This window comes from Nelumbo nucifera, chromosome 3 (assembly GCF_055504915.1).
Source record: "Nelumbo nucifera cultivar China Antique chromosome 3, China Antique-T2T, whole genome shotgun sequence".
Taxonomy (NCBI): domain Eukaryota; kingdom Viridiplantae; phylum Streptophyta; class Magnoliopsida; order Proteales; family Nelumbonaceae; genus Nelumbo; species Nelumbo nucifera.
This window is the reverse complement of record NC_142651.1, coordinates 43,350,554-43,416,187: the sequence shown is the minus strand read 5'-3', so window position 1 is coordinate 43,416,187 and position 65,634 is coordinate 43,350,554. Positions and strand designations below refer to the sequence as shown.

Below are 65,634 nucleotides of genomic sequence, written 5' to 3'. Positions count from 1 at the left end.
AAATACTTCATAAAACAATCATTTCTCTGTAGGTACTACTTAAATTAAGAAATTCAACTGTGTACAACTGATCACTTGGAGAAAACCCCAATACAAGATGCGATATATTGCTGATTTGGACCAGGGAGTAACAGTCTGTATAGACAATCTGGAGAGCCCCATGGACAGTTTAGATTTGCTGCATCATTCCACCGCATGGAAAACAGGTGAGAGCATCTAGGGAAGAAGACTAATTGAACTAATTATGGTGCCCTCTTCTATAAGTGATTCATATCCCAATAGTCAAGCTGAAGGAAGAAGCAGATTAATACCGTTAACAAATAATACACCAAATTTTCAAAGCACAAAGTAGTAGGGCACGCGATCAAGCCTTCTCATTTAATACATGCCTTTGATGCGAGTCCTAGGAAGCTGGCAGACAAGGTTGAAAACTGCACACAAATTTCCTATGGCAAGGTGGAAGAATAGAAGATAAAAGAATCACTTTGTCATATGACAATGGGTGTTTTATCCAATGGGTGCATTGGATAAAACGTATAGGAGGATCGCAGACATGGAACATAGAGCTTATGACCAGAGAACTTTGAAGAAAAATGACTGGAGGTTTTGAGAAAAGGAAGGGACATTATGAAGAAGGGTGCTAGTGGAAAGGGATCATGAAATGTCACAATGATTTTAGCTCAGTTTGTTGTTTGTGTTGGTGCTCGGACTATAAATCAGGTTTTGGGAGGATGCTTGCTCTAGAATGTCATACTATGAAATTTATGTCCTAGTTTTTAGAGATTATGCTTGTTGAGGAATTTCAGAATTATTAAAGGTGGTTGTGATAATGTAGCCATCACATACAATATCTCCAATGCATCAATCCAACTGTTGAATTGTTGGATTACCTCTTGGGAGTCTTACTCCCTCCCAAAAAGCAATTGCCTATCCCAAGGTTCCTAGTTGTTTATTCAAAAAGTGAGGAGTGATGCTGCGCGATTCTAGGTATTGCAAAAGCTAAGGTCACTCTTAGATGATCCCTGCCAACTGGATAGAGCTGAGGTGGAAGGACGAAGTCGTGCATCAAGATCTGCGAGCGAGAAACAAGTCATAGGCCCAAGGAGTTATCTCTAGGTAGATACTTCGACGCTCAAGTCAGTAGAAGGCAGTAGATGGTCGGGCCGAGCAAGTAGAGAACAGTGCTGGTCCAAACAGAGTAACAATATGGGAGTCAGAGGTTGGATTCTTTACCTTGAGCGGGAGGTACCTTCTTATACCCGGGGATCCATGTCCTGCTCGGATGAGGCTTCTAGGGTTGTCAGGATGAAACTAACTACCAAAGTTTTCGGGATAAGACCTAATCCCCAACGGAATTGTCCCCATCCTCTCCTATCTTGGTCGCACTTATCCACATGATGTGGCATCACATGGCTGGGTGAGTAAGGTAGGTCCGTGGAGATGACACAACGCTAACGTGGCCTGAGAGATGGAGCGACAACATAGGCACCATGTGGAACTTGGAGCCAGCTCAACCATGACCCGAACTAGGAGCTCAAAGAAAATCAAATATTTATATGATTCCATTCTTTTTAGTCCATACAGGAAGCAATCGTTGATTGAATTATTTCTGTCCATGCATAGATGGGAAGGTTGCAATTATTAAGCACATTTGCAGGATTCAGAATGTCTTGTAGGGAAAATCAACCAAAGAGATCAACTTAGAGAGCTATAAGAATTGGAGGATCATAGGAGGAAAATTGCAAGCTAGATATGTATCTATATATTTGAAATTATCTTGTTCTTTTAACAGACTACCATATGTATGCTCATATAGTTGGCAGTTATAATTGACTGGTTTGGTTAACCAGAATTTTTTATTCTGTTTTGTCAGTTCGGTTCGGTTTTTCAGTTTTTGATGATTATCCTAATAGTTGATTTATTTATTTATTTTGTATATGTGTTGGACAGTTAGCTGTTATGTAATCAGAGCAAACAGTGAGTTTATTAGCTTCAGATCCTGATGTTTTACCATGGGTTCAGAAATACCAACGTAGCCGAGAAACAATGTCTCAGACTAACTATGAGTTAAGGATTATTATTTATGTGTCCTTCCAGATACAGTGCAAAACAGTAGACAAGAAAAAGACGTATGGTTTATTCAATGGTAATAAAAGAAAACCTGACATGAATATTTTTCTTGTGGTATAATGCTAATAAGGAAAAGGAGCTTGGCCAGGGTAAGGGAGGGTAATCCTAACCCTGCTTCTGTCATCAGGTACTCAAAATTCAACAAAGGTGTACCACAATTGTGTGGAATTGGTTAGAAAAAATCTACTTTTCCCTGTAAAATCATAAGTGTTCTAGTGTTGTAAGTATTTTTTTTATTATGTTTGTGGCCTACCTTTTCCCTTTTGAACCTTTCAACTTGTACCAAGATGCTTGTTAATTCAGGTGCAGTCATGGATCTTTGCGGCACATTATTAGACCACTTCAGCAATTTGTCTTTAGATTGTCACTCAAAGGGGCCCCTTTGGTTCATGTAGTTGTATTTGTTTCTGATTTATCCTACATGCATGCCATCCCATAATTTCTGGATATTTTGTCCCAATAATATGTCCCAACATAGTTATCAGCCTTGTATTGCAACTTGTATCCTTTCCTTGAGATCAGTAATTCTGGTAAGAAGAAAATTTGTTATCCATGCTTATACACCATTTTGGCATGTAGTTATATAGATGAATGTAAAAGATATGGTACTTGTACAAGGACACTATACTTGTGGCTAATCTAGAAGGCTACTTGGAACTGCACAGCAAACCAGTAGTATTTTGGTTTTTTCCTTCCAAAAAAATTTTAATCATGCAATTTTTTTTTCTGATAGAAGCATTTGTTTTCTTCTTGGAAGCCTTATAATACCATCTTACAGCATATTTTTAACCATACTGATACTTGCAAACTGAGTTGGAATGACATAATATTCCAGATATGTGGCGTATTATGCATTTGTAGAGCATGCAAAACAAATCTATAAACTAAGCATTGCTCTTTCTTTCTCTTTTTATTTTTTCTTCCTTAGGTTTAGTTTAAGAAGAGTACAAATACAAATATGTAGGCTTCAGTTTGAGGAGTACAAATAGAAATCTGTAGTGTGTAAAACCTTGTATTTTTTATTATTTTTTATGTACTTGTACTGTACATATTTGTATTTATATTTTTTACCCAACTGAACTGTAAGTGCAAATACAAGGTTTAAAAATACAATATATAAAGTTTTGCACTGTATATATTTGTATTTGTACTCTTTCTCAAACATAGCCCAATAAAAATACAAATATGTACAGTGCCTTGTATACCATAGTTCTAAACCTTGTATTTACACTATACACATTTGTATTTATACTCTTTCTAAACTGAGCCTTATGCCTGCTGATTATACTACATTTAGGGGTGAAAATCCAATGGCCAACTCAGAATTTACATAGTATTGGGCCAGTGCTCTTTCAAATTTTAGCAAATGCTCAACCCAAGCCTGTTCAAGTCGCAACCTTAAGCAAGGATTAAAATATCAATAAACCTCCTGATAAGCTGCTACTCAAAGTTGGGTATTGGCACATATTAATATGGTCAATACTCTTTTTTTTTTGTTTTTTACTTTGTTTCTTTTATAAATATTAAAAAGGATGGGGTAGCCTATCCCAAGGTTTTAAATGTTGTAAATAGTTGTGTATCAATGTATCCATTCTTATCTAGGTGCATCAATATTTTAACTTGGCCCTCAGGTTGTTAATGGTCTGGTCTAATCAACCTAACTCTACCACACAAGGCCTGTATCTATCAAGTTCCAATTATAATAAAGTCAAGATTGGTTTTACTTGTCTGGACTCGATTAAGATCTGAACTTATTATATAGGTTGTGTTTGATACCATTGCCATTTCTGCTTGCACTGTTTTTAGGTTGGTCCATATAAATTTTTTGAGAATATATTTTTCGGAGAAGTATGAATACACCCGATGCAGAATTCTGAATTCCAGCCTCCCTACACCCGATGCAGAATTCTGAATTCCAGCCTCCCTACACCCGATGCATTCCCCCTGTATTATGGGGCTATAAAATTCTGATCTGGGCTGATAGGTCATTCTCCCTATATTTTTTTCTACAACAAATTTTGAGTTATCAATACAACATTTGACACCAGTGGTGTTTCTTCAAGAAACATCAAATTTGGTGTTTCTATTATAAATGCTAATACCTAATCCAATATCTATAATTTTTTTAGTGAAAGTGGCTATCCAGTGTGATGTGATAAGGCAATTTCTCAAAATTTTGTATTGATCAATCTAAAACATTGCAAGTAGAACTGTAGATGTAGCATCAGTACTAAATACAACCATAATTAGCAATTAACAAATGATAAAAATACTTCCTGATGTTTTGCACATGTTTCTCATGCTTAGTAGTTAGTATGTAATAATCTATACTACTGTTATAATAGATTTATTAAAGAAAATTCAATCCATTTACGAGGGAGTTTAATACAGAACACAAGGATGTGCGCACCAACTTCTAAACAAATTGTTTTCAAGCCAGGAATGGATGGATGCAACAAGTCGTTATTATCAAACTCCTATATGGAAGGTTCAAAATATCGCAATATTTTAGGTGCAAATCATACGCTAACAAATATAAAAAAAAAAATAGTCATGGACTTTTGAATTGCGTCATTAAAAAAAAATTATATCATGCGTGTCAATATTTCATGATGAATCAGATTCCCATTTGACCCAAATCAGTCGGCAGTCTTTCAATTCTTCTTGATGAAAAGCCCAAAAACTTCATCATGGGGGTACAGGAAACGCTATAATCAAGTCTTTGTCATTAGGGTTAGTATTTCAAAACTTCAAATCGTTAGAAAGAATGTGGTTTTACACTTTGCATGCAGCTACTGAGATACGCCTTCTACACCGTCACTATCAAAGTAAGAAAACTAACCTTACTTCATTGAACAAGTGGAATGACCAAAAAAAAATGCCATACCGGTAACAGATAACAGATGTACAGATTACGGTGTATCAAACAAGTAATTAAAATTATCTGTCTTAAGTCTTATGATTTTTTGTTATAGTTTTGAAGTGATTGTATTGGGTCTTGTAATGGCCATAACCAGTTTTCCTTTTCAATTAAATTATGGGATCAAGGAAACTTCAAAACCCATATTTTTCATGGAGCATACAGAAAGCCCATATTTTTCATAATGAATAAATCTAAATGAAGGAAATCAAAACCTCTGTTTCCACTAGTTGAAGGCTTGAAGCTGGAAACTTCCTCAAATAAATCCTGTACGCTAAATTTTCTTTCTTCCAGTTTCTCCCCTTTCTCTTTTGCAGTTGAAGGCACGGCCTTACCAAGTTCTGGATATCAAGTCAACAGATCAAGTCCAAAATTTGAATATAAATATAATTATCATCCTTCTCATTTTGACTTAGGTCTAATCAGATCAAGCCCACCCATGAATGGTATTAATGGCTCAGGAATAATAACAGATCCATCTTCTTTCTGGAAATTCTCTAACAGACAGATGACCATCCTAGGGACTGCACATGCTGTTGCATTAAGGGTGTGCACAAACTGTGTTGGAATGTTGGTTTTTCCCTTTTTAGGACCAGTTGATATTTCAGATGAAGGGCGGAACCGGATGCCCAACCGCCTGCTTTGATAGTCAGTACAATTTGAAGCACTTGATATCTGTTACATGACATGGATTTGAGAATTATTGAACACTAGCATAAAGCGAATGTAAGGTAGTGAAAAGGTGCACTGAGAGGGTTGTGTACTTGTTTATTATATTTTAGATAGAAAGAAAAAATTAGCATTGAAGTAAAAGCCTTCATACCAAAGCAAGTGTCAGCATTATTTAGTAAATATAGGTGAATTAGCTTCCCATCTATTGCGGTTAGGTTTTTTGTATACAGATGAGTAGGCCCTTTATTACTAATATTTCTAAATGAATAATTAATTCTAGAATCTAATAAATTTTGGGTAGCTAACTTGGTTCTATATTCATAACTAATATTGCCTAATACCTACCAACTAATAATAATTCCTTTTAAGTCCAGTGATTTCAGCATACAAAAAGTGCAAGACAATTTCTCACTTAACTGTTCCAGTCAGTACAGTTTATCAAACAGTATGTATGTATAAGATACCCAAGTAATAAAATTAAATCTACATAAATTCATTTTCCCGAAGTTAACATTATAACTGAACAAAAAAAAAAAAAAAATTGAAGAGATGGCAATACTGTCCATTTGAAATAATCAGAGGAAAAAAAGTCTTTTTGCTTCCCAACTATAATGGTCCCATACTTCAATTCCTTCACACTACTTATCCTCAGTCAAATTAATTTATGCAATAGGAGGTTTTTTTTATGGGAAACGGTAACTTTCATTAATAATAATGGATAAAGATTACAACTGTCACCATCCAAGGGCCGGATGGAGAATCTTTTGACAAAAACAGTCTCATAAACAGGCCCAAAACAACTCCTGCCTATTGACTCCTTGCTTAGCTAAAGCCAGCCATACCATTTGCTGATCTTCTTGCCCAATTAAACCTTACCCCAATCTCCCTCGCTAAGCTTGAGATTTCTCTTAGCTGTTGTTTGATTAGCCAAGTGCCCATGCTTCTTGTTTGCAACCAGCCTATTACCAGTTCGGAGTCTCCCTCCACTTCTAATTGTTGCATTCCCCATTGTTTTGCCAATCTGAGACCTTGGAGTAAAGCAAAAACTTTCTGCTCTTAAGGAGTCTCCCACTCCTACAGGGCCTAAATAAAGGGCCAGCACTCTAACCTCCTCACCTCCGAAAACACACCCTATACCTGAGGGGCCTGAGTTGCCCAGAGAGCTTCTGTCAAAATTCAGTTTCACTCTAGAGCAAGGCAGCGGGGACCAACTTTCCTGTACTGAAGTAGAGAGGGATGAGGAACCAGCTATGACACTCCATTGTCTAGTGAAGCCAGTTAAAGAAAAGTCTTTAAAAAGCTCCAATGCTTTTGGCCAATGTATGATCCTGGTGGTGATGCCCTCTATAAGTGCTTTCTTGGATCTTTCTTGCCCTTGGAAAATCCAATTATTTCTCTCCTCCCACACCGACCAAATAACAGCTGATCTTATTGTTTTCCTCATCACCTTACCTCTCTTCTTTGGTAATTGGAAGAAACTAGGGTCGAAAAGGTTCCACACACACGAAGGAGCATCATAGCTGGTAATTTTTCAGTAAAAGAAGTGTAATAGTTTGTCTGTCTAAAAGTTATAAAATGGACTTTCTCATATATAGATACCGATTACTTATAACTATATCTATTAATTAATACAATCATCTCCAACTAGGAATATTAGTTATTATATTATCTACTGTTCTATTGAGATACAATCATACAAGACATAAACCAAGCTATCCAACTACTTGATCACCTCTCCTAACCTTAACTCCAATCAAGAATAGAATTCACATTGCAAAAAGAACTGCAATTAGAAGTGGGGTAAATAAGTTGATCATGATTTCTGCATGCTAATTGCTAACATACCTCACCATAACGTTCTAGACCCGGCATCCATGCTTCTACATCAAATTTACGGTAAGCAGGTGCACCCAAGTCACCAGATGCCATATCCAAAGTTCTGAAAGTAAATAAAACAAACATGGAACAAATAAATACAATAAATAAAGCATAAGTGGAACTGCAGAAGATAAAATGGAAACATGTAAAACTCCTTTCCAACCTGAAATGAAGCCCTAGAGATGAAAAGAGATCTTCCTCAATTCCAATTAACTCCTCATGGTAGGTATCACTATCCTCTGGTCGGCACAAAATGAACATTTCCACCTTGCTGAACTGATGGACTCGATAAAGGCCCCTGGTCAGATATTTCATCATTGTGTCACACATCTTTCTAAACAGTTTTGTCACATCCAACATTTGCAATAATAACAAAACATACTGGTATTATGGTATAAAAGAAAACTCAAGCCAGGCTTCCAATCTAGAACAAGTACGGTCAACTAAATGGTTAAAAAAAATATTCATAGAAAAAATGGTGGCCATCATCTTATATTTTCTCAATATGCAACAAGCGATTGAATATGAAACATTTTAAATTGTATCAGTCTCACTTGAGAAATACATTAAGAAATGCAACATACTTCACAAAATTATCAAACTCAATTGGCTATGTGAAGTTTCATGTAACAGAAAAGGCAAATGTATCAGTGGAAATGCATGGATATTTATAGGTATCTAATCCTCTGTTTTCCATCCATTGATGCCCCATAGGCACTTGATTTTTAATAGAACTTATACCCATCTTGAAGTAACTGAAACTTTATTAATAATGTCATGATGTACAGTGTGCATTTACATGGATACGTCTGAGGGATCCAAGTTCTACAAGTCATAGCACTTCCAATAGAAGTGGAAGCCAGCAATGGCCATCCTCTAAGACTGTGTTTGGTTTGATAAAAAATAAGAGAGAAATAGAAAGTTGAGGGAAAGTTCTTAACTAAATTTGTCAAATTCTTTAATAAACTTCCTTTAACTTTGTTTCTCCCTTATTTTCCATCAAATCACAGAAAAAAACCAAGGTTCATTAGAGGAGAATCATGAGAATTCCTCTGGAGTCTGTATCCAACAAATGACCCTGATCTCAATCAAATGAATCAGTGGTTCTTTTTATTGATTTACCTTACTTTTTTCAAAAAAAAAAAAAGCTTTATTTAGAAAAGATCTGGAATTTCTTTCTCCCCTAGTCCAAAACAAAGCATCCACCTCTGTAGGGGGAGCCACCTACAGTCAAATAAAGCGGAAAAATGCTCCCAAATTCTGCTTTAAAAAGGAACAAGGCATTGATAAGTAATTAGTGGTTTCACAGCTTGCCTTCCAAAGGAAGCACATGTGGGTGATAACACCCAATTCGACCTTTTTTTTTTTTTTGCAGGGTTTCACAAATACTGATCATGGATTACTGGGACCTAGTACTGACCTTCACAACTTCAAAGGGACTTCTTATGGAGAGGATGGGAGGAGGAAAAGAAAATTCATTTAGTAAACTGGGACCAAGTGTGTTCTCCAAAAGAAAAAGGAGGTCTGGGGATCAGAAACTTGAAGATTTTCAATCAGGCCCATTAGGGAAATGGGTTGGAGATTTGGAAAAGAAAGAGAGAGCTGGTGGAGGGAATTACTAACAACAAAATATGGTACAGATAGTGGTGACTGGGTAACTGTGTCTCTAATTTCTCCCCTTTGGGTTGTTCCCTTTGGAAGAAAATCATGGAAGTGGCTCCACTTCTAAGTGGAGGACTTTCCATAAAGGTGGGTTCAGGTCACAGACTGAAATTCTAGAAGGATAGTTGGCGTAGTACCAGTTTGCAGAAAATCAGGATGTATTGGTGTCCGAATGCTATGAGCTGAAAGATAACACCATTACCCAGACCCCCTGCTTCAGAAGATAATTTCAAGATTGGGAAATAGACCAAGTGGTAGAGCTGTTTCAGCTGCTGTCTAACCAGTCCTTAAACCAGTGGGAAGAAGATACTTGGACCTGGAACTGGTCTGCAGATGGATTATTCTCAGTTGGCTCTTTTGCCAGAAACTTAATAGCAGGAGACAGAGCTGAGGTTCCTGCTGATAAGATCTGGAATCCGATTCCCCCCTCAAGAGTAAATGTCTTGATTTGGGCTATAGTGCTGGATAAAAGCCTCTCAAAACAGAGCCTAGTTAGAAGAGTTAAGATTCAAGACCTGCTTTGTGTGATGTGTGGCCAAGAGGAAGAGGATAACAGTCATTTGTTATCCACTGCCCTGTTGCTGCAGAAATTTGGGGACATTTCCTCTCTTCTGTGGGCTTATTTTGGTCTATGCCTTTGACTGTGAAGGGCCTGCTATGGTGTTGGGAGCTTCAAGGACTGTCAAGGATGGCAAAAGGTGTTTGGAAGACAGCCCCGGCTGCAGTAATAAGCACCATTTGGGAGGAAAGGAATAGAAGAATTTTTCAAAATTGTTCCAAGTCAACTGTTTAATTTCTATTTCTTTTAGTAAGCTAATCTCCTGGACAGCAGCTGCAAAAGGTCTCCAAAGCAGGATGCTTGGAACCCAGCTGGGGTCTAATAGTTTATTTGAGTTGTAAGTCAGTGTTGGGCCCTCGGTCCCGGTCTGTTGCTCCTGAATGGGGCTCCAGTAATCTATGATTCCATTTAATAAAATTACCTTACCTTTTTTCAAAAAAAAAAATCTTTAGATGGATTACTCCCCACCAGAATGCCCTAATTTTGGGAGTTATAAGGGCCAACCAGATTGCTTTGACTAGAATTGTACAAGGACTAATCTCTTGTAAAGAAGCTGACTGGCATTAAGACTAACATATGAACAATATGAATTGTAACAATTCATGGAAAGTGTGCAGATGCTTCCATTACAGTAGATTTCTTGAATGGAAAAGATAACATGCCTAAGGAAAAAAAGACAATAAATCAAAGATAAAATTAGAAAATAGATATTTATTAATAGGAACCCAACTAGAACCAAAAAAATTTCACCTTGTTGCAGTGCCTGCAGCACCAGCCTCAGTACGGAAGCAATGGGAGTAAGCAACGTACTTCAAAGGCAACGTTGAACTAGCTAGAATGGAATCCATATGAATTCCCCCTACAGGAATCTCTGCAGTCCCAATGAGGCATTGATCACTACCCTCAATGGAATAAACCTGTTAATGTTAGAATGAAATTATGAAATATTAATAGATCATTCTGACCATCATTTTAGCCTATTGTGAGCCACACCATATACAAAAGCAATTGCATGGACATGATAACATTCTGACCCAGCCAGGTTCATGGATAAAATTCAAATATAGTAAGTTAAAAATTCATTAATTTGATCCATTCAAAGAATAAAAAGAACAAAAAGGAAAAAACTTTTTTACAAACCTGAGTGTTTGCTCCACGAGGTTGGAAACCACATTTCTCAATGACAGACGACCTAACAATCTCAGGGGTGGTTAGAGGTGTATAACCCCTTTTTGTAACTTCTGATAGAGTCCAATTGATAAGTGCCATCTCTAGCATAACTGCCTCATTTTTTAGGTAGTAGAATTTTGATCCACTTACCTATACAAACCAGCATTGGTACATTACAAGCATGAATGAAAATTTCAAAACCGTATTACAGTATTTGAATCCAGTAAGTAGTATAAATATAATAAAATAAATGACTAATAGAAAGGAAAAAGTTTCAAACTTGTATAATATTCAAAAAAAAGTTTCAAACTCACACAGAGATTTCAAGGTTGTTTGAGGTGAACTAAGCAACAATGATTCAAAATAGGATGACATGTTCATAATTAATTAATACCCTAGTATTGATCTCTTCCATTGTCATATTCCCCAGATTCTTCTAATTACTAATCATCACCATCACATTTCTACACATGTATTGTGAGAGAAGCTCAGGCAGCAGAGTTCTAGCCAAACAAAGAAATTGAGCTTAGGGTGAAAGCTGTTTAGAACTACACATTCCAGGCTCTTGATCCATCTTAAATGATGTAGGGGGGAGGATGAAAAACAGCATTAATTTTATTAATCCCAATGGTCTAATGACCAACAGTGATGTGTTCAACTCTCACCCAGATGTTTTATGCAAATATATATATATATATATATACACACACACACACAATCAAAAGAATAAATATAAATTATATATCCAGTGAGAGACTGAGAGTATAGATTGTATATCTCCATTGCTCCTCTATTAAATTTTTGTTTAAAAAACCCATATTTGAAGCAAAGAAATCACATCCCTAAGCAAGGTGTTAGTCCAATTCATGCAGTCTTCTACAATAGAAAGATCCATAACAACTGGGAAAAAATTATATTGAACTGAATATGGCAGAACTTCAATTCCAAGTACTAGCATAATAAACCCAACAACCATGGTCTAAGAACAAGTCACTCTACTTCTCAGTTGGAACAAAACCACAACATAGAGCAGCCTTCCAAAGATGGCCTTAAAAATGCCATCCATGCCAAGATATCAGCGTTCACCTTGCAATACTTCTTCAGGCACACCTCCTTTGCCATCACTTCCAGACAACCTTCCAAGCCCAAGCACAGTAATCTACAACTCAGGCTAGCTATCAACAGCCCTTCATCGTTGATCTTCTTCCAAGATTTTCCATTTTTTTTACACTCATTCACCTTACACATAATTTTGCTACAGTTTATTTTCTTGTGATTCTCATTTTGTTCAGGACTCTGAAAGGTGAATATAGAATTACACTTCCAAAGGTTATGCGAGTAATTTTCTGAATGAGAAAACAGCCCCTTTGAAGCTCATTTATAAACAGATCTTAGAAGTTAGAAAAGAATTGCATAGATCCAGGTATGCGATCCATCACAATGTAAGAGCTCCCAAGACTGCCAATGAAGAAGTTAGATTTGCATCATTACAAATTAGATATACCTTAATACCTTAGATAAGCCTAAGAAGATACCTCTGCAGCTGCATCAAAATCAAAGAGATCTAGTCCTTTTCCAAGTTGCAGGTGATCTTTGACAGGGAAGCTGAACTCACGTGGACTACCAACCTACAAAATAAAAGTAAATTTTGGAAAAAGAAGGTAGATGAACCTGATCTACTGAACTTGATAATGGGATCATAAAAAATCCTAATACCATCCTTCTGAGTACTGAGCAATCCTCCCCTCCAATAGGAACATCTGGATGAGTCATATTTGGTATGCTTTGTGCTTCTTGTTGAAGCTTATCAGTGAGCTCGACAAGGTCTTCTTCTAGAGCTGCAAGTCCTTCCTTAAGATTCTTTCCTGCATATACAATAAACTAGAATATATAAACCAGAACAGTATCATCAATAAAATAAATACTTTAATGAATACCTTCTTCTATAAGCCTTTGGCGTTCAGATCGTTCTAGTTTTCCTTTCATCTTGTTTGCAACCACATTTCTTTCCCCACGAAGCCGTTCAACTTCCTGCCATCTGTGAATTATAATTAACTATAACAGAATAGGCATTTTTTGTGCATTTGTTATCTCAGAGTTGCAACCATTGTTCAAGAAATAAATTAGACTGTACAGTCACATTGGATTGCATTGGAGTTGGATCCCTATTGGTTCATTTTGGTTACCAAATGAGTTGTTGTTAAGAACTAGATAGAACTGATTAATCAAATAGCCTAACAGTGCTACCTTCTATTCTCTCCCAATCTCAAGGAACTTTCATACAAGGGAAGCAAATCACCAATAAAATCCTTACAGCCAATGAGTGTGTACAACAATTTAGAAGGATGGGAAGGAAAGGGTTAGTGTGTAAACTAGAATTGGAGAGAGCCTACAATTATATGGATTGTTTTTTGTTTCTTCTGGACTGGATTTTGTTAAGTTTTGGGTTTGGAGAGAGATGGAGAAAATGAGTTATAGGACTCCTGCTCCTACTATTACTCCATTCTTGTAAATGGAAAGGTAAAGTTTTCTTCCCTGCAAAGAGAAATAAATCCTTAGGCAGGATGACTGTCTCCATTCCTATTCACCTTAGTTGCAAATGTTGCTAGATGGTTTGGTTGATCACGATGGCAAATAATGCAATTTAGTCAGGGGATGGAGGGTGGGTAAAGATTAGGTGCCATGGCAGTAACTCATTTACAATTTTTATGATATCTCATCTGTTGTGAGGACATGGAGGAAGAGGACATCATTAGGAATACTGGGCTCATGCTTAACTGTTTTGGGAAAAAAAAAACTCAAATTTGAGGATCAATCCAATAAGAGTTGCGCTAAGTGGTGAGTGAACAGAGGCATTATATCTTTTGTCTTTAGCTTTATAATTGTCCTGTTCTGTCCCATACTTAATGAGGTGTCCCATAATTAGGGGCAGAAAGGTAATTTGGAATAGTTTAAGAAGTTTATATAAAGCACTCAACTGGGAGAAATCTTTTCTTAATATATTTCCCATCGGCCTAAAATGATCTCTTTTCTTTCTTTCTCGTCTTCTTCTTTTTTTTCCAACTTTGTATTAAGAACAATAAGAAAAAGAGGCAAGATTAGTTAGGCATTGTGTTTGCACTATACAAAAAATCCCTTCCCAAACCATACTTTGCTAAACCATCAGCCAAAAAATTTACATTCCATGGGATCCATCTGAAGTTGCAGGATAAAGAAGAAGATAACTCAAAGATCTCATGTAAGAAGCTGGACAATCTCCAAGGGCCCAAACCGTGCTCTTTAGCCCAATTGATGGAATTTCTAGAGTCAACTTTCACTATACCACTGTAAGTCAACTAAAATGGAGAGCTTTTGCAAGTCTTAATCCTTGAAGGAGGGCATGAACATCAATTTCTGAAGCATCCTCAGCTGTAACTGGGCCACTCAAAGCCCAACATAAATCCCCCTAAAACTGTAGAAAAACCTGTTGGAAGGGTTAGAAATCAGATTTGACATGGCCGAACCAGGTTTGGTGGCTGGCCGAATTCTCAAATATTTTCTAACCCAACCCAGGAACCAATTTCCTGGTGATTTTGAAATCTGAAATTTCGGGATCGATCTTGCACTTAACTGGACCAGATTTGAAACCCAAATAAAAAGTGATCATACCTGATACGGAGACCACAAAAATGCAGCTCCCAGAGTGGTAGTTCACACCTAATATGAGTCCCAAAATCGGCCTCCAACTGAAGATGGCTCAGTGTGTATGTGAAGCCGACTCAGCAAAAACCAGTCTCCAACTTGCTAGGATCGAAGTGGGTATGTGAACTTGATATGCTCTAATGTTTTTCTTGCAAAAACACAGTAGAGGGCTGATAGAAATCAGCCCCTATCAAAGCTAGGTCGTATTAGGGTTTCTGGGAGGCAAGGGAGAAGATAAGAGAACAAGAAAGTGGAGAGAATTAGCTTAATTGGACTCTCCCCTCTTTCTCCTTTATATAGAGCACTCTCCTAATCTAATTAGGAGTTGATCCAAATAAAATTTGGATCAGAAGTTTATCTTTAATTGATAAACATTATCTTCTTAAAAGGATAGGTACCCCATACCCAAATCCATGCCCATTTTCAACCCAAGTCACATGATAACTTAAGTTGTCATGTGATCACTTAAGTAATCATATTAGTAAAGGGCCTTATGCCTATTTTCTCTAATGGTTCACATTCCAAGGTGTTGCATGGCCACTTCGGGCCTAAATATTGTATGGCATGGGACCCACAAAGGTCTCACACAAGTCCATAAGGGGTCGGCCCTACCTTTGAAAGAGGTCAGGCCGAATTCACTACTTAGGGCAATGAACCTCTAACCCAATCAACTTGGGCTCAATTTGGGCACAACATTTACACCTAAATGATCCTTGGATTCAGCCACCATATGAAGACCCAAGGATAATGGACTTATGTAAGATAAATCCCATCAGGTAATCAGCCCTGTAATGACCTCTTACACCTAATCTCTCGGCCCATAATCATCAGAACACTACCCACAGGGAAGGACCTCTTCCCTGACAACACAGTGTCACATTCTGCTCGGATGGATCCCGGGATCAAAACATTTTGCATAAAATAGTAATATAACATATAAATAAATTTTGCAAATCATATTTCAAATACAGTTGAAATCCACTGCCGACAGTTTAGGTTTCATCAGAGAGAGTGTAAAGCCTGATATTCGCTTTGTTTGACAAAGGGATTGATCCTATCACTATGATCACCCACTCAAATAATTTCCCAAACTGCCCCAACATGCCCAGGTATTTGACCCTTGATGGATCTCACTGGTTGGCACATCAAAAGCAAGTCAGTCCAATACCTAGTAAAAGTATCATAATCAAGTTTGGGGTTAAGTGCAACTTTCTAGTTTTGCCCATCTATCTCCAAAGTCCAAGGCATAACTGGAAATTGGTCTGGGTTTAGTGTTTCTTATAAACGCCCACTGGTTGTGCTTGGGGTATAACCCTAATAGCTGAGACAAGCTACTCCACCAGTTCGGCAGCACACTAGTGCTAGCCTTGTTAGGATAAACTCTGTAAGTCAATCCAATGGCTTAGAACATTCTAAACTAACACGAGTCTCATAAGTGTATAGTTTAAGGAGTAATTCACAGAAAACATATTGGTTAGGACATGAAACAATAATGTACTTTATTCATTCACTAATAATGTTTTATGTACATCAATCTTATTGGAGATAAGAGCATACACTATCTAACAAAACACAGCAATACCAGCAGCGGAGCAGCCGACCTAGAGAAAGAGTTCCTCTTGAAGCTACCATAAAATTGGAGGATAAAATTGCTAGCCTATTTGAGATGAAGAGTATAAGAGGGGAAATCAACAGAAAAGGTAAATAAATCATCTTGCCAACACCTATCTTCTTTCCTTGCTCTTTCAGGAAGATAAACATTTGAACAAGTTGCATAGGAGTGAAATTAGGAGGCGAAGATGTGGATAGGTATGCTGGAATTTTGAGTTGTTTAGTGGCTGAGTGGATAGTAAAATACTTGGCTATCTAAATAATGTAACATTTTGGAGTCCGGTTTTGGATATGCTATCCAAGAAATTGGCAACATGGAAGAAAGACTAAATCTCTTTGGGGAGTGTGATCATTTTGATCAAGGCCAAACTTTCCAACTTACCTATCTACTTTCTTTTAACTTTTAAACACTAGTTGCTAAAAAGATAGAAGATTTAAGGGATTTCTTATGGGAGCCAAGTGACTCCAAAACTAGTTAATTGGCAAACGGTCAATAAAAGTAGGGAAGAAGGTGGATTACATTTAATTCATAAAAAAAAAAGTGGATTACATTTAGGTATGATCTCAAATAGGGATTTCTTGTCAAGGACAAAGAAAAGGTGGCGACTGTGGAAGAGGCGTGTAAAGCAAGGAAGAAGCAAAATCTTCCCCTGCCAGGAAAATATTAAGGAAGAGAAGAGAAACTTTTTTCCAAGAGCTTTAAAAGGAAAAAAAAATCAAAATTTGAAGGAATCCGTGGCTCCTGTCTCAAAGCCTGCACCAGAGCTATTTGCTTCGGACCCAAATGTTGTGAAGTCCCACTGGATATCCAAACCCGACCCGGTTAGGAAACCCGCCAAAACTACGGGCTGTCACTCACCTCCAGACTAGGGCGAAGGCCACCCCAAGGGAAGCCCCCCATCGACACCAACTTTCAGCGAAGAAATCATCCCTGCAACTCCCCCAAGTCCAAACGATCGCAGAAAGAGAATCTACCGACCCCCAACTCCGTCGCAGATCTCGACCCCAAGCTCCTCCGAAGAAGAAGAATCTGAGCCAGATGAAGACCTGAGCACTTACAGGACAGAATCTGAAATGGATACCCAGGAGATAGCCTTCAACAGATCCAAAGCTCTCTTTGCAGAAAGAGAAGCGTGGGGAAGTGTAGAAATGCTGGAAGACGTCCTCTTGGTAGACCCAGATTATGGGATTCTTTCCGCCAACAAAAGCTTTGAGACTGGACGAGGGAGAAACTTATCGCCGAACCAGCTCACAAATCTCTCTAACTCAACTCCCATTACGAATCCAGAACTTTCTTCTTGTTTCTATCATTATCATGATTCACCTTCTCATTGCTACCCCTGTTGTTCTTGTGTTCCAGGTTCAGGTGGCCGGCTGTCCCAACCAATGGCTCTCCCAAACAAAGGTTATGTGGAGGTTTCGGGTTCAACCTCTATGTCCAAGGAACTGATTAGACGTCCTAGCAGGGAACAGAATATGGATGTAGTCACAATGATGGCCAAAAAATTAGGCCTCCAGCAATGTGATTCCGACAAGGTTTCTGGTAGAGAATGGAACAGTACAAGAGATAAGGGAGTTGACCAGGTGACATCAAGAACAACGAAAATTCTGAAAAATGGACCGAATAGGGAATTAAAGAGGCTACAATGGGGTATAGTTGATGAAAATTCGGAATATGCAGGAGAAGGGAGTAGAAGAAAAAGGTAAGGGTAAGATCATCAGAGGTTAAGATGAAAATTCTGAGCTGGAATGTAAGGGGGTTGGGTGGAGAAATAAAGAGAAGCTTAGTAAAAGATACTTTCCGAAGAGAGAATCCTGACATTATTCTGATTCAAGAAACCAAGAAGGAAGAGGTGGACAGAAAGTTAATCAAAGCAATCTGGGGTTTAAGAGGCAGAAAATGGGCTACACTCCCAGCCATAGGCACTTCAGGAGGAATCCTCGTCATGTGGAGAGAAGATGTGGTTTCAGGAGTGGAAGTTGATAGAGGTGAATTCTCTCATTCGCTGCTTTTCACAAACAAGTCAGATGATTTTACCTGGATCCTAACAGCAATTTATGGCCCTAATGATCCATCAAATAGGAGTAGATTTTGGGAAGAGCTGGATTCACTGCATGAACATGATGAGATTCCATTGGTTGTGGGAGTTGATTTCAATGTCACGAGATTCAGTCAAGAACATTCGAATGGGAAGAGGGTAAATAGAAGCATGAGGGAGTTCTCCAACTTCATATCTAGACACAAGCTGCATGACCTCCCCCTAAGGAATGGTAACTTTACCTAGTCGAACATGCAGGAGAATGCCATAAGTTGTAGGTTTGACAGATTCTTAATTACTTCAGATTGGGAAGCCCATTACCCCCTGACCTTTCAGGAGATCCGCTCCGATGTACTTCGGACCGCTGGCCTATCACCTTAAGTACAGATTTGGTGATCAGAGGAAAAACCCCTTTTAGGCTGGAAAAATTCTGGACGGATCACAAAGATTTCTGCAAAAAGGTTGCCTCATGGTGGGAGGAATGCAAGACAGAAGGTTGGCCAGGGTACAGATTTCTGGAAAAATTAAAATATGTAAAAAGGAAGCTAAAAGGATGGGCCAAAGAGGAATTTAAAGCCTTCAAAGAAGAGAAATCAGCAATCCTATCCAAATTGGATGAGTTAGACCAAAAGAAGCAGAGTGGGCACCTAAATGAGAACGAAAGAAGGAGAAGATTTGAGCTAAGAAAAGAATGGGAATAGGTAGTAAGAAGAGAAGAAGTTTACTGGAGACAGCGATATAGGGTCAGATGGTTAAAGGAGGGGGACAATAACTTCAGGTTCTTCCACATTTTTGCATCTGGGAGGCGGAAAAGAAATCTTATAACAAAATTAAAAATCGGGCAATGAGAAGTGGAGGGCCCTAAGGAAATTTCTGAAGCTTTCTTATACTTCTTTAAAGATCTTTACTCAAAGAAAGAAAACAAAAAACTCTCCATAAGCTTTTGGGAAGGGTTTAAACTGTCGGAGGAGAATAGTCTGTGGTTAGAAAGAGAGTTTCAAGATCACGAAGTGAAGGATGCTGTCTTTATCATGGATGGAGATAGAGCCTCGGGCCCTGATGGTTTCCCAATTCTATTTTATCAGATTTGTTGGAGCATAATTAGTTCAGATTTGATGCAGGTGTTTAATGATTTCTATCATTCAGCCATTGTCAACAAAGGAAACAATTCTAATTTCATATGCTTGATTCCCAAGAGAAAGGGTACTCTAGAAGCAAAAGATTTCAGACCTATCAGCTTGACTGGGAGTGTATACAAAATTTTAGCAAAGGTTCTAGCCGAAAGACTAAAAAAAGTCCTAGGGGAAATCATTTCCCCAAATCAGTTTGCATTTGTCAAAGGGCGACAAACCATTGACAGCATCCTAATAGCAAACGAATGCGTTGAAAAGAGGAAGATGAATGGCAAACCAAGGGTGATTGTGAAATTCGATTTGGAAAAAGCATACGACAAAGTAGATTGGGAGTGTCTCACAGAAATAATGAGATTAATGGGATTTGGAAACAAGTGGATTCAGTGGGTTGAGGATTAAGACAAGGCTGCCCCCTCTCCCCATTGCTCTTTACTCTAGTCACAGAAATCTTTAGCCAACTGGTGAACAAGGCTATCTCTCTTGGTCTTTTGAGAGGTTTTGAAGTCGGACGGGAAGCCACCCAGATATCTCATCTCCTGTTTGCCGACGATATCATCCTTTTCCTAGAGGCTGATGAAGAATTTGTATCAAATCTGAAATGGGCTATCACCTATTTTGAATGGATTTCTGGACTGCAAGTGAACTTTGCAAAGAGCAGTATTGCTGGCCTAAATCTAGCTGGTACTCACTCCTTGGACACTTTCACAGAGATCTTGGGATGCAAGGTAGAAAACCTCCCCTTCCTCTATCTGGAGATGCCCCTTGGAGGAAACCCGAGAAATCAAAACTTTTGGGAACCAATTCTAGAAAAATGTAAGAAGTTAGCCACATGGAAAAGGAACTACTTGTCAAAAGGGGGGAGGCTCACTCTAGTTAGAGCAGCATTGGCAAACCTTCCCACCTACTACCTCTCTATCTTCCGCATGCCCAACAAGATAGCAGTTCAGGTAGAAAAACTTCAGAGAAACTTCATTTGGGAAGGAGGTGGGGAAAGGGGCTCTCACCTTGTGAAGTGGTCTCAGGTTAGCAAACCAAAGGAGGGAGGTGGATTGGGAGTAGAACACTTGAAAAAAAGAAACTCAGCTCTTCTCAGTAAATGGTTGTGATGATTCCCTCTTGAACCAAATGCACTTTGGACTGCTGTAATTACTAGCAAATACGGAAAGCACGCCAACGGTTGGGATAGCAAGCTCCACTTGAATCGGGTCAAAGACACCCACCCTTGGAAAGGTATAATCTCAAACTACACTTTTTTCATATCCTTTATCAGATATAAGGTGGGAAAGGGTGATAGAATTAAATTTTGGACTGATCTATGGTGGGGTAATTCTACCTTAGCCAACTCCTTCCCTCGCCTATTCAGCCTTACCATAAACCAAGAAGCTTCCATATCCCAGGTGTTGAAGTTTGACCTGCCATAGAATTCTGTCTTGTTCGTTGACTGTAGAGTAAAGTAGACAGCAAGAAGTAGGAGAGGAAAGAAGAAAAGAGAGAAGAGAGAAAAGAGAGAAAGGCTGGTTCGAATTAGGGAAAAAAGTTAATCCCTTGATTCGGCCAGACCTATTATTATATTATTGACTTATTGAAAAAGACTTGAGTGCCCTTCTTTAAGTAAGAGGCACTCGAACTAACATAACAGTACACATCAGCATTCTCAACAAGTACAAAGACTGAAATACCCCTTCACTAACACCACTAACACTCCCCCTCAAGCTGGTGAGTATATATCATATAATCCCAGCTTGTTACATATGTAGTCCACTCTCCCCCGACTCAAGCCTTTTGTAAACAAGTCTGCCCACTGGTTTCCCGTACTAACATATGCAGTTTCTATCACCCCATTCAGCACCTTCTCTCTCACAAAATGACAGTCAACTTCGATGTGCTTGGTTCTTTCATGAAACACTGGATTGGAAGAGATATGAACCGCTGCCTGATTGTCACAGTAGAGCTTCATTGGAGTACTGATGTCATATCCTATCTCCTGTAGAAGGTTCCTCAGCCACACTAGTTCACAAGCAGTATGTGCCATGGCCCTATATTCCGCTTCTGCACTGCTTCTTGCCACAACTGTTTGCTTCTTACTTTTCCATGTTACCAGGTTACCCCCCAGAAAGGTGCAATAGCCTGTGGTAGATCGTCTATCAGACATAGAACCTGCCCAATCAGCATCGGTGTATCCTTCTACTACCAGTTTTCCACCACTTCTGTACAGCAAACCACGACCAAGAGCTCCTTTCAGATACCTCACAATCCTTAGCACTGCATTCCAATGTGGGACCAAAGGTTTCTGCATGAACTGACTCACCACACTAACCGCAAATGAAATATCTGGCCGAGTAATGGATAGATAGTTTAGTTTGCCTACAAGTCGTCGGTATCTGCCAGGCTCTTCAAACACTTCACCTATATCACTGCTCAGCCTCGTATTTGTTTCCATAGGTGTCTCAGCCGGTTTAGTACCCAACAATCCTGTTTCTTCCAGTAAATCAAGCACATATTTCCTCTGGCACAAATTAATGCCATGCTTAGATCTTGCTACCTCTATGCCCAAAAAGTATTTCAACTTGCCAAGGTCCTTTGTCTAAAAGTGTTCCTGTAGGAATGCCTTCAATCTGTCAATGCCCATTTTATCATTCCCAGTCACAACGATATCATCCACATACACCACCAATATTATTTTACCTGCCGAAGAGTCAAGACTGAAGACAGAGTGATCAACTTGGCACTGTTTCAGACCAAACTTCTTGACCACCTCACTGAACCTACCAAACCATGCTCGAGGGGACTGTTTAAGTCTATAAATAGCCTTCTTAAGTCTACATACCTTACCATCCTCCCCCTGAGCAACAAACCCAGGTGGTTGCTCCATGTAGACCTCCTCGAGCAAATCCCCATGCAAAAAGGCATTTTTGATATCGAGCTGATGGAGAGGCCAACCAGACATAGCTGCAAGAGAGATGACGACACGAACTGACCCTATCTTAGCAACCGGGGAGAACGTCTCCGTGTAGTCAATGCCATAGGTTTGGGAGTACCCTTTGGCAACCAGCCGCGCCTTCAGGCGCTCAACACGACCATCTGGCAAGTACTTAACACTATACACCCACTTACAACCGACAGCCTGCTTCCCAGGAGGAAGAGCGGTGAGATCCCAAGTGTGATTATGATGCAAAGCAGAGAGCTCTTCTTCCATAGCACGGCACCACTCTGGAGAGGTAAGGGCTTCCTGGACATCCTTAGGAACAACCACGGAGGATAACAAAGATATGAACTGGCGATGGGAAGCGGAGAGGTGGGTAAGTGAAACAAAATTGGAAATAGGGTGAAGGGTGCAAGTACGCTTACCTTTCCGTAAGGCAATAGGAAGATCTAGGTCGGAGGCTGGTGTCGAAGCTGGAGCTGGATCTGTCGACGGTGATGAAGCTGGAGGAGCTGCAGCCGGTACACGTGGGCGATGTGTATACACGTGACGGATGGGTGGACGGTCAACCAATGGTGGCACCGGAGGCAAGGACGTAGGCATGACTGGAACCAAAGGAGGTGGATCAGCCACAGGAAGAGGAAGAGGAGGTGGTGATGTGGGGGAAGCAGCAGCACCGGACCCCACGAAGAACGGAGTAGACTCAAAGAATGTAACATCAGCACATACCAAGGAACGACGAGAACTAGGATGATAACACTTGTACCCTTTCTGAGTTCGGGAATAACCAAGGAAGATACACTTCATGGAACGTGCATCTAACTTGTCAGTCCCGGGACTCAGATTATGAACGAAGCAGACACACCCAAATACCCGAGGAGAAAGCAGAAACGGAGACATGTTGGGGAATAAGACACTAAAAGGAGAACGACCATCAAGGATAGACGTGGGCATCCGATTAATTAAGAAACAAGAGGTGAGCATTGCATCGCTCCAAAAAGTTTTGGAAACATTCATGTGGTGCATGAGGGAGCGTGCCGTTTCTACAAGATGGCGGTTCTTTCTCTCAGCAACCCCATTTTGTTGCGGAGTATAGGTACATGAAGTTTGGTGTATAATGCCATGTTGGTCCAAGTATTCTCGAAAAGATGAAGACAAGTATTCACGACCATTATCAGAACGGAAAATTTTGATGTGAACACCAAATTGATTGCGGATCTCAGATCAAGCTACTGATCAGTACCCCTACAAGAGAATTTGGTGTGCTCATATCCCTTCCAGGGTATGCTTTTTTGTGTGGGAAGCCAGCTTAAAGAAAATCAATACTTACGACCTCCTTCAGAAAAAGAATCATGGAAGATATTATCTATCTCCCCATATGTGCTGTTTCTGCCTTAAAGCTGGGGAATCTACCAACCACATCCTGATTCACTGTGAGGAAACTAGAAAATTTTGGAATTTCTTTCTATCACTCTTTGAATACAGCTGGGTATTCCTAGAAAATGTGGTTGATTGCTTAGGGCAATGGTCCGGAAGAGGTTTAAGCAAAAGAGGAAAAACTTTATGGCTGTCTGCTGCTCATGCTATCTTCTGGAGCATTTGGGAAGAGAGAAACAACCGGGTGTTTACCAACAGAACAAAAAAAATTTGAGGAGCTGATTTCTATAATCTGTTATAGATGTTTCTTGTGGACCTCCAACTCAATTTACTTCAGAGGAGTTACTTTTGATGACCTTCAAAGAAACGCCATAAATTTTCTTCACTCTAATCATAAACAGCTCATCACTTCCCGCAGTTTCAGATCTGAAGTGGAGGGGAGACGATCTTGTACTTTGACAGGAGTGCTTTTGGAAACCCAGGTACTGCGGGTATTGAAGGGGTAATTCAAAACAGAAATGGCAATATCAGATGGGCTTTTAGTGGGCCGATTGGGATAGCCTCCTCAACAAAGGCTGAAGTTATGGCAGCTCTAACCGGCATCAGGATTGCAAAAGACATGGGCTTACTAAACCTTACCATTAAAGGAGATTCAACCAACACCATTAACTGGCTGTCTAACCCTGACAGTGGGCCTTGGACTTTAGCCCACTAACTGGCTGAAGCGAGAGACATCCTCTCTTCTCTAAATGCTCATGTAGTCTGGATTCCAAGGGAGCTAAATTCTAAAGCCGACAGTCTAGCTAAATCTGGCGCTCACAGGGATTCCCTTTTTTGATAGTTTTTTGCCTATGTAACTTTCTGAGTGCTTAATTGCTGTGTACATCTCCTCATGTACCTTTCTTTTCTTCGAATAAAGTTAACTTTTTCTTCAAAAAAAAAAAAAATAGGAATCTCTGACAGCTAGGTAAGTGGTTATGGAGATTTCCTCTGAAATTAAGCAGATTGTAGCAGCATGAAGCCATAAAGAGTGTTTATAGGTTATCTTCAAATGGGTGGGATGCAAGCTAAAATGATAGTCTCTTTGGCATCCCCTTAGAAAGCAACTTCGTCCTTACATCCTACTTTTTTGTATGGTCCAAAGTATTGCATAACGCACAATCAAAAGGGCCGAAATGCATACAAAAAATGTTTTTAGGTTGCAAGTTTTGGATCAAGTCATCTCTAGAAAGATTGTTTTCCATTGAATATGGCCATTTGTCCTAAGAAGTTGTATTTTCTTTTATCAACATCCTAGGAAATTGTAGTAAGCATATCGGTGACCTTGAAAACTAATATGTATTGGCCAATATCACCGATACATTTTGATATTTTGCACCTTGCCTTTTTGCAACACTTGAGGTATGATAATTGGTCTAGCAATAAATAAAATCAGATTTGAGGAGACCTATGGTGGGAGAACATAACCCTAAAGGACAAATTTCCATTACTTTATTCTTATCTTTTCTCGCAAAGGTAAACCTATCTCACAGTGTGTTTCTCTTTCACCTCAAGGTTTGGCTTGGGATTTAGGTCTTAGAAGAGATTTAAGTGATTTTGAAGTTACTAAGGCCCCATCTTATTTAGACTTTCTTAAAGATGTTTTCCTTGCCAATTTTGATTATGATTGTAGAATTTGGACTTTAAAATCAAATGGTCAATTTTCCTGTGCTTCCTTTTCCAAGACTTTATCTCTCCCACTACTTTGGACATTCTTGTGAAGGCCTTACGAGGTGGGCCAATAACACTCATCTTTCACTTAGGTTAGGATGAAAAAATCAAAATTTGTGACGTGGTTCAAAGAAGAAGGCCTTTTTGGTACCTATCACCCCATGTGTTGCTTCAACTACTTTTGGTGTGTAAATGCAAATATTTATGGTTTATGAAAATGCAAAGTTGATTTAGTTTTGCATTGATAAATTTTGTATTCTTATCAAATGCATTTGATTGTGATGGTTACAAATACGAATTCCAAAGTTGGTTTAGTTTTGCATTAATAAAATTTTGTATTCTTATCAAATGCATTTGATTGTGATGGTTACAAATACGAATTCCAAAGTTGGTTTAGTTTTGCATTTGACAAATTTTGCATTCTTTAGCTAATCAAGGGGTTTTTAGGGAATCTATCCCCTTTTTATCAGCAAGAAGAAACTAATTTATGAATGAGTGAGAAACAAGTTACATAAGTTACAAATTACAACAAACAGCTGGAAACAAACCCAAAAAGATTACAAAACGGCTTCTGCCTATAGACTCCCTGCTTGGCTGAAGTGTCAGTCATCCCATTTGCTGCAGTCCTTCTAATCCAGGTAAAGGTGGCATTAAGTTCCCTTGCCAGGCTTCCAATTTCCCTTTAAGGCATGTCTAAAAATCCAAGGAACATTACACCTGGTGTTAGTCCAAGTGACAACCAGTTTTGAATCCCCTTCAACCTCCAAGTTTTTGAGATTTGCTTGCTTAGCAAGCTTTAAACCTTGTAGTAGTGCCAGAAGCTCAGCCTTTAGTGAATCACCTACTCCTAAAGGTCCCAAATACAATGCCAACACTTTGCTTGAGGAATTTTTGAACACACCACCAATACCTGCCAATCCTGGGTTCCCCATAGGGCTTCCATCAAAGTTAGTTTGATTTTATTGCTTGTTGGGGGCTATCAATCCATAACCTTCCTTTCTTTCTCTTTGAATGAGTGAGCCACTTCGTTCCAAGCCCTTTTTTATCAATAACAAATAACTTTTATTAATCATTAAGAAACTTTAAGTACAAGGAGGGGGAGAATAAACTGTCTTAACTCCCCAAAAAGAGGCTGAGGCCACCAAGAGAAATACAAAAAAAATAAAAAATAAAATGAGCCCAGAACAAAGATTCCCTATTCACCCTGTGCTTGGCTAACCCATCAACAAACGAGTTAGCACTTCTCTTCACCCAACAGCACTTTATCTCAATGTCCTTAGTCATCCATTTAAATTTTTTCCTTTCATTGTTGTAACTCCACATTCTAGTCTTGTCTTCCTTTAACCATCCTACCACCACCTCCGAGTCACCAGCCTCATAATATTCATTTCTTTAGCTCTTTGGATTTCTTCCAAGGCCACAAAGAGCTCAGTCTTGAGAGAGTAACCTTCTCCAATTGAGCCTGAGAAAATAGCTAAAACATTTCCATCCTCATTCCTGAAAACACCCCCAATACTAAATTACCCCGGATTCCCAATGCTGCTACCGTCAAAGTTTACTGGGGAAGAGATCCAAGGACTTGGAGCCCTCTTAACTGGGGCAGAGCTTGCTATCTCTTTCCAATTTCTCAGAAAATCATCCAAGGTGAAATTTGTGAATAAGTCCAAAGATTTCAGCCAATGTGTGACCCTTATGTGGATCAGCTCTATGATGTTCTAAATGCTTCTCTCCTTGTTTGAGAAGAGTCTTGAATTTCTTTCTTCCCATAAAAACCAACATATAGCAGCCCTTAAACACCTCCACATAGGAGTGGATTCAAGTCGAGCCGAGCCGAATAGTACCAGGCTCCAGCTCAGCTCGAGACTATTCTACAAGGCTCGAGCTCGGCTTGGCTCGGCTCATTTTATATTTACAAAAATATTTTATAAATATTTTATTATAAAAATATTTAGAAAAAAATATTTTATAAAAATAAAAATTATATGTAAAATTTTTTATTTTATATTTAAAAATTAAGATTTATAATAATTAATAATTATAATATTTTTATTATATATATTATTTTCTATAATTTTATTATATATATATATTAAATATCAAATATATATATATATATATATTCGAGCCGGCTCGCGAGCCTCACAAGCCAAGCTCTACTAGGCTCGTTTAACAATCAAGCCACTAAATTGGGCTCAAGCTCGAGCTCGGCCAAAACCAAGCCGAGCCGAGCTCGAGCAGCTCGTGAAAAGCTCGGCTCGTTGCCACCCCTACCTCCACAATCCTTCCTCTTTTCATTGGCCAACTGAAGTAAGAAGGTGTTCCAAGCCCTTATTATATCAGTTACTGTAAAGCTTTGGAAGAGATCAAGTGTTTTTAACTAGTGTGCAGCTTTTACCTTTATAGTTTCCACGGTTTCTTCCTTTGACCTTTGCTTTTGATTGAAAATCCTTGCATTCCTTTCCTCCCAAACAGTCCACACCACTACCTCCCACATTGGCTTCCACATAACTCTTCCTCTCTTCGTTGGCTGCCTTAAGAAGTTTGGGTTGAAAAGACTCACTACATCTTGAGGAGTAGTCCACCTGCAACCAAAGAGAGAAAAAATAGATTCCTACACAAAGAGCATAACAGTACAAGAGGTCAATAAATGGGGTAGGGATTCTCCATTTGCAAAACAAAAGAAAGTATACATGAGGGGAGAGGAATTTACTAGGATTCCTCTTTTGAAGCATGTAACAAGTGTTCACTTTTCCAAGAAAAACCTCCCAACACAGTGCCTAGACTTTGGTGGAATGGATTTGCTCCAAATCTCTTTCACCAAAACGTTCTCCCCTCTATAGGAGGTTGTGCAAGCCTGTTGTAGAAAGAGGAACAAGTGTAAAAACCATCAGAACAGGTGGACCAAACTCTAGTCTCCTCCACAGGTTGAACTAGGAAAACTGTCTTAAGTTTACTTAACAAGTGGATAAGGGCCTCACACTCATTATCCCTCAACACTCTTCTAAAACCGAAGTCTTGGCTCAAACCAAAAGGAGAAAAGGTAACAAAACTCAAAATGGGTTGAAACTTATAGTCAGACACTAAATAGAGGTTGGGGAAAAGAGAGTTGAAGGGAGTATCAACCAACCAAAGATCATCCCAAAAGAGAACCTTAGAACCTGTAGAGAAGATGGGCCGAATGACCCATAGGCTGTTATTCTAAGTTATATTTATATTCTTGTCTGTAATGGACCTTATTCTGGGCCCATCCTCTTCTATACTGTGTTTTTGTAATTTCTTGCCCAACCAAGGGCCTCTCTTGTAATTACTCAAGAATTATCTTAATAAAATTGTATTAGAGTGTTAGAGGGAGAGTTTAGTTTTGAACCTCTCATCCTCTAACTCTCCTTGCCGCCAGCTCTCTCTCTTCATCTTCACCAACCTTCTCATCTGTTTGCCTTTTCTGGTTTTCATCTAATCTTACATAGTCCCATACTTCGAAGGGTTGTTTTTCAACTTGGTATCAGAGTAGGCCTGAGCTTGGCGTGGCTCTCATGTGGGTATAGTCCAGCCGACTGCATGAGGGTGTTCTAGGGCTGGAAGTTTAGACTCATTCGCCTGATTCTTGGAGGTCATTGGAAGGTGCCCAAAACTCTAATCGCTTGGAGAATAGTTCGGTGACCAGGAAGAATCAGAGAGGACTGTTCGGCCTAATTTGAAGCTCAAATCAAAGATTGATAAAACTGTAAGTTGCTTCAGTTATTACTGGGTTATATTTCTGATTTGGGGGGGGGGGGGTTGTTAAAGAGTTCAAAACCCTCTAAATCTATTCAGCTGTTCGGTTGTTGGTGACCTGATTTAACTCAAAGATTTCTGGGTCGGTTTCTCATCTTGTTGGACTGTCAAGTGGTCGAAACTTGTTTGGACTCAGTGGTACGAGTCTCTACTTCAGTTCAATTGCTTCTTGGACCTATACGGACTGCTCCTGAAGTGGTTCTTACTAGGTGACAGTGGGGTGTTCACTACTGCATACATAGTGTTCGTAAAAAGGCCTCTTAAGTACTGTGGGTTGTGTTCTTGCTCTCTTTAGGGCACTTATTGTTGGGAACCTAGAATCCCTAACTAGAAAGGTACTCCAATCGGGTACACAGTGTTTGGAGGTCTGCTGGTTATCTCTTGAAGGCTGAATCAGGCCTTCTTCTTCTTGGAAGAGCTGCCACCGAGCTTGGTTCTCACGACTGTCAGGTCTGAACTGGCCTTGTGAGTTGTTGTGTTTGTTGTCGATTTAACTCAATCTGAGTTCATCAACAATCAGTACACTAGTGGAAGTTGACCGAAACCCTAATTGAAGCTTTTACATGATGGACTCAGATATTGAGAGTAAGGGTGTTGCTGAATATGGACATGCTTTGAGAACCCCAGCTGATTCTTTGTTGGCCGTGACCACAGTTAAACTGGATGGAACCAACTATCTGGCATGGTCACAATCTGTGAAAATTTATATTTGTAGTAGAGGAAAGTGGGGGTTTATCTCCAGAAGCAAGAAGGCTCCCCCAAAGAATGATCCCTCTTATGAGAAATGGATGCAAGAGAATTACACCGTTATTGGGTGGCTCGTGAATTCAATGCAGCCACAGATTAGTCAACATTATCTGTGGATGAACTCAGCTAAGGAAATCTGGGATAGTGTCGCAGAAACCTACTCCCATAAACTAAATGTAGCCAGAGCCTATAAACTGAGGAGTGGTGTGAAGAATTTAAGACAGGGGGACAAATCCCTTGCGGTATACTTCTCAACCTTGAAATTTCTGTGGCAAGAAATTGATCTGATAGAGGCTGTGACTTGGGATACTTCCAATGATGCAGAAACCTACAGGAAATTAGTTGAAAGAAACAGGGTTTTTGAGTTCCTAACTTGACTAAACCCTGAATATGACATCACAAAACAAAATATTTTATCCAAGGAAAGTGTCTCATTGTCACAAGCATATGCTTTGGTCAGCAGTGAAGAAAGCAGAAGACAGGTACAGGTTCAAGGGGTTGGCACTAATGATCACTTTGCAAATATGGTGGTTAAACCCAAAGGAGTTGTAGGGGCTCCTAGTGGATCTGGAAAAAGGAGGTTGTATGTGAATATTGCAAGAAGCCAAAGCACACCAAAGACAAGTGTTGGAAATTACATCCCGGTCTTTTTCCTGTTCGATTCCAGAAGAAACATGATGGTAGAAAGACAGGGAGTGCAAATGCAGTCACTGGTACAGATGTTGAAGTTGAGTCTGCCTGTGCACAGTTGGCGGCCATGAAAGTTGAGTATGAAAAGTTTGGGAAGATGATCAGTCATCTCGAAGGTGTAACTTCATCTTCCAACCCTTCAGGAAATCCAACCACCTTTGCATTTGCTCACTCAGGTATAAGAGCTTTTGCTAATCATGCAACCACCTCAGGTAATCTTAAGACCCCTTGGATCATAGACTCAGGTGCTTCTGATCACATGACCAACCTTTCCACTTTGTTTATTTCATATGATTTGCTTCTTGGTCGTGATAAAATCACCTTAGCCGATGGCTCTCTTGCTTCTATTTCTGGCAAGGGAACTGTCAAGGCTACAGACTCCTTACTCCTATCTTCCACTCTTCATGTACCTAGATTAAATACAAATTTGTTATCTGTAAGTAGCTTAACCAAGTCATTAAATTGTTGTGTAACCTTCTTTCCTTCCCACTGTGTATTTTAGGATCTAGAGTCTCAGAAGGTAATTGGGAGTGGCCATGAAGCAAATGGAATATACTTGCTCGACACTCCTGGACAATGCCTTGATCAGCCTAGGAATGCTGCTTTTGGTTCTACCTCTTCAGAGTCTGTCAGTCGAATTATATTGAGTCATTGTCGTTTGGGTCATTTGCCTTTTTCTACTTTAAGTCATCTATTCCCTGAATTGTTCAAGGGAATCAGTGTGTCCAATCTTAATTGTGAATCGTGTCAGTTATCAAAGCATTGTAGAAACAATTACCCTTTGAGCAATAAAAGATCTTCTTTTCCTTTTAATATTGTGCACTCTGATGTGTGGGGGCCTTACCACTTATCCTCTATGGGGGGCTACAGATACTTCATCCTGTTTATTGATGATTTTTCTCGATTCACTTGGATATTCCTAAAGAAATCTCGTGATGAAGTTCCAAGACTTGTGAGGCAATTTCATGAATTTGTTTTAACCCAGTTTGATACCAGGATTAAGATTTTCAGATCTGACAATGCAAAAGAAAATTTTGAGAACTTATCCTCGTATCTCTCTGACATGGGGGTTATTCATCAAAGTTCCTGTGTTAGAACCCCTGAACAGAATGGAGTTGCTGAAAAAAAAATAGGCATATTGTTGAAGTTGCAAGGAGCATTTTGATTGCCTCACATGTTCCTACAAGATTTTGGGGTGATGTTGTTCTCACTGCTACCTACCTCATAAACCGTAAGCAATCCAAGGTTTTAGGGTTTAAATCCCCCTTCAGTCTTCTTCATCCAGACAAGGACCTCTTCCCTATTCCTCTTCGTATGTTTGGCTGCACCTGTTATGTACACATTCCAAGTGCCCAGAGACATAAGTTTGAACCAAAAGCCCACAAGTGTATCTTCCTTGGTTATTCCCCCACACAGAAGGGTTACTGTTGTTTTGATCCAAAGACTGGCACTTGATATGTCTCAATGGATGTTACCTTTGATGAACTTTCTCCTTTTTATGGTTCCTCTCAAGAAGGACATTGTCTACAGGGGGAGAGTTTGTCACAAGTGTTTGCTCTTCCTCTCCCTGTCCCAGTTGAGTCTCTTGATGAGCCTGTGTCCTCTCCAAATGAATCAAGGGAGGATCAGTCACTCCATTCTCCTTGTCCTTGTGCTCCTATCTCTTTACCTCCTCGTCCTACCCACAATCCCAAGGTGTATCAAAGGCAAAGATTCAAGAATGAGCAGGTTGTTTCCCTTACAACAAGTGAGCCTCATGCACTTCCAATCACAGATGAGACAACAGGTGCTGTTTCAATCCCTTTGGAACCATCTTTCCCGGATCTTGATGTTCCCATTGCTGTTAGGAAAGGAAAACGAAAGTGCACTGCACACTGCATTTCCAAACACCTTTCTTATGATCTGCTTTCTCCTTCATACTTTGCTTATCTCTCTTCAGTTGCTTCTAATCCTATTCCCAGGTCTGTGTCAGAAGCTCTTGAGATTCCAGAATGGAGAGATGCCATGAAATCTGAAATGGATGCCCTACACAAGAATGATACTTGGGAAGTGGTGGATTTGCCTGAAGGGAAGGATCCGGTTGGTTACAAGTGAGTCTTTACCATTAAATATCGGGCTTGATGGGACTATTGAGAGGTACAAAGCCAGACTAGTTGCAAAAGGCTACACACAGACGTATGAGATTGATTATCTGGAAACCTTTGCACCTGTTGCTACGATGGCATCTGTGAGGGTTCTCTTATCTCTAGTAGCTCACTTTGACTGTCCCCTTTATCAGTTGGATGTAAAAATGCGTTTCTGAATGGTGACTTACATGAGGAGGTTTATATGTCTCTCCCTCCAGGAATGTATGGAAGTGATATGCAAGGAAAGGTATGCAAATTGAAGAAATCCCTTTATGGACTCAAACAGTCTCCTAGAGCATGGTTTGAGAGATTTAGAGCAGCACTTGTTAAATTCGGCTATGCCCAGACACAGTCTGATCATACCCTTTTTGTGAAGAGAAGTGGATTTTTGGCAGTATATCTCATTGTGTACGTTGATGATTATGTTGTGACTGGTAATGATGCCTCAGGAATTCGTGCTCTTAAGTCTTTCCTTCGTACAGAATTTGAGATTAAGGACCTGGGAGAGTTGAGATACTTCCTTGGCATAAAAGTTGCTAGATCCAAGGATGGGATTCTTATCTCCCAAAGGAAGTATGTCCTTGACTTGCTTTCTGAAACTGGGAAGATAAGTGCTAGACCAGCTACAACTCCTATTGATATAAGTAACAAACTTTCTGCCTCAGATGGAACATTTGTTGGAAGACAAAGGGATCTTTCAGAGACTTCTTGGGAAACTCTTAGCCAGTTCATGCATGCTCCCCGAGATACTCGTATGGCAGTCGCAGAACGAATTTTGTGTTATTTGAAAGGCTCTCTAGTAAAAGGAATTATGTTTACCAAGCATGGTCATCTGAAACTTGAAGCTTATACTGATGCTGACTAGGCTAGAAATATTGATGACAGAAGATCTACTTCAGGGTATTGTAGTCTGGTGGCTGATAATGTTGTCTCTTGGAGGAGTAAGAAACAATCAGTTGTGGTCCGATCCTCAACAGAAGCAAAATACAGGGCCATGGCACATGGAGTCTCTGAACTGTTGTGGCTAAGGTCATTGATGGAGGAACTTGGGATTAATCATGACAAGCCAATGATGTTGTACTGTGATAATCAGGCCGCCATCAACATTACCCACAACCCAGTACAACATGATAGAACTAAGCATGTTGAGGTTGATAGACACATTATTCGAGAAAGAGTCTCTTCGGGTGAAGTGTGTCTTCCCTTCATCACTTCTGAAGGACAATTGGCAGATCTTCTCACCAAGGGCATTCCCAAGGCAAGGACTCAGCATGACACTGGCAAGCTGGGCATGATTAACATCTATGCTCAGCTTGAGGGGGAGTGTAGAGAAGATGGGCCGAATGGCCCATAGGCTGTTGTTCTATGTTATATTTATATTCTTGTCTGTAATGGGAATTATTCTGGGCCCATCCTCTTCTATACTGTGTTTTTGTAATTTCTTGCCCAACCAAGGGCTTCTCTTGTAATTACTCAAGAATTAACTTAATAAAATTGTATTAGAGTGTTAGAGGGAGAGTTTAGTTTTGAACCTCTCATCCTCAAACTCTCCTTGCCGCCAACTCTCTCTCTTCATCTTCACCAACCTTCTCATATGTTTGCCTTTTCTGGTTTTCATCTAATCTTACACAGTCCCATACTTCGAAGGGTTGTTTTTCAACTGAACCACAACCCACATCATATCTATTGAGATTAATAAAAGTTGGATATACCTCTTGTATTGCTTTCCAGGGGGAGCTCGAAATTCAAGAGGCAATTTTTGCATCCCAACCATTATTCATCAACCAATGAATGCTCCCAATAGCCTTATTCCACAGCCCAAAGGACAGATTAGGGAATCTATCCTTTGGGCTCAAATAGTAAGTTGATCTATACCTAAGGCTACATCTTGTGCCTCCTTTTAGGATGTCTATCTGTACATATTCCGGTTAATTCTTAATAAAATTTTCTTTGCTTATAAAAAAAACCAACTTTGAGTGCAAATTTTACTTCCATTTTTTGGAAGCAACCTTTACTCCCATTTTGAGTATAAACATGTCAGGAAAAAATTTTATTGTCATTTTCAGATTTTTAGTACAAAAACATATTCTTACCAAATGTTTGCAAAACTGTACCAGAGTGCAAATCCACTTCAGTTCGGCATTTGCACTCTTTGTAAAGAAAGTTGGGGGAAGTACTTTCCAGTTTCCACCCACTAATCTCCCACAAATTTGCACCTTGCATTTGGAAGCTTTTCTTCTCTTTGTTTGGTTGCAAGTGGAACCCAGACAACATTGCAAGCTTGTTTACCCCCCCGCCCCGCCCTTTCTCTCCACCTAAAAAGAGAGGCAAGTTATGGAGATGTACCAGGGCAGCCATTTTGTGGTGCTTATGGGAGATAAAAAAAGGCACACAACAATTTAATGAACAAGTCTCAAGGCTATAATACCCAAATACCTAAAGAAGGGTTTTGTATCGTTTTAGATACTTCAATTTTTAGTGCAAATTTTGCATCCAATAATGTATCCAGTCATGCCCTTGCCTTATCCAAGTAACAAAGTCTCAAAGCCTTGAAGCCATCATTGACAACATAAAAATCAAAGTTGTCACTGGTCCAAATCATTAGATGTCTTTCATCTTTGCACAACTAATGATATCTTGAGAAATTGGCAACGAGTGGCATCTCCTTCCATGGTGAGGACAATGCAACCATTACATTGATCCCCTACAAGTCCAAATATGATCAGACCAGTGTTATTAAAGCATCTACTAATCATCTCTAAGGGCAATCACCTAGGACAATTGAAAATCAACTAAGTGAACTAGTAGATTAACAACTAATCAACCTAGCCAACCACAAAGTCATTTTAAAGCTTTATCTGTTTTTTTTTCCTTTTTTGATAAAAAGGTTAACTTTCACTGCAAAAAAAAAAAGGATGTACATGATGTACAACAGTAGCAAACAAGAGCAAAAGCCAAAAAAGACCCTCCTAGGCGTTGAGGAGTCACTGCAAAAAAAAATCCCCACACCTGCTTTGGCAAAACCAAGGTTCAGAGCATCGACACAATATGCCCCGTATCGGGCATATCATTTCGTATCGACAGGTGGTTGATATGGATTTTTTAAAGGTATTTTGCAAAAACACTTGTTTTAATAGTTAAATAGCATTAAAAGGGGCCTCCTCTAAAATTTTGAAAAAAAACTAAAAAAATGATGCATGAGGTTCAAAGTACCGATACACCCATTCCAGCATACCGAGGTGTATCGATACTTTGAACCTTGGGTGAAACCATCAACAATAAAATTCAGCTCTCTAGGAATCCACCTAAACTGAAACCAAAATAAACTTAACTTCCACAATCTCATTAAAAAAGTAGTTGTGTCTTCAGGGATCCTCCTTAAAGTTTCTAATCCATCTGATTATAATTTTGGAATCACCTTCCACCACTACCTCAGTGAGGTTAAGAGTCACCTTTGATCTCAAACCCACCAACAAGGCATAGAGTTCATCTTCAACAGCATCTGCCACACCAGTTGGCCCACTAAAAGCCCAGTTAGGGTCCCCAACTCCCCATTAGGCCCCATTCGTTTACCGGTAAATTAACTTGGGAAAGTTGGTCAATGGGTATCTTTTTCCCATGGACTAACTTTACAATGTTCTTTTTGCATTTACTAATGACCCCATGGTAAAATAAGCTCCACTTCCCTGGGTAAAACTTACCCATCTCCCAGGTGGGTAAGTAACTTTCCCACCTGGGGGGAAATTTTATGAAGCGTAATGGGACAACTTTGCCCATTTTTATATTAGCTTTTTATGGGTAAAAATATCATTCTGTTACTTACCTGGGAATCCTGGAAATCAAAAGAAGAACATGGGTAGATGCACTTACCCAGGTAAATGTTACCCAAGAAACATTTACATGGGTAAGTGCACTTACCCAGGTAAGTTAAAAAGATGCAAACGAATGAGGCCTTAGAGTTAATAATTTGCCCACCAAAAGCCCAGATCAGGTCCCCATTAGAGTTAATAAACAGATACCATCCAAACATAAGTATAAACTCCACTAGGGGTCTAGGAGAAAGGCTGGTTCTGATAGAGGGCGCCATTCAAGAAGAATTCAGGACCTGCAATAAATTCTTTTCCAAATCCCCCAAAGAAATGCCTCTAAACAGCTTGTTTGCACTCATCCAAGAGTTAAGAAGCAGCAGAATTCTCCCAAATATACCACATAACAGTGTGCACTACCACCTTACCATACAAGATACCTCTAGGGCCCATTCTACACTACAGCCCATCCATTGCTCAAGAAAATACGCCATGGAGTTGGGGACAGCCCAATACTATCTATTATTATGAAAGAGATCAAGGAAGAACTGCCAAAGGCTGCGGGCAACCTCTCAATTGATAAGGAGATGCCCACAAGAAAATCCCATGAAGAGCTAAGTACCAATATCCTTTTCTCTTCCTTAGAATTCTGTCAAAAGTATTGATTCCTACCCAAGAAGCCTCCCACAAAAAGAAACAAACTAGGAGAGACCATAAGAAGCCACATTTTCTTATGAGGGAAAGAGGGGGTTCCAATGCCTGCCACCAACTTCAGAAAAAAGGATTTGATAGAAAACTGACCGTTTGTAGAAGGCCACCAAACTCTCTTGTCAGGGGACTAAGGTGCGATAAAAAGCAAAAGAAAGTGAAGAAAGTAGAAAAGAGATTAAATGAGATTCAACACTGGTCAAGGCTCTAAAAAAGTTGAAGTTGAAAGAGAGACCTTGCTCCCCTCTGAAAATTACCAAGGAGATTAAGGCCTCCTTATCCAAGGAAAGACTAAAGAGGTTGGGGTAGGAGGAGCAAAGGTGTTGTTGTCCTAGCCAAAGCTCAGTTCAGGATATGATGTGATTGGTGTTACCTAAACAAGAAAGTAACAGAACGGTTAAAGTTAGAAATAATACCATTCCAAGGGCTAATGGAGGAGGTTCTATAGAGGGATAGGTTGCTATACCAACCATTTCCTATTCCTTTCGTATTTACTCCTAATAACAGAAGCCTATAGACTATCTTGCTCCAAGGGAAATCTACACAACCACTTACCCAAAAAAGCAATGTCCCTCTCCTGAATAATGACCCAATCTCAGACCACCCTCTGATTTAGGTTTACAAACCACCCGCCAATTAGTTAAATGATTCCTCCTGTCACCTCCACATTCCAAAGGAAGTCTCTTTGTATCTTCTCTAACCGGTTCCTTATTCTGACTGGAACCTTAAAAACAAAGAGAAAGGCAGGTAGAGGTTGGAGAGAGTTGCCTTAATAAGCATAAGTCTTCCACCTTTGAAAAGATAATTCCTCTTTCAAGATATCTTAAAAATATTAGAATTTGTTTGTATGCTGTTATATTCATGATGTTGCTTCAAATATTTGTGATAGACTATGATTGGATAATGATATTGAAAAGAGCAAAAAGCATAAAATAAAGAAGGCCATGGAATATTTCCTATAAGTTTTCTTTTGATCAGTGGTATCTTGGTATGGAGTTGCCATAAACAAAGGGCACATCAAATAGTCAAGGTTGCACTCTTTGGAAAACAAAAGCCTATCCAGCCTAACTTTTTCTTTGTTTGCAAAGGAAAGACCAATTTAAATGTTCAATATCATTCTTTTCTTGTATAAATGTACACTATTATTAACTTATTTATAAAATTGCATCGATATCTTAAACTCAGAAAATGTCTTTTTTATCTACTAGTTGACACCTATGGACCAACTAATCATCATAGCAACTAGAGAGGCCAGACTGACCAGTCATCACTTCACACATTGATAACAATGGATCAAACTAAATTTTGATGGCTGAAGCATGGGGAGTGCAGAATCATTCGGAACAGGGGGGACTAAAAAATAAGGGGTAATATATTGCCATTATATTCACTTATTCAGGTCCAATGGGGTTACAGGGGCTGAAGTTATGGCAGTTTTACATGGTTTCCTGATAGAAAAATTGATGACCCTCAAGGGAATACTAATTAAAAAGAAACCACATGTGATCATAGGATGGATAAAATAGTTTGGTGCAAGGTCATGAAGATATAGGTATATACTGAGGGAAATCACAAGCCTGGCAGCAGAGTTAAGAGCAGCTTATGGATGGACTCCTAGATCAGCAAGCACTATTGAAGATGGGCTAGCCAAACAAGGAGAAAACTGGGGAGAAATGTATTGGGGTATAATAACTCAAGGGTGAAAGGATTTATTATGTAAAGTCAGTTAGTGATCTTAATTGGCATAAGAAATTCTGATGTACGTATTTCTAATTTTTATCAATAAACAAAATTATACAGTTACCAATCAAAAAAATATTAATCAAATAGCTCAACAGGAGGAAAAGGCCTACATTGCCCATTTTCAACATCTTTTAAACATAAACTGAAGTTTCCTTTCTTCCTCGCATTTTTTCAGGCCACCACCAATCAAACAATAATAAACCAAACTACAAGCTTCTACTGCTTCATACAGTTTCTAAAACCTTGTTTGTCTCATCAGTATTAATCAAAGCATCATCCATATTTTTTATTTTATGTCTCATCAGTAACAAGATCAAAGCTTTTAGGAGTACAGTAGACCTTATGGCTCCAGGGTTAAGAGGAAACAGCCACAAAGAGGCCGACCATTTCCAGAGTTTCTTATAGGATATCCCAGTACAAAGCACCATCAATTCTAGCTATGGGATGAACTACCTAGAAACCTAAGTAGAAGAAGCATTTTGTCAAGGGTGACATCATCTACGGTTACAACAAAAATTTCTTGAGCTTTACAGCTGAACCCCATCTTATCTAACAGTCAGGTGGTAATTTCAGACATTTTTTTATTAAAATAAAAAGGCAAAACTAACTTAACTTAATATGGAAGAGAAAGTAGTATAAAGCCTTGAGCTAGTTCTGAAATTAGGACACTGCCTCATAGCCTCCAAGGCAGTTTAATTTCAAAAGAATGAGACTCCAACCAATTAAATTAGGAGATGGTCATTTCTATTGCTATGTCATCATACCACGAGTTCCCTAAGAGGAAACTTTGACATAATAACAATGGAGCTACCAAGTGATACATTGGGAAAAAATTATATTTGGTCATAGGATTGCAAGAGTAGTATTAATATGATTTTCCTCTAACAACAAGCTCAGTGATTGAGGCTAGCTAATAACCGCTGAGCAAAGTGCAACGAGAAAAAACAATTAGTAATAATAATCAAGCTTACCAGATAATTATAACCCTTCCATTCTTTCGATGGTCATGGATATTTGTTCAGGCAAAATGATTTCTTTTTTTTTTTTTGTTCTTGGATGAACAAATTAAAGCAACCACTAAAAACAGTCAGGTTTCCCCTTCATTGGTTAAGTGAACCAGTGCAAAATTGAATTATTGAAGTACGAACATTTCCCACAAAAAAAAAAAGATAAAATTTTTACCATGAATCTCATATCGTGTCAGCAGAAGGTAGAAACTATAGCACAATCTTTTAAGCTAAGGTGCTCACGAAAAAAAAAAATCTAAAAGATATCATAAAGAAAAGAAGTTGGGAATTTTCCAACAATAAGAAACCTAACCTTCTGGAGATTTGACAATCTCTCATAGAGCTCAAGCACTAGCTCCAAATCAGCATTGGAGTTCCTGTTCTTAATATTGGCAGCGACAGAGTCTTTGTTGTCACGAATCCATTTGAAGTCTATTGCAGCTCTCCACTGAGGCTTAACAACTGAAACGGAGAAACAATTTTGACATAAAGATAATCTTTTAACTCGAATGCAGGTGAATGAACACACTCACGTGGAGAGAAAGAGATACCCTTTTCGTCTTCGTTGGCAATGGATGTAGACTGAAGTGCTGTGGCTGAAAGAGCTCTTGAGAGGAAAGGAAGTGAAGACCTCTGAAAGTGATGATAGGAATGTAGGGAAAGGGTTTTGGAGATACAGGGTCTGAGCATGGAGAAAGAAGATGGAATAGCTACAAGTTTCAGGGTTTGGAGAGTTGACGCTCCAAAACCACACGGCAAACCCATGTCACCACTGTTGCAACTCTGGAGAGAGAGAGAGAGAGAGAGAGAGAGAGAGAGAGAGGGTTTTCGTTTGGGATACCTAGCCGGGTGTTTGGCTTTCACGGCTACAGTTCTTCAAGGAATTTTATCCACTTTGGTCTGAATTTTTCCGGTGCAAACCCCACGAGGGGAAGGGCAGGGGATGAGTCTGAGCCGGGTGACACCTGATAATGGATCGAGTTGAGCTAACGATTGAATCCGATTAGAAAATTTGGTATCCGATAGATATTCCAATTCAAATTCGATTAAATATTCAAATATTTGATTTGATTCAAATTTAACCAATTAATTGTTTTAATTATTTAATAAATATATAAATATATAAATATATAAATATATAAATTATTTATATAATTTAAATATTTTATAGGATAAAATATAAAATCTTCCCCTAAAGTTTTTGACAATTATAAAAATTTCCTTTATAATTTTATTTTCACAAAAACCTCCCTTAAATTTTTAAAGAATTGAACAGAACCTCCCTTCCATCAATAACCCAAACAAAAAACGTTTATGCTTACAAAATTACCCCTGAGACGTCATTTAAAGATTTTGTAAAGTAGCATGGCGCAAACACGTATTCAGCCTCATCGATGTTATTCGGTCCTTCATTTCCTTTCGGTGAGCTTCTCGCCGAAGAAAAACTGATTTTTCCCACGAAGCATCCATTATCCAACTATTTGTCGTTATGCTTGTTTAATCTTTAGCTTATGGAATATTTATTTTTCGTTAATGCAAGCGGGACGTGTCGATGTTGCAAATAATAAAGGGATCAATCTCTATACTCTCTGACGCCGGTCTAATGGCCATGTTCTGGTTAGGTGAGTTCAGTCAATGAAACTGAATGTGTATGTACTTTTGTATAGACAGTTAGGTATATTACAGTGTTAGAGTCAGCCTAAGCACTGGCCGGATACGAATGACCGGCGTTAATAACTTATTAACGGTCCCCTGTGCTCAAACGTTGGTTTCTCAACCATTTGAAAATGGCAAAGAGAACATGGCCATCCAATTTGTGGGCCATGGTTAATGATCTTCTCTAGCCACAAGAAGATTGAATAGAGAGCTGACTAAGGCTTGATGGGATTAGTCATTTACTGCAAGCGACGGCTACGTTGGATGGCAATAGCCTGTGACATTTCTGGTAAATTAAGAGGTGTGTCAATTATCCCAGGTCCATTGACCGAATGTGGGACCAAAGATCACGTTTCTTGTGGTCCTCCTGGTCTTGTGTGGTCGGCTCCATGACTGAAAATGCACCGATTCAGTTATCAGAAGGTCTCCATGACTGAAACTGCACCGGTTTAGTTATGGTGCTCCGGCATGTGGGAGCTTGGTTGCAGCGTTCATCATGGTCATGCGTTTTCTAACGGACCCAACAGTAATGGTTGCGGCTTACGAGGCCATCTCCTCCACATCGCAATTTTACATGTCGAGCTCCCTCGAGGGATCGTCCCTTTCGTCTTCGCCAAAGAGTATAACGTTCATCTGGCAATAAAGAGCTAAGTTCAGATTTGATATGTTGTTAATTTACCGTGTTCAGAAATTGATGTTGTACAACGTTTAAATCTTAGGGTGATGTTTGGAATGTTAATAGCGTTGTCAATCACATTGGTTTATTACCGTGTTCAGAGATTGATGTTTTAACGTTACTCGAAGAAAAGAAAGAAGGCGCAAAGGATTTGGGTGTGTGATACAAACAAGCGTCAATTTTCCTCGGATTTGGGTGTGTGATAAGGGCAATTTCGTAAATGTGGATGAGTAATTTCATAAATAGTGATGTTTTCCGTCTGGGTTATTTTTGTCTAATTATTTAAAAATTTAAAGGAGGTTTTTGTTAAAATCAAATTATAAGGGAGATTTTTATGATTATTAGAAACTTTAGGGGAGGTTTTTGTATTTTACCCTATTATATATTATATAATATTTTAATATTATATATATTACATATAATATTTAAATATTTTTATATATTATATATGAAAATTAAATAATTGGTTGAATTTGAATATTTATCAAACTGAATCAGGTCATATCATCAATTATATTATTTGAACTATCCAAATTTGATTCAATTATGTCAAATATCAAATTTGAAATCAGATTTTCGAATACAAACCCCTAATAAATGTTCATTGAGAAAATGAGCCGCCAATGAAATGAGGAAGGGCAAGGGAGAGGAGACCCAATCTCTCTCTCTCTCTCGTTTTGTGGTACCCTACCCTAACATATTTATTCAAACAAGTGATTTCAGGGCAAAATTTGTTAGAGTAGATTTTGGTGCCAATGTTTGGTCACATTTTCACTTAACTTAGGTAAAGAAAGAAGTGGGACATGATTAATGTTCTCGACAGGTGGGTAAACTTATCCATCCTCTAGGAGAGTATTGGTTATTCAAACAATTGATACTTTTTCGGAAAATTCATTTTCTAAGGGACTCATTATAGTAGCACTCAAAGGCATGGAAGTTGGTTAATTATACCGGCAAACGAACATGGCCTTAGGATTAAAAATTTAAAACTATATTCTAGTATAAAACTCATCTTTGTTTTTTTAAGTGACTCTAACATACCATGTTAGAGAGATGCTACCCTTCCGTTGACCAAAGTTGAAAGATGATGCAAACACCTACCGTGTACTTTGAGAGTAGGTCTACAAACTTTAACTTGTGACACAGAATTATCTTGTAAAATTCCAACATTCTACCCTCATTTTTAGCATTTCATTGGTTTTGAACTTTTATAAGACCATTTTATCATCTCCTTTACTGTATATCCAAAACCTACTGGTAGATGATCTTCCTCTTTTGACTCTCTCCTTATTTTACTTCTCTTTAACTGATGAAAAAAAAAGAGGAAATGTCCAAAACTTGTGTTTTTGTAGATGCATTTAAGTATTGGAATTTATAGTGTAGTCCTTTTTCCCTGGGTATAACTTAACTTTATCGAGTTGAGAATAAATGCTCAAAATATAATATATCAAAAATACCCATTAAAACAATATAATCCAAAAAGCATGGACTTGAATCCAAGGGTAAAAATGATAATGTAAAAAAATTAACCACTTACCCTGAAAAGTAGATAAGACAAAAAAAACATGAAAAAATTGAGAGACCTTATTTTTAACAAAAAAACAGAACATGAATAAATGCATATATCCAGGTAAATGGCCTACTCATAAACGAACAATGCTGATGTTATTTTGCTTGGTTCCAACAACTAAGGTCCCTCTAGGCTTAACTTTCAAGGGGATCTACTTCCCAAATGACAATTCATTTTTAAAATGCCAAGACTTCCAAAAACCACCTCCCAAGTCCCAAGTGGAAGTTCTTTTTTAAAATGCCAAAATCACCATAAACCACTTGTCATTGATAGAAAGAATGGCTCTAATGTCTAAAATTTGCTCGTAAGATTGTTGAAAATGCATCTTGAGTCCTCATAGAAAACCACCCTGGATCAGTATTTTCAACCTATCACTGATCTAGCCGGTTGGACTAGTGACCAATTATATCCAATCAACACATTATATTAGAAAACTATTGACTTGATCAACAACCCATTGACTGAATTTTTCTGGGGAATTATAGTCTGTAATTACCAAGGTTTTTAAAACTGAACCAGACAATGAACCGGTCACGGGTCCGATTCCTAAGCTGAATGGTCCGACCGTTCAAACCAAACGGATGAACCATTATGACAAAAAATAAAAAATAAAAAACAGCCAAGCCATTAGATGGTTCGAATGGTTTGACCACCTGGGTCAGCAGTTTATTGACCAAATCAACGGTCAAAATAATGGTTCTAGGATAAAACGGAATCAGTCACCTGACCAGTTCCCAGTTTGGTTTTGAAAACCATGGTAATTACACACTCGGAAGTGAATGCTTATGGGAGATCTAGCAACGGATCCCATTAATAGGCAACTAGATCCAGCAGATACCAATGTGTAAACGCAGGCTAAATAGCCTTATGAGCTATTGTGGAGCAAGATAATGCTTAATTATTCTCCAAGAAGTGCAAAACTCCACCAAATCACAGACGCCTGACCAGTGAATGAGGAATGCAACAGAGATGCCAAACAATAAACAAGGCCAGAGTTGCGCAAGCCACCTTGTTAAATATGAAACGAAGAGAAAACTCTTAAAGCATGCCTTGGTTGATTTCTATAGCCTGTAGCCTGCTGGGAGTTTCATGCTCAATAAGGTTCCCTTTAAAATTTGACAGTCCTAATTTCAAAATGAAATGTGGCATGGTGGGTTATTTATCAAAAAAAAAAAGTTTGACAGTATTGCAGGAATATAAACAGATGGTAATCCTTTCTATAGGGGCCTATTATTTAGGTTGAATACATCCTTCCCTCGCTTGGGAAATGGGAATTCAAATGAGTCCGGATCTTCTGCCCACGTTTATCGCAGCCACACATGAAGAACATCTCATCCTCTGCATAGTATTATGCAGGGGGAGATGTTCCCAATTCACGGGGGCTGGTGTATTGAGGGTAGGTGTGGACAGGGTTCTCGTGGGCAGGAGATCCGGACTCAACTCAGATCTCCTACCAACATGACACTACAGCTGTGCATTGGGAACATCTCTCTCTGAATGGTAACATGCAAATACAGGAGATGTTCTCAATTTACAGCTGTAGTGAGGCGTGGGTAGGAGATCCAAACTGCTTGGAAAGAGGTGATATAATACTACTTACAGTTGCCTGTGTTTCCTTTATGTCAATGTTGATACCAAGTCATTAAACGAACCACAACTTTAAACCTTTTTATCAAAATCAAACTTCTTCATCCTCAATTTACACTTCCAATAGAATTATTTCCTACCACCCTGCAAACATCCACTCATTATTTCAACATGTTCTAATAATTTTTCCACTGTAATTACCAGCCATTTATAAAACCCAAAACTTTTTTCTAGCTCAACCATAAAACAAACAACTTATCATCCTTAAAAGCTAAATTTCAGATCCACGGTATCATCACATGAATCTTATATTTTGTTCATTAATAAATTTGTAGTTAGTAACTCCTAGAGACCCTTTATATGTCTGCCTCTACCATCAATAATGCCATTATTTTGACCTTAATTTCTAATACCTTAACCTAAACCCAATCTTTCAAACACCTATGATATATACTCACCATGTAATAGAATTTTAATCAAGTCTTATCCATAGGCTTGAATCATAACAAAATTGAAACAAATAATACATAGCACTACTTTTTCTTCGTTTTTCTTTTTTTTTTTTTGGTGGGGGGGTGGGGGGATGGGTTAACAACAACAGTTTAGTAATTTACACATATTTATCACTTATCAGTATTAAATGGGGGATCAAAATGGATTTCACTGGTTCTAATAGTCGAAGGCCCCTCTAATACCGTCAAGGGATTCTCCCATTGATAACCTGAAAATGAGCAAGTGAAAAAGAAAGGGTTATTCATAAAAAGAAATAAGTCAAAATAAACAAAAAATGCAAAAACATCATATCTATAACCTGGTAACATAAATGTTTCCAAGAATAGTTAACCTAAAATCTATTTTCCTTCAAAAGGAACTCTTGACCTCATTTGAAATTAATGTGCAAAGGTTGATAAGTTTTCAAGATTTGTCCATCTGTTTGTCTGTCTGTCTATTATTCCAGATGCTTATCCAATTGACTAGCAAACTGAAAGCAATCAAAATATGCAAGCTTCAAAGACACACACACACACACACACAACCAGTATCCAATGTAGAGATATGAATATTGAATCTTATACTTATGCAGGCAGAATGGATTGGCAAAACAGGATTCATGTAGCCAACCCCGTATAGTTGGGATAAGGCATGGATGATGATGATTACATATGAAGGCATTGTTTGCACTTTCAGCTTAGATTATATAGCATAACCATATTTTATATGAGTTTAAATGAGTTGCAATCATATTAAAGCTTTCATACTTATACAATGAAGAAATGGGGACTCTTGTGTTAATGGTAGGCTGGTAACTGTAGAAACTTGATACAAGGCAGCTTAGTAAAATTGAAGATGATGATCCAATGAGAGTTCAGAGTTTACCAAGAAAACGGTATATGTTTAGAACCCATTACTCTATGAGGGCGCTTGGTAAATAGATGAAGATGTAGAAGCATATTTAGTAATGGAAAAATATGAAGAATTGCATGCAAAAGCTAAACTTTTACTATGATATTCAAATACCATTTGGTGCTTGCTTACAAAAATAGAGAAGAAATAACTAAGGATATTTGCAAATTTTGTCTCTTTTGCAATACCCTACTTGGATGTGGACTTCTCTAGACACTTTTACCTCTGCTTCAAACACTGTAGCAACCTTATTTCACTCTTATCTAACAGAAAACGAAAAAGAAAAAAAAAAAAAATTATTTCACTTCCACTCGAGATACAAGAGAGCCTACTAATAATGTACAGTCATTACTGCAGAAGTCTGCGATTAACATATTCAGACTCACTACTCTTATGTTTTCCCTCCGTGTTCACTTTATCATCACCCCGTGTGTGTGTGTCTTTTGCATATAAAAATTGTAAGTAACAATAATAACCAATCTTGTGCTCCAAATCATTATCTGGGAAAACAAGGTATCAAGAAATTCATATTAGTTTGTTATTTATGAACTACAAGTACCAGTTCCCCCTCCTTTTTAGCAGAAAAACTCCATATTCTTAAATTGGTTTCTTCCCTTTGTATTCACAAGAAGTCAACTAACTGCACCAGTCCAAAACTTAACCAAGAATTAAAAAAGGAATTAAAAAGAAGAAATCAATTCTATCGGAAACCATCACCTGTGCATACAGTACTTGTACTCTTGGCTTCTAATGAAATCTTTCTCTCCTTCTTCAAGCTGACCAGTACACAAATAGTTAAAGCGAAAATTAACATGAGAAATCAAAATAAAATAAAATACCCAAAAGGGCAAAACCCAGAAACAAATTCGTTCAGCCTCAATCTCTCACAGGATCACTTTCGTAGATAAGCTCGTAACAAGCCGGGGAGAGACATCGCAAAGCACAGTTCTCCTTCGCTATGATTGACGATTTGCATTGCCACCCCCAGAGTCCACTGTTTCATAAAGAATAAATAATAACAACTAATCTTTCCCAAAATTGGAGTCAAAAGAAAACTTCTCAAATTCTAGAAAAATCTACCTCTCGATGTCTGCATAACAAGCATCTTTCTTCTCTCTGATCTCTCTATCCTGCGATTTTTCGAATTAAAAGGAAAGAAATAACAACATATGAGGAAAGGAAAGAAGAAACAAAAAGTGAGATGAAAATAGAAACCCCATGTTAATTAAACAGAAAAGAGGTGGAAAATGCATTGGAAACAGAAGCTCACGGATATTGGTCGAGGAGATTTCGCGCTGACAGTATAAGCAAGTGAACCAGCAACGATGATGTATCCTAAAAGAAGAGATCTGATTATTATGAACAAGGAAGGTGACTTATCCATTCAATCAATCTTAAGCAACCGAACTCGCGAAATGATTGTAAGAATCAAAGGAAAAAGATCGACTTCTGTGCAAACGATGGTTTGAATGTCCAGCAGTAGACTTGCGGTTTCGGTGACGGGTTGTTGTTATTTTATTTTAGGGAAAATATATGATACCGCCTTTATTTTATTTTATTTTTGGGTAACTTATAAAAACCCTCCAACATGGGTCGGCCGTCGGCGACAAATTGACAATTACCCCTCAAAGATAAGGCTGCAAGCCTGCAACTTGGGCCGGTTGGTCCGAACCCAACTCTAAACAGTTAAATTGGGTTGGTTCGGATTGATGCTAGGTCAGGGCTAGGGTTAAAATTTATGAGTCCAATTTTACTTCCGATTGTGTCAGGATTGTCTCCTTTGACCCCTGGCAATTCAATCTAATTCTAATCTGACTCTATAGTATATATCATATATATGATATATTATATATTGATTTGTTTAGATGTATGATAGTTGTAAAGCCCCCATTACATACTATCATTTACTTATTTTAAGATAATCACTTCACTTAATCTTAATTTAAAATAATAAAATCTTAATAACATATTTTATGTTTTTAATATTTGATTCTTTATCTCCTCTCTATTGTTTGCCACCTATAGTTGGATCAGTTTTGTTTAACTTGGTTTATTGCTTCATAACCTTCAAATGAGAAGATTAGGTGAAGCCTAGATTCACTAGTGAAGCAACAACTGATGTGGCATTTGATTGTACTTTTCAGACGTCTGAATCTAAAAATGTTGTTTTTCCATACGACACATTTGTTTGGTGTTGCATCTGAAATATGATATGAAAAGTTTTTTCAGATCAGAAATTTTTAGACTTAGGCCCATCACTTAACGCTCTCAAACGCGTTTCAGACGTGGCCTAAAGTCAAAAATACCCCTCCTCATTCGACCTCTCTCTCTCTCTCTATGTCTTCCCACCACTACCACTGCAAATTTGTAGTGGTTATTCTCTCTCTCTCTCTCCCCCTGTCTTCCTACCACCGCTGCTACAACTTGCAACAATGTCAGTTCGATGAGCAATAATAATAATAATAATAATATTAATTATTAATTATTTTTTAATTATTAATTATTTTATTATTTTTATAGTCATTAATTATTTTTAAATTTTAATTATTTCATTTATTAATTATTAATTATTAATTTTTATTTGTATTGTTTCAATATTATTTTGAGGTTGAAAATTATTTTTATGAGATAACGCAAATTGAACTCAACATTTCCAAATAGTATGCTATAGGGGTAAAATAGTAAAATCAGTAAATTTCAGATGGTAAAGGGTTGATCCAAAACAAACAAACTCATGGATTCAAAGCCTCTAAAAAGTAGAAAAGCACCTATACTTCTTTTCAGATTTCAAACACAAAAAATATCTTTTCAACTTTTAAGATCTAAAATTTCAAATTTATCAAACGCCACCTGAGTCTACGAGCTTATCAAGTTCAGAAAACATTTTGGGATGTGCTTGGTTTTACCTAAATGGTCTATCACTCGCTGTGTGTTGCTTAGAACATTATAGAAAAACTGATTATAACAGACATTTTAGATCATTAGAGAGAGATTTAATAGTACTATTTATCAAGCACCATAACAATAGGAAAAGTGAGGGGAATTTAGAATCTAACGACAATAAAGGTAGAAACACTACAAGAAAAATGATTTTTAGCGGTAGTCAAAACTATTGCTAAAAGACTTAAAAATTGCTAATAAAAAGTTTACCGACAGTCGCCAAAATACTGCTAAACTAGGTGTCACTAAAAGGTTATAGTGGCAGTTTTAGCGGCTGCCAGTAGAACACGCTATAAATGATCATTAGCGGCCTACTGCTAAAAGACTTAAAAATTGCTAATAAAAAGTTTACCGACAGTCGCCAAAATACCGCTAAACTAGGTGTCACTAAAAGGTTTAGTGGCAGTTTTAGCGGCTGCCAGTAGAACACGCTATAAATGATCATTAGCGGCAGTTGTGACTGCCGCTAAAGGGTAAGACTGACTCCACGATTTTTTCTAACAACAATCTTGATTGCCGCTAAATCTCTACTTTTTTTTAACCAAAACAACTTGGAAATTATTACTAATAACCTATAATTTAATTGTAATTGGCTACAAATCTCATTTATTAAATAAACTTGTAATTTTATTCATCCAAATTAAAATTCAGTACAAAATAACTTGTTCCTTTTCTTGACAACCTTTGGAACTTTAGTCTTACGGGAAAGAAAAAAAAAAGAAAATTTATTTTGATTAGTTTACGTGCATAGTACACTATAGTCTTTGAACTCTCTTCCTCTTCTTGTCTTCTCATATACATAGTTGTAAGTAGACAATGCTTCATATCTTCACTGTCTTCTTGATTGTCTTGATGGATGACTTAGTAAAGTTTGTTCTCATGGACTTACTGTGTTCTTCAAACTGCTCTCTCATGTCTTCTTCTATTTCATTTTGTATTTCCTGTTCATCAAAATAGTAACCAGCTTTAGATGCTTTTTGCTCTTCTTCAAGACTCTCATGTCTTCTTCAAAGCTCATATGCCCCTTAGAAATTGATGTCTAGATGTCTACAAACCTGGGCAAAGACACACCCAGCCATAAAAGCATTATATCCACTTGCTCAGATCAAAATTTTCACAGGAACATTCTCATCTTTTACATTGCTCTGCAAGGGTAACTCAATTACAGGATGATCATCAATTAGCACATTATTAGCTAATCCATCTGGTGTCACTGGTTTTGGAGATGTTTCTACATCTAGTTGTTTGGACACTTACAGTGACTTAATCAATTGCCCCTTTTGCATATACATAGAATATGGGTTGCAAACAGCATGTGAGTGTTGCAGGCTGCAGAGTTGAGAGGGTTTAGGGTTCCCAAAAGTGGTTTCCACATGGGTTGGGAGAGCATAACTGCAGCAGGACTTTCTTGGTGCCATTTCAATCATAGAATACAAAACACAGTAAAGACATCTCAATCGTATAGCAAACAAAACAAAAAGATTTGCGCTATGGTGTATAGTGTGCATAAACTGAGATAAAGCAATAGACCGTGAAAGTCTGTAAATTGCAAGGATAGGAAGAGATTTCTTAACAAAGCTATGGAGCAGAGGAACAAATTTGTCTCTGCACACTGCTTATATATGGTTCTTAAAAGTTAAAGCGAGTCTCTATTTCACTTATTAATTATGTTGATCAGCTTGAACAGTCGAACATTGAGTTTTTGTTGGATTCATAGTTTCAAACATTACACCCATAGTCCCATCTTTGACACCCACAAAGAAGAAGAAGAAGAAGAAGAACGACGAGGCTGGACTCACCTATTCTCTAGTTGTGACTGGTTGTAAGAAGCTACCTTGGAGAGGGATATTCAGTGTGATGGCACTACCTGTGTGGTACTATTATGTGAAGACTGTATGTCCCTCTCTTGTAGTTCAGTTCAAGGTAAAAGACAATGAAAAGTGTCTTCTCTTGGAGGGTAGTTCTAGCATTTTTTAAAATTTTAAGTCACATATTTCATCACGTGGTACAGATAACTGGTAGACTGCTAACGACATGGACTAAATTGATAGTTTTTGAGAGTCCAGGTATTATAGTGGCATGTTTTGAAGCTCGGGCACTAAACTGAAACTACCCCTAAAGTATAGGGTATTAATTTGTAATTTTCCCTAAAATAAATACTCACATGATTTTTTTTTCTTTTTCTTGCCCTTTTCTTTTAAACCCTAATTGACCTAAAAAATACTTCCATTTTCTCTAAATGAAACCAGAAAAAATAACAAGAATTATTTCATTGGCAAAGAACAACAAGTTTCTTTTAATTCTTGTTTCACTTCACTAATATAAATGTCTCTCTTAATCTTAAAATATAAAAATTATCTATTCCTTTTTCCAATAAATTAAAAAAAAAAGCAAAATCTTAAATCTATATCTATGACAAAGAAACTTCTACCATTTAATTTGAATGATGATTCCAGCTTGAAATCTACAATGATCTATTAAAACAAATGAGAGGACTTCAATATTATATTTAGAAAACTAATTGAATCATAAATAAGGGTTAAATTATAGATGGGTACCCTTTACTTTGGGGTAGTGACGATAGATAGTTACATTGAACTTTCAAAAGTGACACTTGAGTACCTTGAGCTCCCAAAAATAGATACCATGTGTCCATTGCTGTTAACCAACATTATGATGTGTGATAAAATTATTGAAATGGCCATATATGTTGTGAATTATTGAAAAAATAAAAAAATGAAAATGACCAAAACAAAACAACCCTAGTTAAATGACATATTTTTCTTACATGAGAATGATCTTAGAACAATCACACATAATAATAAAACTTGAAAAGGAAATTTGAGAAGAAAATTATGGATTCCAAAAATAAGAACCTAAGATTGAAGAAATCATAACTATGGTTTCATATAGGAGAAAGGGCAATACCGTTTCAAATAAAAAAATAAAAAATAAACCTAAGAATGAAACCCCTTCTCTTCTTTTATTGATCCACGTTTGTTGTAGTTCAGTCTTGATAATGAAATTTAATTTTTTATTTTTTTAGTCCATGTCATTTGTTTGCTTTTTTGTTTTTTTATCCCATCTCATTCTTACAAACAACCAATAAATACTTCGATTCCCCTCTATTCTCTCCCTCAACCATATGTATAAAAAAAAAAGACTCATTATTCTCTCCCAAATTATCTCTAATTCATATTTATCCTCTCCCTTCACCAAAGCCCCACCCATTCATACTCTTGATTTATAGGAACTTCTAAATTATCACTAACACCCCTCTATTCTCTCAACTTTCCCATAAAAATAGAGCCCCACTTAATAAGATTTGGTTTCCCAACTCAAACTCTTCAACATTCTTCTTGGGATAATTTGTGAGTTTTCTTTTTCATTTTTGCTTTTTTTTTATTTAAAAAAAAAGCTCCTAGAACTGGTATAAAGGCATTTTAGGGTCCATATTGACCCATTTAGCAACTAACATGAGAGTCAAGCCAACTAATTAAGGTGGTGTTCGGTGGTGTGGATTGGCCACGATATATTCAGTTTCAATCCGCACCAGCACCACCTCTGTGCCATGCGTTCGATTGGCTGTGGTGTGGACCAATCCACGCTATCTCGTTGATTGGTTCACACCATAGTCCATTTTCTCATCCACAGGTTTATCTCGTGGAAGCATCTACACCACACCATTTTGCATATGGAATAACGGTCTCATACTTCGCATGGATGTTTAACCCTAATATAAGACCACTTTTCTTTTTACCGTTGCAACACTTCTTTGTGAGCTCGTTGTTGCCATTCTTCTCTACTCGTCATTGCTACTCTTCTCTATTTGAACTATGGTTGTAATCGGATCGGATGCAACATAACCCACATTCAATCCAATTATTGAGAACCTACATCTGAATCCGAATGTCTTGGATTTAAATTCAAATCCTAATGGACTTGATTCAGATTCAGATTTAATCCAGATCCGCTATAAATTTCTAAAATACCAAAAAAATAATATTTATTTATTTTTCAACTTTTATATATTATAAATTAATATAAATATAACATACTAAATTATTATATATAAATTCATACATAATATAATATAATATAATTTTAAATATAACTATATAAAAATTATATATTAAAATTAATAAATATTATAATAATTGGTTTCATATTTTAATCAAGTCAAATGAGGTCAAATCTGAATCCAATCCGATTATTAATTGGATGTAGATTGTAACATTTGAATCCAATCCGATTACATAAATGCATCATCTAAATCCGAGATAATCGGATCGGATGTTAGATTAGGCCTTGGATTTTTGGGTATCATTGACAAACCTAAGTGGCATTCGGTAGTGTGTAAATATCATGGATAGAACCACTTTGGTCCTATCCACAGTAAGATATGGTGTTCTGCTATGTGTGGACAATCCCCATCCACAAAATAGCGTGGACAGGGACGGGCCACACCCTAATTCATCGACTATAGTATTTTCTCGTGGATGGTCCATACTATGGTGTGGATAGTTTGTGGAAGGTTTCAGTGTAATGCACCTGTGTTACATTGGTCCAATTACTTTCATTTTATTTAATATTTTAATAATTTTTAAATTTTTAATATTTTATCAATAAAATAATAATTTTTTAATATTAATTCTAGCACAAGTAAAATGGATCTCCTTTTCAACTCTTTTTACATTATTTAAATATTATTTTTTAAAATATTTTTATCAATAAAATAATAATTAAAATATTATTTTTTATTTTTAATATTTAAAATATTATTTTTTTAATTATTTAAAAAATGAAATTGTTGTCCACATATTGGTCCACACCACACCTACAGAACACCACCATGGGTGTGGATTAGTTTGGTCCACACAATCTATCCATAGTTCAGAATAGTTGTGGACTGTGGTGTGGTGTGGATTGGTCCCTGCCACAAGGGGTGGTGTGGACCAGTCCACACCCACCAATATCTCATCCACACTACAGAAAACCCCCTAGTTTGAACCACTGGCCAGTCCTCCTCTGACCACTACTGCATCGGATCGTCGATGGTAATTGATAAGTATTCATCCTTCATTTATTCTCATGCTATATTACTCTTCTCTATTTGAACCACTCGCCACTACTACTCATGTTTATTAATTAATATTAATAATATTTTACTAATTATTGAGTTTTAAATATTACTTTTATTAGTATTAATAATTAATATTAATTGTTATTGATATTATTAATTATTATTAAACTTGTCGTTAATATTATCAATTATCGTTAATATTACTACTCATTTTTTATTAATATTAATATCATTATTTGTTATTTAATATTATTAATTATTACTAATATTATTTTTATTAACTTAAAATTCTTAGAAATTTACCAATATTTTTCTATTGTGTATATTACAAAAAATAATATATTAATTTTTAATGATTAACGACATAGATTATCTCAAATGTTGTAGTTAAGATGCATGTGATCAAATACAATGTGCAGTCTGAAATATGCCACACCTTGCAGAATGCCCATGGAGGTGTGGTGTGGATTAAAACACACTACCCAATTTCTCATCTACGCTATAGAACACCCCCCTAAAACAACTATCTATAGGTTTATACAATTATACATGACTTTCCATTTTAAGTTAATATTTACCCATTTAAAGACAAATGAGGGTCATCCCAATTAATAAAAGAGTAATGAACCTTTTTTCACTTTACATTTTGTTCATAACCTACATGTTCTTGTTTGTTTTAAAGGTCTTGTTGCACACAAAACAAGAGCAACACGAATTTATCATGCATGGGAATTCAATATTGAATTTGGATGGGCTCCCCATTAAGCATGCCCCACAAGACATCCTAAGTGTGCATTGGGAACATCTCCCCATGACATGAATGCACTTCATAAAAACAAAGAAGGGAAAGTTTGTGTGAGTGAGGTGGTTAGGCTACGTACGAGGGTTTCTTTGAAGGACAAAAGAAAGTCGAGTGTAGGAGGTAGGCTAAGGACTAGTGTAAATGAGGTGATCGATTGATCCCCTCGTTATGAGTCAGATTCCCATTTATACGGAGAGATACCGAGGTCCCAAAAGGAAGGAGCCAAAAGTGTTTGGTTCCAATTAGGAAAGGGAATCTTGAATTCAGTGTCAGTTGTGAGGAAACACTGATAGGGTTTCGCCATGTGTCTTATGAGATATACCTCAAAGACGAACTTTTCTTTCGTCTGAAGATTCTCATAATACACGTGTGCCAATTCCTTTCATGACCCTTTTAGACCGACGTGCTGTGCATAATGTCATTATTTAGATCGCATGTCCTCATTTGGCCTACGGGACATCCTGCCACATGCGTTATTTAATGACGCACATGCTTCTATTATTTGTTTTCGATCTATGGTGAGTCTGCGCTCGATGCGGTTCTACAATGGTTTTTGACTCATCGTAAGTCCTTGCGGGTCCAAAGCTCATCGCGGTTTTGCAATGGCTTTAAACTCGTCGCAAACCCACACAGGTCCAAAGCTCATTGCAACCTATTTCGGGTGTGAGTTCATCGTAGATGTGTGATGAGTTATGAACTCACCACAAGCATTCGCAGAGTATTAGTTTGACACCTCCTATGTTATGATGGTGTGAGTGACCACTATGTACCTACAGTTTGTTTCCATTGTGGTTTAGAGTTTTGAAAATATGGGTACAACTTTCCTTCTAGATGGAAGACTAGTACCAAAAGAACACTCTAGGAAGTTTGGGAATCTGATACCATATCCTTCCCATTTCATAGATTTGCTTGTGTTTCTAGTAAGTTCATCTGGGTTTTGTTTTGAAAATTTTAGGAATAATGAAGGGCAAATTGAACACTTTGCCTTTTCCATTAATGTTTAACAATGGTATCAAGGGGGTGTTCTTTTTTCTTTTTCTTTTTTTTTGATTTTGAGAGGGAGAAAGTTGGTGAATCGCATTGACCAAGAAACCCATGTTCTTTTTTCAGATTTATGTTATCCTTTACCCGGGCAAGCGATACCCATCTTCTAGGTGGGTAAATAACTTTTACACTTAGGAAGAAAGTTGCCAATACTTGAATGAGACACAAAATGTCCCTTTTAATAATGAATTTTTATGGCTAAAATGGTCATTACCTTATTTACATGAAAAATAAGAGAAGATGGGTAAATGAACTTATCATAAGTGTTTCGCAAGAAAGACTTAGTCGGGTAAGTAGCTTATCCGGATAGTGGTATTTTAAGTATTTAACACTAAAATGAAACCTGAATCAAAATAAAGCAAAAGTCCAAGTAAAAATAAACCAACATTTACAATTTTTCTCATTTGCATTCCTATGCAATTGTACTGGTACAAATGAAGTTGCATTGCAAAGTTTTTCCTATTCAACTCGCATCTGTGTAACATATTTCGGATGGAACTACTCTCTCCCTCTCCCCCCCTCTCGCAAAAAGTTACATTTCTCATTCGGGGTGGCCGGAAAATTTGCAGCTGCCTCCCTTCTCTCATGCGGTTGCTTGACCACCGGCGATCAAAATGGTCCTGGTCCGAATCATCGGATAGAACCCAAAGCAAACCCCGCATGATGACAATGATGCTGTTTGAAGATTAAGAGTGGAGCAGGAGGCACAAAACGACACCCCGAAACAATAGAATATTCGCTAGAAAACCTTAACGACGGCATCTAGAATGGAAATGGAGTCACACGCGAACCAGAAGAGCGATTTTCACTCTTTGAAGCTCTTGAGGTCGATGCCATGGCACCCTCTTCCTCGTCACGGGCGGGGGCTGGATGGGTCTCTACATCTCCAAAACGGACATTCCTGCTTCCACCACTCGGAGGATCCACCGGTGTGGACTCTGCGGATGCGGCGGTGGCTTTAGTCTGGGCCTTAGCCGCGATTGCTGGCGCTGCTGCTTCTCCATGATTGCCCTTTTTGGCAGCATAGTATTCAATGTCATCATCGGGTGGTCCGGAATTTCGATTGAAGCATGTATAGAAGAATACTACGATCCAAAACGCCCATGGAATGGCCACAAGCACGAGTCCTGCAACAGGATACCATTCTGTAGATTTTGTTACCGGGAGGGTTAGAAACACTCCGCCACCTATTATACAGACAAGGAACAGACATGAAACCAAATATATTCGGGGATCGTCTTTCCTCTCTTCGGCTGCTGCCATGGGTTGCAGGCCTAAGATCGATCGATATTCCTTCTCTCCCTCTCTCTCTGAACCAGATCGTGGAGGCAAAGTTCTAGGCACCAGATGATAGAGTCAAAATACTGGGGAAGGGATCGTTTCTGTGCACTCCGGATCCAATGCGTTTGAACCCGAAGGGATTTTTAGTTTGAATCCACACGTCAAAAGCAAGAGAAGTGGAATCGGTTGATATGGTCAGATCCTTTTTTCTATTAAGAGAATAAAAGATTTTAAAATAGAACTATAAAAAATAAAAGCACTTTTTAATGAAGGGGACGAGTTGAGAATCCCTTCTTCCTCAACTCCAGCGAGGGCTCAAATTTGTTGTCATGCATCGCCATCGTTGTTGTCGATCCTTAATGCATGAATCAGAAATAGGCATCCTTTCTGCTCGGAGAAATAGGCATCCTTATACGATGATCCTCTTTCGTATAAAGCTGCCGTTCTTTGATATATTTTAAAAAAAGATGCCCGAGCCTGGTTATTATATAAAACTAGCAGGACCCGTGCTATGCACGAAAAAGAAATTTTGAAAGATTTAATAATTTTATTTACTATTAATTAATATTTAATTAATAATCAAAATGTGATGTTAAATAACAAAAAGTATTCAAAGTTATTGTTAATATTTAAAATTTTAATAATTATATTTTTATTTAATGTTGATTTATAGAAAATAATTATTGTTAATTTAATATGAACAAATATTTTTTAGTAAATTTAGTTTTATTAATAATTCATAGTAATTTTAATAATTGTTATTATTTTTAAATTAAATTTTGGTTAACTTTAAATAAATAAAAATAATTATAAAATCTAACATTTTTATAAATTCCACTAATAATTAACAAATATATAGGAATGACAACGGGGTGGATTCAGGGCAAGGCACCCCACCCCTATCCCAACCCCATAGTCAAGACACTCTATCCCATCCCCGCCCCGTCCCCAATGTCAGATGGGTTCAAGGCAAGGCAATCACTCCTCAATGTCGGGCGAGTTTAGGGGCAAGGCACCCCACTCCTCATCAAGGATGGGGAATCCTCGAATTTCACCGCCCCATCCCCAGCATTGGGCGAGTTCAAGTAGAGGTGTAAACCGGGTCGTGCTAGGCCGAGCACTTGGGCTAGGCCAGGCCGTGGACCGAGCCAAGCTATGAGAGGTCCATTTAAAAAAACCATTTGTCGTTTTAACTTGGTATCAGAGCCATGTCGACAAAGACAAGTACTCATGGTAGCAATCCAGCAGCCTCCAACAGTAGCTCAACAATGAGCAGCTTGCTCCCTTCAATCCAGAATGTTACTCATTATCTTTCTATCAAACTCGGAAGTGACAATTATCTATTGTGGCACGTCCAGTTCCTTCCTATTCTATGACACCATCATCTGTTGGAGCTTGTGGAAGGGAAGAAGAAACTCCCGCTTGAAGTTATACCAAATCCAGATGGTATAGGAATGATTGTCAACCCAGAATTTGAAAAATGGACGGACATAGATCAACTTGTGTTAAGTTGGTTGATCTCCTCTCTCACTAAAGGCGTTATGGTGCAAGTGGTAAGTCTGTCGACATCATTAGAGGTATGGACTTCCCTTGCTCACAGTTATTCCACCCACTCCTATTCTAGGGTACTATAGTTGCGGCGACAACTGCAAAATCTCAAAAAGGGATCTCTCTATTTCTGCATATATACAATGAGCCAAATCTATTGTTGATAGCCTATCTACAATGTCTGAACCAGTTCTCAAATCAAAACAGGTACTTTATATTCTTTTTGGCTTAGGAAGCGAGTATGAGTCTGTGGTTACAACACTTACTAACCGACCAGACACAACAAAGTATGGCGTTGCAGACATCATGGGAACTCTTCTGAATCATGAAAGCAGGCTTGAAAATTTAGCTCTCGCCTCTGACTGTGCAAATTTGGCAAGTGTTCCTCCCAAGAAAAGTAATCCTCAGAAGCCCCCTCAACAATTTTCTCCAAATTTCAATAATAATAAAGGCAAGGGGCATGGACGTGGATCTCCACAATACAATCACCAGTCCTTTCAGAATCAACCTCAACAGTTTTTCTAGAGGACGTGGTGGTAAGAATAATATTACCTGCCAAATCTGTAATAAATTTGGACATAGTGCTCTGTAATGTCACAAGGTGAAATATGCTTTTGGTTTTACTATTGATAATTCCTACAATGAGCCATTTGCTTTCCATGGAGGCATCAATACCCCTTAGTATCAATATGAAAATAATTTCAATCCCAACTAGTATTCGGACTCTGGAGCTACCCATCACATGACTCCAAATTTAGAAAATCTACAGAATCATACTAAGTATACTGGACCGGATCAGGTGAAGGTCGGCAATCGTACTAATCAGCGTGCATTTTCTTTGAAAAATACCTGCCATGTTCCCTCTATTTGCAAAAATTTACTATCTGTTAGTCGATTTACAAAAGACAATGATTTATTCTTTGAATTTCACAGTGACTGCTACTATGTGAAGGATTATACGGGGAGAATCCTGCTTCGAGGGGTCAGTAGAGACAGATTATACAACTTTCCTCCTTCAGCCACAATCACTCCAGAAGCTCTTATTGGGGAACGCACGTCACTTCATGGTTGGCATCTTCATTTTGGTTATGCAGCTATGCGTAATGTACGACAGGTTATTTCCAAATTTGGTCTTCCGTTTACTAGATCTAGTTTTAATGATTTAGTGTCAAATGGGCAAAAGTCATAGATTTCCCTTGAAGTCATCTAGTTCTCAGTCAAAGCGTCCATTAGATTTAATTTTCTCAGATGTATGGTGACCTGCTCCCATTAAATCAAATAGTGGATTTTCTTATTATGTTATTTTTATGGATGATTTTTCGAAATTCTCTTGGGTGTATCCTATGGTTCGAAAATCAGATGTATTTGATTTATTTATTAAATTCAAGAGACATGTACAAGTTCAATTTGATGAAAACATAAAAGTGCTTCAATCTGATTGGGGTGGAGAATATCGCTCCCTGTCACGGTATCTTGATTCTCAAGGAATCACACATCGATTGGCATGCCCTCACAAACATGAGCAGAACGGATCAGTTGAACGGAAGCACAGACACTTGGTCGAATATGCTTTGTCTCTACTGGTCTCCACCAATCTTCCCTTCTTCTGTGTTGACGCAGTTGAAACTATAGTTTTTCTGACTAATCAACTGCCAACTGAGGTACTGAATAGTATGTCCCCTTATGAGAAGCTTTTTCAGTCATCTCCGGATTATTCTTTGCTGCGTTGCTTTGGTTGTGCTTGCTATCCTTTTCTGCAACCCTACAACAAGAATGCATTCCAGTTTCGGTCTCTCCGGTGTATTTTCATTGGTTACAGTACCTCCTACAAGGGGTACCGCTGTCTACATTTTCCTTCAGGGCGTCTCTTCATAACTCAGTAGGTTGTGTTTGATGAGAGCTTATTTCCAAGAATTGGTGAAACAACCCCTTGTTACAGTCTGACACAGCCTTAGCCTTGCCTACGCTTGGTAGGCTTACGTTAGGGACATCACCGTCATTTTCGCCTGTAAGATTTTTGGGAGAATTGATGTTATCTTCAGGCAGACCACCAAAAGCTTAATGTACTCTTTGAGGAGGGGTGGTCGACCTCCTTGGTGCCTAACCTTGGCACTCCTAGACTAGACCTGTTCATCGGGCCAGCCCGTGCCTGACCCTCGGACGGGCTTGAACATGCTTATAGGCCTGCGGGCTTAAATTCGGGCCAAAAAGCCCGGCCCGCAATAAATTCGAGCCAGGCTCTGGTTTTGTCAAAATAGCCTGGCCCGAGCCCGGCCCGACCCGACCTAATATTAAATTTAAAATTAGTTATGTGATTATGACCATTTGAAAAAAAAATTTTGAATTAAGAATGTAAAATTGTGTTTTAAAATATAAAAGAAAGGGGAAAATACCATCTTGTAGGCCCATTGTTCATTTAAATAGAAAAAAAAAATACTATCTGAATTTTTAATTCTAATTTGAATAGGGAAAATTGTTTTTTTTTTCAATTAGGTCGGGCTTCAGGCTCGGGCTCGGGTTTCGGGCTTTTTACCAAGGTTGGGCTCGGGCCCAAGTTATAGGCCCGTTGGTCGGGCTGGGCTCGGGTTCGGGCCAAGTATATTTTCATTACTGACAACTGAAAGCCCGGCCCAACCCAGCCCATGAACAGGTCTATCCTAGACCATCATCCCCTTACGGGGCAAACTTGGTTAATGGCTAGCATGGCTACCACGGTTCCTCATGGGCGCACACATGCTCATGGGGACAGTGTTGGACCGGCACTGCGCTGCCGACACTCAAGGGAGGCTTGGCATGCGGGCCTGGCTCAAGCATGACCCTTCACCTCGCCAACCCCTTGCCCAAGCTGATTGAGCTATCCCATTGCCCCTAGCGCACGGTTGTGTTCCGGCCCAAGCGGTTGTCTATCAACATGGCACACCGGTGCCCATCATCATCGGCATACAGGAGACCCTTCACATCGGTGCCAAGTCACCTCTTCGGCGCACAATTTCCTTGCATTATAGTTGTCCCCCTTTAGCACATAAGTGGCGCCTTCCATGGACCAGTCTGAGCCAGCCTAGTGCCCCGACCATTGGACTTAAGGTCATGATCGAGTGCTACTGACTTTGGTGGAGCCATCCCATCGGGCAACTCCTAGCCTCTAAGCGCATAAAGGCTTGTCCTGACCTAGCGTGGCCTGGATGCCGCACGGGTTTCTTCCACTGTAGAACTACCCCCGTGACACCCTAGCACCTCTCTTGCTCCTTCAGGCACTTTCATCACAATACCAGCTCCTCGGAATTCCGAACCTTCATGTCCATCATCTTTATTACAGCAGCACCACCCTCCAACTTCTCCTGAATCCAGCTCCAGTTCAGCTACTACCTCTCCAGTTTTAGGACCTCCGGATCAAACTTCTTCCGATCGACCACAAAGGTACCATAGCATTTAGGAACTTTTGGATACTACCGCTCCAGTCTCATAACCAGTATGCTTTCACTCCATGCGTACCCAATCTATGGATGGTACCATTCCTCGATCTCAGCTTGTGACAAGGTACCCAATTCCCTCCGTTCTTCTTACTCTCCTCGAAGAGAAAGAACCAAAAAATTTTAATAGGCTGCAAAATTGACTAACTAGCAAATAGCTATGAAAAAAGAATATCAGGCCCTAATTAAAAATGATACTTGGCACTTAGTTCCGTATGATCCTTCCATAAACATTGTCAGAACTAAGTGGATCTATAAGTTAAAGAAGAAGGCTAATGGAACCATTGATCGCTACAAAGCCCGATTGGTTGCCCAAAGCTTTAATCAGGTCTTGGGACTTGATTATTTTGACACTTTTAGTCTGGTTGTCAAACCGGTCACCGTATGGACAATCTTTCCATTGCCCTTGCGCACAACTGGCATGTCCATCAATTAGATATAGATAATGCTTTCCTTCATGGCATACTTGACGAAGACATTTATGTGCATCAACTCAAAGGGTTTGTCAATCCCACACACCCAACTCATGTCTGCAAATTTAAAAAGGCTCTCTTTGGCCTTAACCAAGCACCTCGAGCCTGGTACTCGTGTTTGAGCTCCGTCCTCAAACAAATGGGGTTTTGCAATTCTATAGCTAATCCGTCTCTTTTTATCTTCATCTCCAATAAGTCTATACTGCTCCTTCTGGTATATGTTGATGACATAATTTTAACTAGGAATTCTGCTACTGCCATTGATGGTTTTCTTAAATCACTCTCTTCGGTATTTCCACTGAAGGACTTAGGCTCACTTCATTATTTTTTGAGTGTCGAAGTCAGTCATTTCTCTGGCAGTTTGTAAATCTCACAGCAATGCTACATTCTAGATCTGCTACAACGGACGAATCTAGAAGGTGTCAAACCTGCAAGTTCACCCATGGCTACCTCTAGCCGCCTCTCCAAGGATTCTGGAAATCCCTTGCCTAATCCCACGGAGTACCACAGCAATGTTGGAGCTCTTCAGTATGTCACTATCACTCGATCGGATATCTCCTTTGCAATCAATAAAGTATGTCAGTTTCTCCACTCTCCCACTGATGAGCATTGGACAACAATCAAGCGAATCCTTCGCTACCCAAGGGTACTATCTCTCACATTCTCCACATCCGGGGTTCTTCATCTCGTCAATTAGTTGCCTATACTGATGCTGACTGGGCTAGTTGTCTGAATGATTGGCGCTCAACTAGAGGTTATGCAATTTATCTTGGTTCCAATCTCATTTCCTAGAGCTCTAAGAAGCAACAAACCATAGCTTGTTCCAGCACTGAACTTGAGTTTAGATCCCTTGCCAACAATGTGACAGAGCTACTGTGGATTCAATCTCTTATCAAAGACATTGGCTTTTTAGCTCTTCTACCCATACTCTGGTGCAACAATATGGGCGCTACCCACATGGCAGCCAACCCTATTTTTCATGCTTGGACCAAGCATGTAGAAGTGGATTTCCATTTTCTTCGAAATCTTGTCACTCAAAGGAAGCTTCAAATTTGGTACATTCCCATAACAGATCAGATAGCAGATGTTTTCACAAAACCACGCTCCACATCGAGATTTGCTCACCTTCGGGCCAAGCTTCACGTAACCCCATTCAACTTGCGGGGGGATAATAGCATAGAGGTCCATGGACCCATGCATGACCATGATAAACACTAAAGAAAGGGACTACAAGATGGTGCAGGAGGCGGTGGCATCAACATTGGATAACAGGTAGAGCAGATATGTGATATACGTGAAGAAAGAGAGTACAAAGAGAATGTACAAGTGGGTTGTCTTTGATTTCTTTGGAGTGGCTACTTTCGAGCCCTGGTTTTGGGAAATTGGTGGAGGCCATGGATAAGGTGTGATTGTGGCGGGATATGTGGAGTTGGTGGAGGAGGAGGAGGATCAAATGGTAAGGTAATTGTCATAGGGTATTTTGGGTATAATTTAAAATTAAATTAAACATGAGAAGTCACGTGCAAACGGTCTATGACAGAGATTTAACAGGGAGTTGTGCGACAATTGTCAGAAATAGTAGGGGTATAGTTAGTCAATTTCTTAAACATTAGGTATAGTTTAAGAAATTTGCCCTTAACTTATTTAACGCAAGGCACTATTTTGATTTGATAAAAATAAAATAAAAGGGAAACAAGGACTAAAATGTCATTTAGTATTGGGTAAGAAGCCTTTTATAAAGTTTACAACCTTAGAGATATGGGCCCCAACAACCATGATACTCAATGATACTTAGGTTTGGGTACCAAGCTTAATCTTTGTGTGTGGGGGGGGTATGGTAAGTCTTTTGGCCTTTTTAAAATTTGGTCTTTCCATCTTTGGTCAAAAAATACAGGAAGTTCGAAAGATTTATGCCCTACAAAGCTTGTAGAATCCCAAAATGGCAAAAAACCTGGACGTTTCAAATGAAGTTCCTATCTTTCTAGACCTAAAATCTTTCATTAAATGGTTTTTTGGACCATGGTAGACTAGGAT

General features: G+C 38.5%; 2 protein-coding genes across 6 annotated transcripts; both read right to left on the bottom strand.

The window, feature by feature from the left end:
* Nucleotides 1-5,048: 5,048 nt before the first annotated feature.
* On the bottom strand, nt 5,049-41,053 carry SRS (Seryl-tRNA synthetase). Of its 5 annotated transcripts, none has more exons than XM_010280553.3 (10): nt 40,600-41,053; nt 40,380-40,528; nt 12,929-13,022; nt 12,708-12,856; nt 12,527-12,619; nt 10,962-11,141; nt 10,572-10,738; nt 7,764-7,898; nt 7,568-7,661; nt 5,049-5,725 (listed from the first exon to the last, which is right to left on the bottom strand). In XM_010280553.3, the coding sequence occupies exons 1-10, from the start codon at nt 40,829-40,831 to the stop codon at nt 5,453-5,455; spliced, it is 1,566 nt and encodes a 521-aa protein (XP_010278855.1). In that variant the 5' UTR covers nt 40,832-41,053; the 3' UTR covers nt 5,049-5,452. The 5 variants fall into 5 exon arrangements, with proteins under 5 accessions (XP_010278855.1, XP_010278856.1, XP_088757302.1 ...); XM_010280554.3 differs by having other exon boundaries at nt 40,618-41,051; XM_088901176.1 differs by having other exon boundaries at nt 12,929-13,029; nt 40,618-41,050.
* A 4,933-nt stretch (nt 41,054-45,986) lies between these two features.
* Nucleotides 45,987-48,497, bottom strand: LOC104612903 (uncharacterized). The gene is made up of 5 exons (XM_010280557.3): nt 48,230-48,497; nt 48,040-48,089; nt 47,848-47,953; nt 47,677-47,735; nt 45,987-46,276 (listed from the first exon to the last, which is right to left on the bottom strand). The coding sequence occupies exons 1-5, from the start codon at nt 48,341-48,343 to the stop codon at nt 46,225-46,227; spliced, it is 381 nt and encodes a 126-aa protein (XP_010278859.1). The 5' UTR covers nt 48,344-48,497; the 3' UTR covers nt 45,987-46,224.
* Nucleotides 48,498-65,634: the final 17,137 nt, after the last annotated feature.

Coding starts and splice junctions, on each gene's coding strand:
- LOC104612903 (XM_010280557.3), bottom strand. CDS start 48,343: ATGGATAAGTCACCTTCCTTGTTCATAATAATCAGATCTCTTCTTTTA. Junction 48,090..48,229: donor AATCTCCTCGACCAATATCC/GTGAGCTTCTGT, acceptor GAAAAATCGCAG/GATAGAGAGATCAGAGAGAA. Junction 47,736..47,847: donor TTATCTACGAAAGTGATCCT/GTGAGAGATTGA, acceptor TGTACTGGTCAG/CTTGAAGAAGGAGAGAAAGA.
- SRS (XM_010280553.3), bottom strand. CDS start 40,831: ATGGGTTTGCCGTGTGGTTTTGGAGCGTCAACTCTCCAAACCCTGAAA. Junction 11,142..12,526: donor ATTTTGATGCAGCTGCAGAG/GTATCTTCTTAG, acceptor TGGTTTGTATAG/GTAAGTGGATCAAAATTCTA. Junction 5,726..7,567: donor GTCTAGAACGTTATGGTGAG/GTATGTTAGCAA, acceptor GTCATGTAACAG/ATATCAAGTGCTTCAAATTG.